At 44.5% G+C, this 69,781-nt stretch overlaps 7 protein-coding genes across 41 annotated transcripts; 4 read left to right on the forward strand and 3 right to left on the reverse strand.

The window, feature by feature from the left end:
- Positions 1-6,934: 6,934 nt before the first annotated feature.
- On the forward strand, positions 6,935-10,545 carry LOC123062112 (protein FAR1-RELATED SEQUENCE 5). 2 transcript variants are annotated; one of them, XM_044485469.1, is made up of 7 exons: positions 6,935-7,119; positions 7,212-7,436; positions 7,576-7,840; positions 7,937-8,610; positions 8,733-9,190; positions 9,275-9,562; positions 9,654-10,545. In XM_044485469.1, the coding sequence occupies exons 1-4, from the start codon at positions 7,061-7,063 to the stop codon at positions 8,069-8,071; spliced, it is 684 nt and encodes a 227-aa protein (XP_044341404.1). In that variant the 5' UTR covers positions 6,935-7,060; the 3' UTR covers positions 8,072-8,610; positions 8,733-9,190; positions 9,275-9,562; positions 9,654-10,545. The 2 variants fall into 2 exon arrangements, with proteins under 2 accessions (XP_044341404.1, XP_044341397.1); XM_044485462.1 differs by having other exon boundaries at positions 6,965-7,119.
- Positions 10,546-13,859: 3,314 nt separating this feature from the next.
- On the reverse strand, positions 13,860-22,553 carry LOC123062126 (uncharacterized). Of its 34 annotated transcripts, none has more exons than XM_044485578.1 (12): positions 22,254-22,553; positions 21,365-22,099; positions 20,412-20,616; positions 20,226-20,294; positions 20,017-20,091; positions 19,253-19,926; positions 19,087-19,162; positions 17,146-17,316; positions 15,749-15,836; positions 15,513-15,644; positions 14,718-15,413; positions 13,860-14,393 (listed from the first exon to the last, which is right to left on the reverse strand). In XM_044485578.1, exons 2-6 carry the CDS (start codon positions 22,085-22,087, stop codon positions 19,754-19,756), a joined length of 1,245 nt encoding a protein of 414 aa, XP_044341513.1. In that variant the 5' UTR covers positions 22,088-22,099; positions 22,254-22,553; the 3' UTR covers positions 13,860-14,393; positions 14,718-15,413; positions 15,513-15,644; positions 15,749-15,836; positions 17,146-17,316; positions 19,087-19,162; positions 19,253-19,753. The 34 variants fall into 34 exon arrangements, with proteins under 34 accessions (XP_044341513.1, XP_044341593.1, XP_044341624.1 ...); XM_044485658.1 differs by having other exon boundaries at positions 14,718-14,792; positions 15,312-15,413; positions 15,749-17,316; XM_044485689.1 differs by lacking the exons at positions 15,513-15,644; positions 15,749-15,836 and having other exon boundaries at positions 13,860-14,159; positions 14,303-14,393; positions 14,718-14,792.
- A 130-nt stretch (positions 22,554-22,683) lies between these two features.
- LOC123062282 (uncharacterized) lies at positions 22,684-23,558 on the reverse strand. Its single transcript, XM_044485738.1, has 2 exons — positions 23,317-23,558; positions 22,684-23,241 (listed from the first exon to the last, which is right to left on the reverse strand). The coding sequence occupies exons 1-2, from the start codon at positions 23,452-23,454 to the stop codon at positions 22,873-22,875; spliced, it is 507 nt and encodes a 168-aa protein (XP_044341673.1). The 5' UTR covers positions 23,455-23,558; the 3' UTR covers positions 22,684-22,872.
- A 7,050-nt stretch (positions 23,559-30,608) lies between these two features.
- On the forward strand, positions 30,609-36,239 carry LOC123041760 (40S ribosomal protein S15-like). The gene is made up of 3 exons (XM_044464355.1): positions 30,609-30,784; positions 31,058-31,115; positions 35,991-36,239. The coding sequence occupies exons 1-3, from the start codon at positions 30,609-30,611 to the stop codon at positions 36,237-36,239; spliced, it is 483 nt and encodes a 160-aa protein (XP_044320290.1).
- A 516-nt stretch (positions 36,240-36,755) lies between these two features.
- On the reverse strand, positions 36,756-40,152 carry LOC123062290 (protein FAR1-RELATED SEQUENCE 5). The gene is made up of 5 exons (XM_044485750.1): positions 39,987-40,152; positions 39,738-39,845; positions 39,568-39,636; positions 39,138-39,200; positions 36,756-39,033 (listed from the first exon to the last, which is right to left on the reverse strand). The coding sequence occupies exons 2-5, from the start codon at positions 39,804-39,806 to the stop codon at positions 36,916-36,918; spliced, it is 2,319 nt and encodes a 772-aa protein (XP_044341685.1). The 5' UTR covers positions 39,807-39,845; positions 39,987-40,152; the 3' UTR covers positions 36,756-36,915.
- Positions 40,153-42,045: 1,893 nt separating this feature from the next.
- Positions 42,046-50,744, forward strand: LOC123062297 (coilin). The gene is made up of 13 exons (XM_044485757.1): positions 42,046-42,327; positions 42,515-42,579; positions 43,211-43,483; positions 43,714-43,893; positions 44,556-44,622; positions 45,232-45,300; positions 46,402-46,603; positions 48,003-48,037; positions 48,880-49,185; positions 49,294-49,365; positions 49,547-49,702; positions 49,788-50,067; positions 50,156-50,744. The coding sequence occupies exons 1-13, from the start codon at positions 42,121-42,123 to the stop codon at positions 50,416-50,418; spliced, it is 2,175 nt and encodes a 724-aa protein (XP_044341692.1). The 5' UTR covers positions 42,046-42,120; the 3' UTR covers positions 50,419-50,744.
- A 1,497-nt stretch (positions 50,745-52,241) lies between these two features.
- Positions 52,242-53,487, forward strand: LOC123170516 (ethylene-response factor C3-like). The gene has a single exon (XM_044588405.1). It carries the CDS (start codon positions 52,242-52,244, stop codon positions 53,076-53,078), a length of 837 nt encoding a protein of 278 aa, XP_044444340.1. The 3' UTR covers positions 53,079-53,487.
- The last annotated feature ends 16,294 nt before the right edge of the window (positions 53,488-69,781 follow it).

Genomic DNA, 69,781 nt, shown 5'->3' on the forward strand with positions numbered 1-69,781 from the left:
AACCCCGTCATCTCATTGGCGCCATAAGCAAGGCGGTGCACCACCACTGCCAGGTCACCTTGCGCCACAGGGGGACTTCCCGGTGGTGATGTTGAGCACCTATGTGGGCATCCTAACAGAGCCCATCACCAACAGCTGCATGACTCGTTGTTAATGGTCATCTCAACCTCTCAATGGTGATCTGCTTGAGAATGTCCAAGGAGCTGACAAGGTCGATCACCCTCTTGTGCACCCGCATCTCAAAGCTGTCCTAGCTGTTGGTACCTGATTAGCAAGCAAGACAATATTGTTAGACCAAGATTTAAAAAAATTATATGATAACAAACTTCAGCAGAAGCACGGGAACAAACAACTAATTTCTGAGCGGTTGAACTTTACCACACAAAAACTCAACAAATGATAAAAAAATCAGCTTGAGAATCATAATATTTCATCTCAAAGATGTGACCCAAGAAGGTTAAGAGACGTCTAAGGCAACCTTTAATTCAATCATTGTGAAGACACTTGTTCAAAGTAGTTAAAACAGAAAATGAGCATGCTATATGTCTATCAACTAATAGTTTGCTGGCCATGGAACGGAAATCCATGGTTCATATATTTTTCCTAGCAGGTGAAATTATGGTCCTTATCTTAACTCATGCTAAGAATTCCTTATCATTTCTTCGTGGTTACAAGTGATAAAGCAACTAGCCAAGGAAATAGTTGACTAGTTTACCCGAAGAAGAAGAAAACATAAAAAGGAAGCAACCTGACAAAACCATCAATTACCCGCATAACCGCATAACTAGCCGGAGAGCATATCATGAGTTTATCTACACGAACATAAGTGTTTTACAATTTGGACCTGCAACAGAAGTAGATATAATCATCATTTCACTATTGACTAACCAATAGAAGGACATCCTAATCCTTTCACTACAGACCATGGGGACATACAAACTTCCCTTACCTCACTAGCTTTGAAGTTTATGAGTTATCTTGATTTCCACATGCATATGTATGTGAACGTACATAATAAGACGGACCTATATATGTGAGATGTGGTATAACTCCAAATTTAGCAACTTTGTGCTATGCTTACTGCTTGTTTCCCCTTCCATTGTTGATGAGTATAACTCCAAATTCAGCAACGATGTGCTATGTTCCTTCATCCTGTAGTAAATAGGGAGTAGTCCATTGAATCAAATCCACGCATCAAAAGCCCAAAAGGTTAAATCCATGGGGCTACACACTTCAGACGGAGAGGGGAGGAGCGAGACCATACGAGGGAGAGAGATCTTACCCAAAGCCTGAACCTAGAAGCTGCATGTGGATTACAAAGTGGTTGGTGCTCGAACTGATGACGCCGCTCGCCAGGAACCCAACCCTGAAAGCTTCTAGGCGAGGTAGGTGGAAACGGAGATGGGATTGGACATCACGAGCAGTAGCACCTTCAGGGAGTGCTTCGCCACAGCCAACATGGTCTTCCAGTACAAGGCATCGCTCCTCTGCAGCAGGTTGAGCCCCATCTTCCCCGAGATTTGCCTAACGCCCCCCGTGACGACGAGGGTTCGAGCAGAGAGAGCACCTGGTCGGAGGAAGGTTCAGGCGTGGGGGAAGGCGGCGGGACGGCAGGCCAGCAGGTGCGGGAGTGGCAGGGAGGTGTGGGGGCGCGACGGAGAGGCCGGCGGCGGGAGCCCAGGGCGGCTGGCATGGGGAATGAGGAAGGGGAAACTAGGGATTTGGCTCGCGCGTGTGGTGACTTCGTTGTAGAGGGGAAAAACTTCGCGGGCTTGGGCCAAATGTGGGCGCTAACTTTAACTCCTGCGCGCGCGCACAGGCCCAATTGTAACAGATGGTTGGTCGGCATTATTTCCCGACCGACGAAGTGACGGGCACAAGAGCTTTCCCGACCGATCGTTCGATAGTGAATATTTTCATATTCCGACCGATTGTCTGTTACTGTTCGCATGTTTCCTCTACCGACTGTCTACCACAAGTTTTTTTACCAACAGTCGGTCGGCGATACTGACTTTTTCCAACACACGTCTGTAGGGAATGTCGTGTCGTGATGTAGTGAAGAGCCCTTTCACTGACTTGAACTTTGAATTGAAGCATTCTGCAAGGTTACTAGTCACATAATCTACTTTGCAGATTTCGTTGAATTTGCTTCTTGACCACACATTGCCATGATGTGCATCCATGTACTCCTTCACAAGAGGATTTTGAGCATACAACACTCTCAAATGGTGTTCATGCTTCCTTTTGCTGCATGTGTATGATGCTGGCCATAAGTTCTCATCATAAACTTTACCTTTGAACTTCTTTTTGAAATTATGCGCTAGGTGTCGCATACATTCCCTATGCTCCACTCCAGGGAATACAATTTCCACTGCACTCTCTAAACCCTTGCAAGCATTTGTGTGTATAGCTAAACCTGGGGGTGTGCCTATAATGTTGCACAACTGCTGCAGAAACCAGACCCAATTTTCCTCAGACTCTGCCTTCACCACACCAAATGCAACTAGGAATAGCCAGTTGTGTCCATCAACTGCAGAAGCTACTACTAGCTATCCTCTCCATCTTCCAGTCAAATGTGTAGCATCTACAGCCAAATAGGGCCTGCAACCATCTAGAAACCCCTGCCAGCAAGCCTTGAAACAAACAAAAGCCCTTCTGAACCACTCCTTCTGAAATGACTTCCCTTTTATTTTGAATGGAACTGTATGCTTGTCAATCTCTACAATACTCCCTGGACTTGCCATCTCCACTTCAGCTTTAAAAGTGTAAAGCAGCTGAAAACTGTCATTCCATTGACCATTAATTCTGTTAAGAGCCTTTTCCCTAGCATTGAAAATTCTCATGTAAGGAATTTCTATCTTGTACTTCTCAAAAAGCTTCCCATGGAGTGCTGTTGGACCAAGTACAAGTTCTTCTCTCAGCCAATCCAATATAGCATCTGCCACCCACCTAGTTTTTGCTAGCTTGGTTTTGGCCTTCCCCCCTCCCCCTCCAGGTGGACAGGTGTGCTTGTGTGGGTTTTTCTTTATCTGAAACAAAATAAAAGGGTAAAAAAACAGTTAAGAAACCTTACTCAATGATCTGAAACTAAATTACTAACTGAACTTGGAGTACCTGAACATATTTGCTCTTTCTCATACGAGATGCATGCAAGTTCCACCTACACCTAGGATATGGACAAAAAACTGTGAACCTTGCTGGCTCACTCCTTTTAATCTTATAGGTGTTTTCAGATATAATGCACCATGTTGTCACTGCATTCCGACAGTCCACCATTGATTGGAAAATGGTACCTACACTAAGCTCGGGTTTTTCCCGGTTCCACTCAATTGTTGGCATGTCATCACCATCGTATTCATCCTCGATTAAGTTGTCCATGTTCTCCACCTTCTCTTCATCGTCAGTGTCATCAAACCTAGCTTGGCTGATGGGCTCCTCCATATATTCGTCATCCACTGCTTGCTGACTGGCTACATCGACCAGTTCAGGAAACATCATCTCGTCTTCATCATCATTTGTAGGCACTGCCTCGTCAAGTTCTGCATCTTCTTCTACACCAACTGCAGAAGGTACACGAGAAGCAGCAGCTGAATCGGAACCAGAATTGGCAGCAGGCATGTTGTGGCTCCATGAACCACTTGCTTTACTTGGTGTCGACCTACAAGGAGTGCCGGGGTGCTGGCTATTAGCACAGATAGATGATGTCTGAACTCCCTTCCCCTTCGCCCGTTCTGCGCATGGCTGAATCACATCGATTTGGAGTTTACCGAATCGGCAGCCAGCAATCCCAACAAAAAGCAACAACATATGTTCGTCGCAAGTTAGTGGGAGAAATCTTTGCTCGTCACTGCTGAAGTAATTCAGTTCAACAACATCGGCATCACTCCAGGGATAGGTGTTTCGGAGCTCAGCTCGCAAATCTTTGAAAGATATGCTGGTTTCTACCACTTTGGGATAGAAAAATGATGAAATCAAATGCGGTTTAGTACCACGCAGCACACTAGTTTCCATTCTAATCGCCAGCCGGAAAGCCAGCGCGGGATCAATCCTATTTTGTTGGGGGAAGGAAACAAAGGCTTCAGTTAGCCGGGTAAAATCGAGCACAAATTCGAACGATTCAAGCAAACAGAAGTCAAATATGGCCTACAATATGACTTAGAATGTCAATTCGAGAGGAAACAATGCTTACCCAGGTTTAATCCATGAATTATCTGCTGCGGATTCGACCCAATCCTCTCCACGGTCGACTGCATTCCGGGCATCCTCACTCAGCATCGCTATGTAATCCCAGATGGGGAGGTGGGCTATATCTGGCGCACACGCGGCGTCGCCGACGAACGGAATAGGGCATAGGATGGAGGAAACAACTGCGGTGGATGCGACACGACACCGGCGAAGGGGGCGGGACGGCGCGATGCAGTGCGGCCTGTCTAGATCTGTTTCACATTCAGACAAGCTGCCCAATACGTGTCTCCTTGCGGTCCCACACGTCAGCAAGCAATAGTCAGACAAAGATTCGGCCCCACTCGTCAGCAATTAACGGTCAATGGACGGTCAAGACGGCAAACACCCGCTATGAGCATTTGTGAGAGTTTCAGCTAAGGAAGAGGGGAAAAGTGAGCAAACGTTTGGAGCGTGGGAAAAAGTGAGCACAACTAAGGAACCAGGGGCACTAATTTAAATATCCCTTTTTAATAAGAGGGTGATGACTCAACATAAAAGTAAATAGATAGGCCCTTCGCAGAGGGAAGCAGGGATTTGTAGAGGTGCCAGAGCTCGGTTTTAAAATAGAGGTGAATAATATTTTGAGCGGTATACTTTCATTGTCAACATAACAACCAAGAGATGGCGATATCTTCCATGCTACAGACATTATAGGCGGTTCCCAAACAGAATGGTAAAGTTTATACTACCCCTCCACCAACAAACATCAATCCATGGCTTGCTTGAAACAACGAGTGCCTCCAACATACATCAGGTCCCAGGGGGAGTTTTGTTTGCAATTATTTTGATTTAGTTTGCATAAAGCATGGGACTGGGCATCCCGGTGACCAGCCCTTTATCTTGTGAGTGAGGAGCGGGGTCCACTCCTCTTGAGAATAACCCACCTAACATGGAAGATACAGACATCCCTAGTTGATACATGAGCTATTCGAGCATATAAAACAAGATGATTATTTGAAGGTTTAGAGTTTGGCACATACAAATTTACTTGGAACGGCAGGTAGATATCGCATATAGGAAGGTATAGTGGACTCATGTGGAATAACTTTGGGGTTTAAGGAGTTTGGATGCACAATCAGTATTCCCGCTTAGTACAGGTGAAGGCTATAAAAAGACTGGGAAGCGACCAACTAGAGAGCGACAACAGCCATGTACATGCATTAAAATTAATAAACATTGGATGCAAGCATGAGTAGGATATAATCCACCATGAACATAAATATCATGAAGGCTATGTTGATTTGTTTCAACTACATGCGTGAACATGTGCCAAGTCAAGTCACTTAAATTATTCAAAGGAGGATACCACCCTATCATACCACATCATAACCATTTTAATAGCATGTTGGCACGCAAGGTAAACCATTATAACTCATAGCTAATCAAGCATGGCATAAGCAACTATGATCTCTAATTGTCATTGCAAACATGTTTATTCATAACAAGCTGAATCAAAAACGATGAACTCATCATATTTACAAAAATAAAAGAGGTCGAGTTCATACCAGCTTTTCTCATCTCAGTCAATCCATCATATATCATCATAATTGCCTTTCACTTGCACGACCGAATGATGTGAATAGTAATAAGAGTGCACGTGCATTGGACTAAGCTGGAATCTGCGAGCATTCAGTAAACAGGAGAAGACAAGGCAATATGGGCTCTTTTGTCAGATAAACAATAATGCATATAAGAGCCACTTCAACAATTTAACCAAGGTCTTCTCCTACTGACCCACAAAGAAAAGAAAAGAAATAAAACTATTTACACGAGAAAGCTCCCAACAAGCAAAAGAAGAACATGAAATATTTTTGGGTTTTCTTTTTAATTACTACTACAGCATGGAAAGTAAATTAATTAAAAGTCACAACTAATTTTTTTGGTTTTTTTCTTAAGGTTCATCAAACACACAAGAAGAAAGCATAAAAGAAAATAAACTATCATGGATGATACAATGAAAAAGTATGAGCACCGACATCTGGAAATGAGTGTGCGTGAACATAAATGTAATATCGGTGAGAAATACGTACTCCCCCAAGCTTAGACTTTTGGCCTAAGTTGGTCTATGGCCACGGCTGTCTGGCTGATATCCATAATAATAGTTGTTGGGGTCGTACTGTGATGAGGAAGAAGAAGGCTCTGATTACCACTGGTTGGCAATCATCTCCGGATCCCACTGATAACTAGATTGTCGTGAAGGATCAAATTGTGGTTCCAGTTCTGGCTCCTCGGCTGGTGCAGGGTTCCAGTAGGCATGGATAGCCATCAACAGAACAAGGTACTTGCCTACAGTCAAATCAAACAAAGCAGGAGCAGGCAAGGTAATAGTCTCAGGATGATGTTTATTAAAGAACAATTGATATTTAAGCTCTCCTGCCCTATTCTTAACAATAAAATCATGCGCCACCAGAGTGTGGCGTTGTAGTGCACGGGCTTGCCTGGTCTCAGAATCTAGACGAATGTCACAAGTCCAGTTGGTGTCAGATCGTGCATTGAACGTAAATACATGACCTTATAATACGGAAGCAACAGTGCGCTATGGTGTGGGGACACGCACGCTAACGATTGAACTGACGGGACTGTCACCAGAAATTCCGGTCATGTACCATAGGTACATAATGATGGAAAATGGCTGTACCATGACCTGAGTGGCGAGATGGCACGGGGAAAAAAGTTCGTCCACACTGGTCCGCCTGTCAGGATCTCTTTCGTCCGGAATTAGGATCGGAGTAAAAGCGCCTACCAAATATGACGGGTCCACATACTGGGTTGTCTGGTTGGGGGTTGGATTGTTCTTTGCATTTGCTCTCGTCTGAGCGGCGACGAGGAACTGTTCATGGCGTATGTGGTGGCGACCGGACCCGGGCTGGAGTTTCTATCAGATCCGGTTGATAGGTACGGATGTTTTCTTCTCTCGTCTAGATGAAGTGTCTATCGACATCAAGCACCTCATGGTCTTACTGAAACTGCCGATTTTGGTGACATAGGTTTCCCGTCCCCCCGCTCGGCGGCGCCGATTTGCCTCCTAATTCTGTGGATGTTCCGGATCTGCTTGAACAAGCAGGCGGATCCAGTATTGGTGGGGTTGGAGAGCACCTACCAATGGTGCAACTCGATTTCAATGGCGTTTGCCCGAGCATGAGCGTGTCGGCGATAGAGTCACAAAAGTCGACAGGGGAACCTGACCCTGAAGCTCCCGGCTGGACGAAGAGGTCATCCTTTAACTCATATACAAAGACACTGCTATCTGGAGTTAGTGCGTGGTGTAATATGCTGCGTGCGGGTTCTGCCCATGTGTGGCGATTAATATGCTTGAGCTCGTCATCTGAATGATATTGAAATTCCGTACAGGGTCCGTGTTGGCCGGGCTCCAACAGAACGCCCGCCATGTCCTGGAAGAGTTTGTGCTCTTGAGAAAACAATCAGAGGATATGCTGAGAAGAAAACTGATATTGTGGTTGTGCCCGAGGTTGGAGACAGTTTTGATTCGCTGGGAGAGGCATACGACTTCTATAATCTTTATTCCTGGGAAATAGGATTCAGCATAAGATATGGCAAGAGCAGGTTAAATGTAGAAAGAACAAAGTGCATGCAGGAAATAGTCTGCGGCTGTTCGGTACGTAGATATCTTGATGTAAAAAGAAGTAGCAAAAATAGCTATGATTGATCAGCTGATGAACTGGTTGACTGGCTCATGTTTTGTCTCTTGCAGGGCAAGCCAAAAAAGTCTAATACTCGGTCATGCCGGTGTGAATGTCCAGCAATGATCAGATTACTGAGAAGCAACGACAATGGCTGGTACATTAGTGAGCACAGACCATCTCACAACCACTCACTTGTAGATTAGTGTGGTGAAAAGATTTACTGGCCATCTCACAAGCATATCGACATTTACACTCGAGATCTCATCAGACAGTTGCGAGAGAACAACATAAGCATAGGAAAGGTATACAACATAATTGGTAGTTTCTTTGGCTCCGTGAGTAATGTGCCGTTCAGCAAAAGAGCACTCAGAGGGCTGTGTGGAGAGATTAGTAGGGACCAAGCTGATGACAATGTTAGGAAAACAATGGAAGTTTTTGCGGAGCTAGGGGCTAAGGATTCGGGCTTATACTACAGGGTGCAACTAGATGATGACAGCCGAATCAGGAACTTGTTGTGGTCCACAGGCGCCAGTCGAATGCAGTACCATTATTTTGGCGATGCAATAACATTTGATACAACATATCGGACAAATCTGTATGACATGCCATTCGGCCTTTTTGTTGGTGTCAACAACCACTTTCAGAGTGTTATTTTCGGAGGAGTCCTGATACGTGATGAGACAATAGAGACATTTGAGTGGGTGTTCACTGAATTCATAGCTGCCTCAAACTATGCTGACAGGTACTCCTTTTAACTTGTGTCAGAAAACCTACAAAAATAAATGCGTCATTATAGAATTTCATGATAAAAAATTCCAACACTCATGTTTCTGATAAAAAATTCCTTTTTACATATGTACACAGATCAGTGCAGATCTATGGAGATCGCAATAAAGAATGTACTGCCAAGTTGCACACACCGTTGGTGCAAATGGCACATGCTTAAGAAGGCAAAGGAAACTTTTGGTCGATACTACACTAAGCATAGCAACTTTAGAGCAGATTTCCATAAAATAGTTCATCACATGCTGACAGAAGACGAATTTGAAAATGCATGGAAGATGGTAATAGACACGTATGGGCTCCAGAAGAACAACTATCTCATTAATCTATACGAGGTTAGGGCCAAGTGGGCAAAACCTTATTTCAAAGGCAAATTTTGTGCGAAGATGACAAGCACGCAGAGAAGTGAGAGTGCAAATCACATGCTGAAAGCATATGTCCCAGCGAGCTGTCCTATGCACTTATTCGCCCGCCAATACATGAAACTACTGTTTGACCGTGAAGCAGTCAAAAACTATGAGGAACGACGAACAAAAATAGTAAGTTCTGAATCTTCCATGTTACAGTTAAATTGTTTCATTCTGGTATTAATAATATAAATCCCTGAATTTTTTTGTTATCAGACAGCTCCAGTCATGAGGCTGAACAAACCTCTGGAACAGCATGCCAGCACTGTTTACACGAGAGCTATGTTCGAAAAGTTTGGTGACATCCTCTACGAAGGTGGCCAATACAGGGTGGAGGAAGTTGAGAATAAAGTAAAATACTTAGTACATCGGTATCATCCAGAAAGATATGAGAAATGGTGTCGGGTTGTGCATGTCGTCCACGTAATTGATGCAGGTGCACATGTGTCCTGTGAATGTGGTAATTTTGAACATATGGGTATCCTGTGCTGTCATGCTCTTAAGGTAAAAAAATTATTCAGAAATATACAAAACTACTTATGTAGACATGCCAAAGAGATTGATTTCCACATGACTTATGTATCTTAATGGACAGGTACTTGAGTTCATGGGTTTTACTGAGATCCCCGCAAAGCTCATACTGAAGAGGTGGACAAAAGATGCAAGAGATGTGCTTCCAGAACATCTAGCACATCTACAGAAGGATCGGATATCAGCGAATTCAATAACTTTCAGGCACCCCAACCTCTACATGCACGCTATGGAGGTTGTAAGGCTTGGTGATGCAAACACAAAAGCATACGATAAGGCCATGGATTTGTTGAAGGCAGCAATGCAAGAGCTGTCACCTATAGCTGCCATTCGAGATGGGCTTGGCCTAGAAGACAAAGTGAAGGAAATTAAAGCAGCACCAAAAGATCAAGCTACTCTGAAAGGACATGGCTGTGGATATGGAAGTGATGCAGAAGGCAGTGGTATTGGCAATTTGTTGGGACTAACAGCTCCTGTGCACAAGCGCAAGCCTGGTCGACCTACCAACAGTAGGGACAAACCTCCATACGATGATCGGGGAGCAAAAAACAAAAAGCCTAAGAATAGTAAGAAAGTGGATGCTGAAGGCGGGTGCGGAACAAGCAAACGAACCAGGTTTTGTAGCATATGCCGAGAACCAGGGCACAAGAGTACAACTTGCCCACAACGAGGCGACATGCCTCCAAAGCAAAGGAAGGAAGCTAAGTGCACCAACTGTGGAGTAGGCGGTCATCGAAAGAACACATGCAACAATCCAAAAGTTGTGCTTCATGTTGTAGAAAATGCTGGGCTTTGCTTAGCTGGATAGATCCTTCTGTGTGTTTTAGGGTAATGTTTTTTCTTGTGTGCTGAAAGTTTTCGTAGCACCATCTGTAAGACCGTGCTATAGCTTTTTTCCGACTGTTGTTCAACTATGGTGACCTCCGGTCTTCAATGTATTTTAAGGTTCAAATCCACATATGTGCGCGCCTGCCTCCCCACTCATTCTTAAAATGGTGCCAAAAAATGCTAATACAATCCTTTAACTCATCTAACTCAGCTACGTATCTGCAAACACATACAAAAAACAGAGCAAACCCAAATTCAATCTCGCGTAGGACATGTCCATTCGACCCCACCTGCAATCAATAGCAAACCCAGGCCACGTAGCTTCCGTAGGCATGCACCGCTACAAGTGTCACCACCGAATATCTCGTGGCTCTCCCATGGGCGCGAGAAATCACTGTTCTCAGGGGCGTTCAAAAATCAAATGAAGGCCATAGGCGGGAAGCTAGCACTCAACTGTGACTGTGTGGTTATAAAGCCGCAGTCCCTCTGGTGCTGGGCATCGCACCCTCCTGTCTCCCTCACCACACCGGCGATGATAGCAAAGGCTATAAGAGAAGAAAACTCATATCAAGGGAAGAAAACATGTCGTCTGACAACTTCGGCGGCAGCTCCACCATCCATAGCTCCTCTGGCGCAGGCTCTGTGGCTGTGCCCGATGGATTGGAGCTTCCGCTCCATTCTAACCGATCTAGCTCGGAAGTTGATGCAGAGCCATGTAGTAGCTCTGTTGCCGGAGCCGGTTGATGTAATAAAGATCATTTGCATGTACTAGCCGTGTTGCCGGAGCCGGTTGATGTAATAAATATTTAGTTAATATCTTCATGAGATCTACTGGATCGGTGTGTAGTAGCTGTAGTGCGTCGTCATCTTTGTTAAAAGCCCTCTGTATTTTATTATGAAGAACCATGTTGGTCGCATATTATATTGATTGTTGACTATGCTAATAGTATAGAAATGAAAAAAAAGATTGGAACTGCACGGTTGTTTCGGTCATTTATATCGCTAATTGGTAGAGACGGATAATAAATCTTTCTTTCCTGACACACACCCAGATATATTCAATACGAGCCGCCTCTAGGCGCCTGTCTCGAGTCTATAGAAAAAAGATAAAAAAATGTGACAGTAATTAGAAGCTACTTAATGGCTACTTGCGGCTGGATATTTCTGTCCTTCCGACATAATTACGACATGGATCTCCTCCGATCCCACCAGTTTGTCTTGGACACGTGCCTAGTTAAGTTGATTTCACCATTTTTGGATCCATGCATGTGCCTCGTGCGACTGCTGAAAGGTGGTCCGACCATATTCGCCTCCACATGGAGTTGCTACAGTCTCGGGAAGGGTCGACCAACTGCGGTACTAGATTTATTCCCAGACTGTGCCCATGATGTGAAACACTTGTTGGAAGGCTGGCTTTTGTCCTCTAGCCATTTGTGCTCACCCTGTGTTCAGGCGGACATGTGTAACTTGCTTCCTGGAGAGAGCGACGTATCCATCTGGCACACGGCGTACTGCAAACTAGTGTGCCGCGTCCCCCGCCACGTGCAGGCAGATGAACACGGTGAACTGATTCGCTAGCTGCCACGCACCCAACAACTCCCTCCAATCCTTAATAGGCGACCGTATTGAGTATGGACGACGCATGCAGGACACGACATATTCGGACACCGTGGCCGACCCTTTCTGGCCGACCCTTTCTGCCGGCGTTTGAGGCTGCGCAATGCCTCAAGATGGAGATGGCGGTCCGACCGAGGCGGCTCTTGACTCATCTCGCAGCCGGCGAAAGCGAAAGCAGAAGAGGCGGCCCGGGGCAGCCAAGGACACTGGTCTCCAAGGATCGGACGACGAGTCCATTCCTTCCGTCCGATGTGGGTTCAGCAGCGTGGCTGTCACCAGTGTGTCGTCGATCTGCTATCCACTGTTGAAGCCAAGCGGTTTGGCTAGCCTGCTAACCACTCGAGCCTCCGGCGGTGGTGACAAGAAGATGTACTGGTCTTTGATCAAGCGCATAGATCCGGTGGAAAGAACAATGACATTCCTAGACATGCAGGTTAGATCTATAGATGCAGCTGCCATAGAACGGATCACAGGCCTGAGATCCGGTGGTGTGGCCATCAGCAGAGTGAAGCTGGAGAAAAAAGAGCGTGTGCGCCTACTGCAAAGATGCCAAGATCTCCTTGGCCTAGAGCGCACTACCAGGGGTTATATCGAAGTAAAACAGCTATTGGGAGTGCTGACAAGCACGAACCCGCGCACCAAGGTCCCACATGAAGTTGATGCTGCGAATGTAGCTTATGCTCTGCTTGTCTCTGCTACCATGATAGCCCCAAAGAACACCGTGCCGAAGGTCCCTGACGAGGTTGATGAGATGCGTGGTAGATCCATCCAGCATACACAAGTATGATTGGGCCGAGTACTTACTTGACAAGCTCATGGAAGCGGCGCAGAAAGTTCGAGATATGATGAAAAAGGATGAAAAGGCGATCTCGGTCATGCATAGATATGATGAAAAAGGATGGTAACTGTACTTGTCCTGTTCTTCTCCCAGTAACTGTCCCCTTTTCGGCTGCATGTGCAGGTGTTCTTGGAATGGATGGACTTCGGGGAAGCAAACGTCAAGGACATGTTGTGGCCCAGGATATCTGCTTACACCACGGACAAACTAGTGATGTTGTCCCGGTTGTCTAGAAGCGAAGATCATCATTTCAAGGTGCAGGAACCTCCAAAACAGAAATTTCATACTAGCATCCATCTTGTCCTATCTTTGTTAACACATATAGTGATTGTCTTGTGCAGACAAAACCCGAGGGGTCACTCACAATGTCTGGCTTAACATTGCATCCGGCAATGTGCTTAGGATCCACGTATGCATCAGCTGTTGTTAACACTGCCGTGCGCCAATTTATTGAAACTGAAGTTGGCTCCACCGTAAAGCAAGCAGTTCTGTACTTAGCTCTGAACCAAGCAACACCTGGAGCACCACTGACTGACGAACATATGGCTACCTGCAATTCTGTTATTCTGCACATATTTGACAACCTTGAGCAATGCACTGCACCTCTCGTCCGTCGTTTCATGATGATGCTAGCAGCAGCAGATGCAACTCATTCATCTATGCATGTTCTCAGCCAACTTGCTGCACTTGAGACTACTCGTGTACCTCCCGCTACATTCAAATGTGAGCTCTCCAGTACAGATTCTTGCTGAACCTGAATTTCTGCTATGATTTTCATGCACTTTAACTTAAAAAAAGATTGATGAATTCTTTCTATGGCACACGTCATGCGCAGGCCCCTCACCAAAAGCAATTCATAAAAAGCAGAAGCATAAGCAGCTATCCGATCTAGGTCAGCATTCAAATGCATCAAACGTTGACTGCCAACAGCATCATACTACAGGTAAAAAACAAAAGTGTCATCTAATTTGTTCAAATCAAACATTGTTTAGGCAAAAAAAATGGTTCTCCTTTTCAATAACAAAAAAACTGCCTTTCCTGCTATACAACCACATTTGCATCAGACGAAGTGGATGAAGCACGCGTAAACATGGTCTGTGCGGACTCGCTAATGCATCTTTCAGGTGTGCATATACTTCCTATGATTGCAAGACATTGTTCAGACATTGAAACAACATCATACTGTTCCTGCCTTCAACTCATACATACATAATCGTTGAATAACAGGGCATCCACAAGTAGAACCGTTTGCAACACCATCACCAAAGCTGCGTGCTCCTGGGTTCCCTGAAGATCACGCGATCATTACACAAGCAGTCTGCCCAGAGGCACCCCGTGCACTCAACTTGGACGATGATGTCACCCCCGATGAACGTCCAGGTGTGTGGATAAATCCCCATAACATTTTCAGCTGATACACATAGCATTACCTCTCAAATGTACTGCTGCTGTGGTCTGACAGGTGATCGTGGGCGATTGACGTGTCCTCCAACGCCATACCATTCCCGTACCCGTAGTTACCTGGTGAAAAATGCAAATCCAATTAGTTGGCCAAAAAAACAGCGTGTGCGAACAGTTACAAAAAGGCTTTATTGGACAAAAACAACAACGTCACACCCAGTTGCAACATGAGGTGAATGCTTCATAAGGAAATCATCTATATATTCCAATCTAACACTCATCTCTGCCCCTGCCGGCTCAACTCAAGAAAACAATCAAACTTCAGGTCTGCACATATCTCCGCATAAATAAATAACAACATGTTTTCTTACTCGTTGAGTATATCAAACTAATGTATGTCCTGACATATTCCATAAAATGCAGCCAACGGGGACATCTGTATACCTAAAGTGACGAAGGATATAGTCCAGTACACGAGACGGCGACCAAGGGATCTTTCAGTTGGAGCACTCTGCAACTCTGCCCCGCCATCAAAGAAACCTAATCAAGGTGAGCGCTTACAACATGAGAGCATCAGTACCTCAAAAAAATGACACACTATTAATTGAAACACCTGAAACACTATGCTAACTAAGTTTTGCCATTCTGACAACAAAAGGTGACACGAGTGCTAATGTGCTTGCGCAAACAACCACCGGCACCTTCAACTCTGACCCTTTCCATCTTGGAACAAGTCCCGTTGCTACAAACCTAGGTAATATCTTGGTTCTGTCGATTGTTCCGACAAAATACAAGTTGCCATGGTGGTGTAAAAAAAATTGCCATTTACTTTCTGAGTGCAGCGCCAAGAGAGGGTGATGCCACTGCTGCGCCCATGTGGGATGTTACTCCAAACCCCGACATCATGGTCACATCTACCGGTCTGGACTTGTTGCTTGCAGCCGGTATGTCTTAAGAAATGACCCATCTTATACATATGAGATGATATCGTGATATGACTTTGTTTCGACAATTCATCCTAAAACTGTGAAACTATACCTTCAGCTTCCGTTGGAGAAGCAAATGTGCAAACTGGAGATCAGCTTATACCTACTCATGTCTACATGACTCCAGACGGCTGTCGGCGTGCATCAGACAACTCTGCACATAAGTATAATTTCCCCACTTTTTAAAACCAATGTCAACATATCAGTATGAACCCTAATGTTCCTCATATAGCAAAAAGTACATTCGTGTCACCTTTCAATGTCTTTGAGACTGATCCTAATTATGCAGGTTCACTTGGAATCCCAACTTCCAACACTGGAGTCAACATAACTCCCGACAATCATCACATTACAGCAAATATTGGTGAACCAATGTCAGCTCCCACTGGCCGTAAGTCAAAAGAAAGTTTTTGCTCAGCAATGAAAATACCTACTCTAATACTTGATACTGCCTTAAGAAAATACTCACTGACGCACTGGCTTTGCTACCTTGTTTTCCTACCAGCTGGTCCGAGCAACTGGGTTCCCGTGAGAACGGTCGTTGCAGCCCCCGTAACCCAAAAATTTGAACATGACTCTGTTGAACCAACTTTCAAGAGGGCAGTTATAAACCAGCCATGTGCTACAAATGTATGCACTTTCTACTACCAGCTAGAAAACGACAGCGAGTATGACCATAAGAGGTATTTTGTAAAGCAACTAACAACTTGTATTTGGTTACTCTCTATTTCACATAACAAGTCCAACAAAAAAACTAATGCTACTGTCCACTGTGAACAGGAAGTGGTTTTCACACCGTGTGCCCTACTTGCTGGAGATGACCGGAAAAACTATGTTGAAGAACTTCGGCTCTGGACACGGACTAAAGATGAATGGAATGGCATCAGTTGTCCGTGTGTACACTTCAAAGGATGACAAACTCTACCCTGGTGGCATGCCCCGTTGGCGCTGGATACTGGACCCAGGTTTCACGGTATGTACAAAAGACCCCACCTTATATAATGAAAATCTTGCTAATACTCTTGTGCCCTGGATACATAACCTAAACTGAAACATGGCTCAACTATACTAGCGTTCTATTTCCAATACAAACCTCTTCCATCACTGCCTCTGATATAACTTCTGAAAAAACAAAAACAGGATGAATTCCAGTTCAACCGGGACAAACCAAACTGGGCAAGGCTTGCTCCAATGTTTGACCAGAGTAAACTACACTTCAATGTCTGTGAGTGCAAGAAGGTATGCTCTCCCCTTACTAGTTTCTGTCCATGCCTACCAGACATATTCGACTTTGCTAAAAAACACTGCTTCCCTTCTAACTCTCTGTCCAATATTTGGGCAGATACAAATTCCACTAATAGTTGAGAATGGCTGGTGCGTATATGAGGTTGACTTTGGCAACAAATCAAAGATTGTTATGGATCCAATGGAGACTTCCACGGGACCCAGAAGGATGGTCAAGAAACACGCCCAAATGAAGCATCTCATTTTACATTCCCTGTGCCAGTGCCTTTATGAGTGGTATCCAGACTGGCATTTCGCTACTTTCCCATGGACATATCGTTACAAGTATGGAATGCATAGAAGCTGCAGTGACAGGTATACATCGTCTTCCAAACTCATTGTATCAATTCTTATCGAACTAACAGATAAAGTCGCACTAAACACAGTGGACATAATCATACACAATTGGCCTATTCATAATTTGTGCCATTGCAATGATGAGACTGGATTCTATGAACTTCACTACATTCGGGAGCACACCGGTATCATGCTGAAGACCCCGGTTACAACGGTAAGTTGAATCCCCCCCCCCCCTAAAACATATATCCAAAAAATATATACCTCTGTATCTAACATGATATAAGCAGGACCTGATATCATACCTTCGGAAGGAGATGGCCTATGAAGTTCTGACCCTCAAGGGCAACCATGGTGACTACCCCAACATCATGTACGAGCAGATCATCGAGTGAACTTTCACAAACTCGTGTGCCAGGTAGATTGTGCGTCGTCTTGAAGACCATAATCATATGTGCGAAACTTTGCACCTCCCCCTACATATGCAAGTATGCAAACCTCGTTATTAGTCGTGCATCGGTGCTCCTCTGCCATTCCAGTGACGGAGGGTGCTCAAGACTTATTTCTTTAGCAGACTTATTTCTGTTAAAACTAGTGTGTGCAAAAACTAAAGATCCTTGCCTGCGGTCCACTACCGGCGCATAGATAACCTCCCCCCACCTCTATGTAGCAAACTTATTTATATTACACCTATGTGTGTAAAAACTTAAGATCCTTGCCTGCATTTCATTGGCAGTGCCTGGATCACCCCCCCTATGTATGTCTGCTCCACTGTCATTCCTGTGACAGCCCCTATAACAGACTTATGGATGAACTAAAAATGTAGACTTAACCATCTTGCACTTCTCTTGTTGTGTCTCCATGAAGATTGTGCCTAGTTCGACTCTGTACTTTTAGAAAAATGCAAACAATACAGTATCTGTGGCACACACAAAATGACCCAATTGGGTCCCTGTCATTAACAATATCATCAGAAAATCAAAAAACACCATTCATATCTTTGCTTCAATTACTATTAATTTTGTTCTCCAATTTTTTTTAAAGTGAGCTTGAAACTATTTAAATCCCTTGGTAACTTCGCCGCTACTCACAACCCCTTACAACTAACACGTCGCCCCGAAAATGTTTCATTCAACTATGTGCGATTACAAAACTTAAAACATACTTGAAAGCACATCCACACCACAGCGATATCTTATTAAATAAACATATGTAATTATCAAACGGGGGATACGCATGCACAATGATCTCCTTCATGAACAAAAGAAAAATGTGGATGCCATATTTATGCATTTCGAATGATCTCTCATCCTTAGCCATATGCCTCACCGAAAGGAACTATGGATACCCATGCTTAAAAAGCTACAAGGCAATAAACTATAAAATGTATTAAATTTGAAAAAGATGTTTTAATAAATGATAAAAAACTTTGAAGAATCATACTTAGGTGTTAATTGCGTACATGGCGCCTAAACTTTCAAAAAATAAATTCTTAAATCCAAGCTTCTCGAAAAATAAATTCCTGCGTGAAATATCTTATAAAATAATGGGGGTTCATTTTAATCTTTTTTTAACAAATTCATGTCACATTTAACGCATATTTCCCCTCCTAAAAAATGTGCAGTCCATAATTCAAAACTTAATTTAGTTTGACTGACCATACAATCGTTCTGACCATCAAAACAAAAACCCTGTCCCCAGCTGCCTGCCACCGCCGACATCTCTCAAAAAAAGATCTCTTCATAAAAAGGCACACTCCAAGATGATACTTCCAACTTTTCCTAAAATTCTACATTCTCACAAGCACACAACATGAAAAAAACAGCGAATACACAAGCAAACAAATAAAAAGGATTCGCAAACATCTAGTGCATCATTCCCCTTACAGTCAATTCACATAGATCCATGAAAAAAACCATACTGGAATGTAATTGCTACACTTTGACGAACACTGCCCCAGCCACCATTACACGAGTTGTTGTTGAACCTCATTTCAACTTTCTTCATCCTCAAGGGCAGCCCGGAGTATATGATCCGCAGCAAAGCATCCAGCCTCATCACAGTACCGGAATGTCTCGTATGCGACTATTTGCCTAAACGAATCAAGATTTTTCTACGGATGTGCACACACACAAACGTATATAACATGAAAACAAACTAGAGTGTGTATATCTAGCTACGTATATGAACACGGAGAAAGGTGCCTACTGGGGAAAAATGGAACAATATGACCTATCCCGACGTACCTTGTTTAGGGGCCACTTGAGTTTTACTCCGTCATACTGACGGATCGCATGAATGGCACACAAACTAGACTCTTCCCTGAGAACATACATTCACACACATTCCTCTAAGCCTTGCGTGTAAGTAGTAAAAAAAAGCAACATTGATAACACACTGCTAGGGACTAACCTTGTGAAAATGTCTTCCGTTATTCTGGGAAACCTCCGTTTCCATCTATCTGACGTACAATGCCACTTTGCGAAGAATTCAGTTAAACATGAAAACAACGCATTGTGCATCTGCGACACAGCTTCCTCATGCATCATTCGGCGTTGATGTCCCCCTACAACTTGGGCACACATCAGATCCAACACATGAATATCCTTCCGTAGCATGTCCCACATGTATGCCGAGCACCCCTGGTCCAGCATGACTAACGCAAAGAACTACAAGCATTATATTATTCGGGATGAATTTTGTTCCATGTGAATCCTAATTTGGTGAATTACACAACAATTTATGCAAAAACACAACCCAAAATCATTTTTGATAAAAAGCGATATGTTTTGTGTATCGAACCATTCGACACGCTGTGATGTCATGGCGAGCACCCACAAACTGATTCTGTACTGACTTGACGTGCACAACTACAATTTGTGCGTACACTGTCAATCTATGGAATCTGCACAACTATGCACAACTACAATACATGCATCGCACCATGTCCGCCACAGTTTGTGCGTACACTGTCAATCTATCGGCGATTCCATTGTCAACACTTGCAACATTTTGCACCGCAACCGAATTGTTGTATATAACATTTGCATCTCCATCCTCTTGCATCCCCACACACCCTATGGAATCTGTACAAACCGTAAAATTGGCTTGTGTTACACTTCATTGAGTACATCGATTCTAAAGGGGCACATAAGAAAATTGTTTCAAAAGCTAACCTTGCGCACCATGACATCCAATACGAATCGAGCCGCGAGGAGACTTCTCCCTTGGTTCATAGTTACGACCCCCGTCTGTAGCACACAAAACATACAAATGACATGGCATTGTCAGCTCATCATACTCCATGAACGAAAAAAAGTGCACAAAGACAAGACAATCTAGCTCTGTTTTACTGCACCACATTGGTTTGCAAGAGATAACTTACCATCATCATCGGATAAGTCAAGCTGGCGTCCGACGTGACGCATAGGCGTCTTAAACATGCCTGGCACACCTGCACAACAAAGGTTACACCATCCCGCGAGAGCATTAGTTTTGTGTATTATGGCGCCCTCGCGCATGCTGGATACTGCCTCTTCCGCACCAAAAGAAGACTGGAAAATTGCATTACCTTCACTGGCCGCACCCTGTTCAACAAGTGTGATGCATCTTTTTAGTCCACGCCTAGCGCAGCACCTGCAGTGCTCCTTGACAATCGATACAAGCCTGTCGGCAAAGCTGAACATATCAGCCTGCATCTTGTTCCGCAACTCTGATGCATTCAATCTGCATCTCACATTCTGCTCATTCAGCAATAAGCTCAACTCCCGCAGAGACTGAACACAAAAAAAGGATGTAAAAAGGATGCACAAACAAAAAAATCTTTTGAACAGAAAAGTATGTTGAAAAAGAATACAATATGCATATCGGGTCGTCTTGACAACTCTGCCGAACGTAGCTAGAGAACTCAATGGGGCCAACTGAGCGCGGATCAGGCATCACAACATGTGCCGATTTGCTGCCCTCTACGCTCGTTTTACTAATGCTTGCACGATTCGAAATGGCACTCAATGGTGGATTCACACCACCAATATTAAACACTGGCCTCGAACATGATGGATTATCTTTCTGAACATCAATGTCTGCGCCACCGACCGCATCACTCACATGTAACACACGCTTATAACATACATCATCAGCCGGCCTCAGCTGTACCACAACACCAGCAGGAGAGAAATTAACAATAAGGTATCATCCTCATCATCTCTTGCATGCATCTGCAAAACTCGTGACAAATGAAAAAAAAACTAACTTACCGCAGCAGGAACATATGATACAGCTCCATTTTTTGCACAGTATGCCATAATGATCATTTCCCGAAGTCTTTTTGCATCAAAGCACTACACCCTGGGGAGCACGTCATGTTTCATATTGAACAAACCCAGATCGATATTATCCAGAAGGAATATTTGTCCATGACAAACAACAAGAATAGTATGAGAACACAATTACACACACAGAGTGAATCGAAGTCGAGCACACAACTTTGCAAAAACTAATTACAGAAAAGGTAAACTTCCTTACTTGGAAGAAAAAATGGCATCCGAATAAATTAATAGTCATTGCCCTTTCCTCATCATCATGCTTGAGCTTGATGACTGCACCCATGAGCTTGTCCATCGCATACTGGCACCAATTAAATTGGCCTATTAGTTCCGGATTTGCAACTGCACCCCAAAAATCAATCGTCATATAGTCATGCTTCATGGACGGAGCAATCACATATCCCAACACAAAAATAACAAACGCAATCTGGAAACAGTCCTCCATTTTGGTTGAGCTCTCATTTATGTCCCTGTATAGAAATATTTCAGCAGCCTTCAGACTGTGAGCAGCAGATCTGTTCATCCCAATGATATCCTTGATGAACTCAACAGAACGTATGCTGATGTCTCCATCCCTCCCACGCACATCCCTATTACCGCACGGCACCCCAAATACCTTGTGGAAATCCTCTGGAGTGAATAGAAGTTTCCGATCCTTATCAATTACAATCATACGAGACACAACCTCCACTTTCCTCATTACCCACAAGCTCAATTTCAGATCAATTTTTGCTATCAGTGGCAGCTTTAGCATACCCCCAAATCCTATTTCCGACACCAGCCACCTCTTGTACTCACCGAACGATTGCACCACTGTCACAACCTGCTTGACTGACAGCCTCGATGTAACCGATACAGGTTCATCTTGTTCACACCCATGTTCCCCATACAAACCGTCGTCTTCACCTCCAGGCGAGTACATCCTCTCCCTAGTCTGCAAACACGCATCTCACAAAATCAGCATGAGTCGCCTCCGCATCATATCTATCACTTATACCAGCTACTACATGCCACAAATCAGCAGTAGTGGCCCACCATCAGATCCACTACTTGTACCGACAACTACATATCGACTGCCTTGTACATACCTCTTCTGCAGTCTCTTCTGTGACCACCGCACACGGCCAGCTCCCCTCAGCTCGCGCCCGCCAAAAAAGAACGAGCCTTACTGCTCGGGCCGGCCGGAGATCTGCATCGCCGGTCAGAGACGCCTAGCATGCCGTGGGAGAATGAGAACGATGGGCATGGGTGGCGGATGAGGAGGGAGTGGGTGGGTGGTTGGGGAAGATGTCGATAAGATGTGTAATAATTTAATATCCACCACTTTCAATAGATGCACCCGCCTCTGCCCTGGCCCCACACAAGCGCACCCATCCCACATCCATCCCACCCACTCTCGGTCATGTCTTAAAAAGCTTCCAGCTATATTACCAGAAGAACGTTTTAACATTTTTTTCCTCCATTTTCCATCTTATTTTCCTGCAGTGAACTGAAGCCCATTCTGACCAATATGACTAATATCTGAAAAATAAATTCATATGAGCATAAGCAAAGCTTCTAGATATTTCATATTTCGCATACTTGGACATTACAAAATATGATCTTCATCATACTTTCAGTTCTTGATCCACAGATTCCATCTCATAACTCCACACTACTACATGATAGTTAAACTACTAGGTGTCTGCCACTACGAAACCCCATCTCCTACTCTTGTGCCCTCATAAGAATGACAGCTACAAGCAGCACAAGGTTACAAACACATATGATGAAGATTGCCACTGACATCCCGATGTTAATGGAGGCCGCGTCCGCCACAAACACCCCCTTCTGGCGTGCACCATCGACGATGCCCATAAGAGATGCAACCACCTGATTCATCACGGCGGCAACGTCTTCCACTCTCGGTCCGTGGTTCTGTAGTGGTTGATGAACTGGAGGTTGGTTGATCTGCGCCTGAGGTTGGTCGACAGCCGCTTGGATTTGATCCCCTGGCTCTGCTGCCGGCAGAACAACACCCAAATGAGCGGCGTATGCTTCCTGCCAGCGGTAGAAATCACAACCACCTGCCCCAGGCTGAGATTGCAAATGTATCATGAAAATCAGTACCAACTACACACATCGGCGTCCAGAATCAGTGGAAGGACTTACATTGTGATTGCGGCATTTGTAAAACCTCTGGCCGGCGCTCTGTCCTCGCCGTGCGACATACATGACCACGTCCCTCCCACAGTCCGGGCAAGGAACTATGGGGAGGACCACCGGATCTTGTTGACCTTGGTTCGCCATCCCACAAAAGCTAGGGTTCTTGCTACGCAAAGGGGAATGGTTGTTTCTAGATCGGGCGAGTCTTCGCTGCTCCAACCTTATCCTCCCCTTGATAGATATATGGCCTCGCTGCTGGCCCCACAACCAGTCCGACCGCGGCCCTAGCACCAAAACGGCTCGCGTTTCCCTTCCGTTCGGCTAACACACATGTTCCATCGGTACGGAACGCGTTTCATCGGTACAAAACGGTGCGTGACTCCATGCCGTCTCTATAATTAACAGACGTCAATCTGACGTGTGGGACCACTTTCCCTGCCTACCCTCCCCTTTCTTTACTGGCCGCAACAATACGTCCGACAAATACGCCGCTCTTCCCGCATCCCCAAACGAACGTGCGCCTGCCGATACCGTGAGTAGGCGAGCTCGTCCTCTCCTTCAAATTATCGTGCGCCACCATACTTTTATGATCTAAATAAACATGAGGCAGCACTTTTTCCTCCTTCTCAGCATGCCTAATAGGTATGTTAAAATGTGCAGCTAGGTGTGTGGCATAGACGCCTCCAAAGATGGAACCCTTAGTACGGTTCATACTTAACCGTCTAGCAATAATGCCGTCCATACTAAAAGTGTTATCACTATATAAACCTTGGAGAAAAATAATAATATCAGGGATACTAAGGTTTCCAGAGTTTTCACAACCAATTAAGCAACGACTAGCAAATAATGCAAAGTAACGTAAGACAGGAAAATGTATGCTAGTGATTTGTGCATCAGAAACCTTCCTAGTCTCCCCTACAGTGATAGTATTAATAAATCCCTCCACATTATCATGATGTGGTTCTTTTGTCTTGCCCCCAAAAGAGACTAAACAAATCCGACAAAAATCATAAAGTGACATCTCCTTATGCTCATCATATAAATGAAACTCCACCGTAGATGGCGAGTTCCTAGAATGGAAATGAAAGTTTTGCACAAAGGTATTTGTGAGTAAGAGATACTGATCGCATTGGTCGTGGAGGAAAGCGGTGAGGCCTGCATTATGAGCCAACTCATGAAAATCTTCATAAATCCCGGCTGCTCTCAAGAAATCCTCAGAAGACCATTCACACGCCCGAACCTCCGCGGTGCGCGGCAAATTATACTTAGGCTTCGGTGCCTTTTCCTTCGAGCTTTGGCTCGATGAGCCCCTCAATAATCTCCTCATCATTTTTTGAAAAATTCTGAAATTTTTAGTAACTTCAAAATAAAAGTAAACCAAACTCAATAATATTGATAGAAACTACTCCTATAAGTGCCTAGGGCCTATATCATGCATCAAAACTACTTTTGACCATATAAATTTGACATGCAAGCTCAAGAACAGGGTCACCTAAGCAACACAAATTTGCAATGAATAAAGTACTAGAACAAAAACTAATTGGACCAATGGAGGAGTCACATACCAAGGAACAATCTCTCCAAGCAGTTTTGTGAGAGGTGCTTTGAGCAAGGAGATCGAAAATGGCAGCAAAACGAGCTTGGACTCGGGTTTGAGTTGGTTTTTCGTGTTTGGGGGAGGAAGATGAAGTGTGTGACTGGAAGAATAAGTGGAAGAGCGCCACCGTGGGCCCACGAGGCAGGGGGCGCGCCCTCCACCCTCGTGGCAAGGTGGTTGCCCCCCTGGTGTGTTCTTTGTTCCATAAATCCTCAAATATTCTATAAAAATCATATTTAATTTTCAGGGTATTTGGAGAACTTTTATTTTCGAGGTATTTTTATATTGCACGGATAATCAGATAACAGACAGAAAATTATTTATTTTTACTTTATTTCAACTAAATAACAGAAAGTATAGAGAGGGTACAGAAGGTTGTGCTTCTAGTTCCATCCATCTCATGCTCGTCAAAAGGAATCCACTAACAAGGTTGATCAAGTCTTGTTAACAAACCCATTCTGATTAACATGAAACCGGAGAAATTTCGAATAACACTAGGTTACCTCAACAGGGATATGCACATCCCCAATAATAAGTATATCATATTTCTTCTTGACAGTAGGAAGAGGAAATCCAAAACCTCCAAATATAATCGATGGAATTTTTCCGATAAAATTGATACTATGAACTTGAGGTTGTTTCCTCGGAAGTGTACCGTATGCTCATTACCATTAACATGAAAAGTGACATTGCCTTTGTTGCAATCAATAACAGCCCTTGCAGTATTAAGAAAAGGTCTTCCAAGAATAATAGACATACTATCGTCCTCAGGAATATCAAGAATAACAAAGTCCGTTAAAATAGTAACGTTTGCAACCACAACAGGCACATCCTCACAAATACCGACAGGTATAGCAGTTGATTTATCAGCCATTTGTAAAGATATTTCAGTAGGTGTCAACTTATTCAAATCAAGTCTACGATATAAAGAGAGAGGCATAACACTAACACCGGCTCCAAGATCACATAAAGCAGTTTTAACATAGTTTCTTTTAATGGAGCATGGTATAGTAGGTACTCCTGGATCTCCAAGTTTCTTTGGTATTCCACCCTTAAAAGTATAATTAGCAAGCATGGTGGAAATTTCAGCTTCCGGTATCTTTCTTTTATTCGTAATAGTATCTTTCATGTACTTAGCATAAGGATTTGTTTTGAGTATATCAGTCAATCGCATACGCAAATATATAGGTCTAATCATTTTAGCAAAGCGCTCAAAATCCTCATCATCCTTTTTTTGGATGGTTTGGGAGGAAAAGGCATGGGTTTCTGAACCCAAGGTTCTCTTTCTTTGCGACGTTTCCTAGCAACAAAGTCTTTCTTATCATAACGTTGATTCTTTGATTGTGGGTTATCAAGATCAACAGCAGGTTCAATTTCTACATCATTATCACTACTAGGTTGAGCATTATTATGAACATCATTATTAACATTTTCATTAGGTTCATGTTCATTACCAGATTGTGTTTCAGCATCAGACATAGATATATCATTTGGATTATCAGGTGGTTCAGCAATAGGTTCGCTAGAAGTTTGCACAGTTCTATCATTTTTCTTTTTCTTCTTTTTAGAAGAACTAGGTGCATCAATTTTATTTCTCTGAGAATCTTGCTCAATTCTCTTAGGGTGGCCTTCAGGATACAAAGGTTCCTGAGTCATTCTACCAGTTCTAGTAGCCAGTTTAACAGCATAATCAATTTTTTTACTATTCATCTCATTGAGCAATTCTTTTTCAGCTTTAAGCACTTGTTCTACTTGAGTGGTAACCATAGAAGCATGTTTGCTAACAAGTTTAAGTTCACCTCTAATATTAGCCATATAATCACCCAAGTATTTAATCATATCAGCATCTTGTTTTAATTGTCTACCAAAATAAGCATTGAAGTCTTCTTGCTTAAACATAAAATTATCAAACTCATCCAAGCATTGACTAGCAATTTTCGTAGGAGCGATTTCAGCTTTATCATATCTATAGAGATAATTTACCTTTACTACCTATGTCGGGTTATGGAGGTCTGGAGGTTCTTCAATAAATAAAGGATTAAGATCATATATTTCTTCATCAGGCGGTAAATTGAGACCATGTATTTCTTCAATACGAGGTAAATTCTTAACATCTTCAGCTTCAATACCTTTTTCTTTCATAGATTTCTTTGCCTCTTGCATATCTTCAGGACTGCAAAATAGAACACCTCTCTTCTTCGGAGTGGGTTTAGGAATAGGATCATTAATTGGAGCAGGAGTTGGCTCAGGAGCTGGCTCAAGAGGTGCCCAATTATTTTCATTTGACAACATATTATTCAATAATATTTCAGCTTCATCCGGTGTTCTTTCCCTGAAAAGAGAACTAGCACAACTATCCAGGTAATCTCTGGAAGCATCGGTTAGTCCATTATAAAAGATACCAAGTATTTCATCTTTCTTAAGAGGATGATCAGGCAAAGCATTAAGTAATTTGAGAAGCCTCCCCCAAGCTTGTGGGAGACTCTCTTCTTTAATTTGCACAAAGTTGTATATTTCCTTTAAAGCAGCTTGTTTCTTATGCGCAGGGAAATATTTAGCAAAGAAGTAGTAAATCATATCCCGGGGACTATGCACACAACCAGGATCAAGAGAATTAAACCATATCTTAGCATCACCCTTTAATGAGAACGGAAATATTTTAAGGATATAAAAGTAGCGAGATCTCTCATCATTAGTGAACAGGGTGGCTATATCATTTAATTTAGTAAGATGTGCTACAACAGTTTTAGATTCATAACCATGAAAAGGATCGGATTCAACCAAAGTAATTATATTAGGATCAACAGAGAATTCATAATCCTTATCAGCAACACATATAGGTGAAGTAGCAAAAGCAGGGTCAGGTCTCATCCTAGCATTTGGAGATTGCTTATTCCATTTAGCTAATAACCTTTTGAGTTCATATCTATCTTTGCAGGCTAAAATAGCTAAAGAAGCATCTTGATCAAATAAATAACCCTCAGGAATAACAAGTGATTCTTCATCATCACTTTCATCTTCATAATCAGATTCAATATTTTCAATCTCTCTAGCCGTAGCAAGTCGTTCCTCGAGAAAATCACTAAGTGGCATAGTAGTATCAGGCATAGAGGTAGTTTCATCATAAGTATCATGCATAGCAGAAGTAGCATCATCAATAACATGCGACATATCAGAACGAATAGCAGAAGCAGGTGTAGGTGTCGCAAGCTTACTCATAACAGAAGGTGAATCAAGTGCAGAGCTAGATGGCAGTTCCTTACCTCCCCTCGTAGTTGAGGGATGGATCTTGGTTTTTGGATCTCTCAAGTTCTTCATAGTGATAAACAGATATAAATCCCAAGTGACTCAAAGAATAGAGCTATGCTCCCCGGCAACGGCGCCAGAAATTAGTCTTGATAACCCACAAGTATAGGGGATCGCAACAGCTTTCGAGGGTAGAGTATTCAACCCAAATTTATTGATTTGACACAAGGGGAGCCAAAGAATATTCTCAAGTATTAGCAGCTGAGTTGTCAATTCAACCACACCTGGAAACTTAGTATCTGCAGCAAAGTGTTTAGTAGCAAAGTAATATGATAGTGATAGTAACAGTAACAAAAGAGTAACAAAAGCAAAGTAGTGTTTTTGGTATTTTGTAGTGATTGTAACAATATCAATGGGAAAGTAAATAAGCGTAAACCAGTATATGGAAAGCTCGTAGGCATTGGATCAATGATGGATAATTATGCCGGATGCGGTTCATCATGTAACAGTCATAACATAGGGTGACACAGAACTAGCTCCAATTCGTCAATGTAATGTAGGCATGTATTCCGAATATAGTCATACGTGCTTATGGAAAAGAACTTGCGTGACATCTTTTGTCCTACCCTCCCGTGGCAGCGGGGTCCTAATGGAAACTAAGGGATATTAAGGCCTCCTTTTAATAGAGAACCGGAACAAAGCATTAGCATATAGTGAATACATGAACTCCTCAAACTACGGTCATCACCGGTAAGTATCCCGATTATTGTCACTTCGGGGTTAACGGATCATAACACATAATAGGTGACTATAGACTTGCAAGATAGGATCTAGAACTCTCATATATTGATGAAAACATAATAGGTTCAGATCTGAAATCATGGCACTCGGGCCCTAGTGACAAGCATTAAGCATAGCAAAGTCATAGCAACATCAATCTCAGAACATAGTGGATACTAGGGATCAAACCCTAACAAAACTAACTCGATTACATGGTGAATCTCATCCAACCCATCACTGTCCAGCAAGCCTATGATGGAATTACTCACGCACGGCGGTGAGCATCATGAAATTGGTGATGGAGGATGGTTGATGATGACGACGGCGACGAATCCCCCTCTCCGGAGCCCCGAACAGACTCCAGATCAACCCTCCCGAGAGGTTTTAGGGCTTGGCGGCGGCTCCGTATCGTAAAACGTGATGATTTCTTCTCTCCTCTTTTTTTCTCCCCGAAAGTAGTTATATAGAGTTGGAGTTGGAGTCGGGGGGTCTCGAGGGGGCCCACGAGGTAGGGGGGCACACCCCCCACCCTCGTGAGAAGGGTGTGGGCCCCCTGGTCTTCATCTTTTGGCGATGATTTTTTATTATTTATTGTAAGATATCCCGTGGAGTTTCAGGTCATTCCGAGAACTTTTGTTTCCTGCACATAAAACAACATCATGGCAATTCTGCTAAAAACAGCGTCAGTCCGGGTTAGTTCCATTCAAATCATACAAGTTAGAGTCCAAAACAAGGGCAAAAGTGTTTGGAAAAGTAGATACGTTGGAGACGTATCATGGGTGGACCGGTGCTTGGGTGCTGTTCTTACTTGAACAAGCATCCCACTTATGATTAACCTCTATTGCAAGCACCCGCAACTACAACAAAAGTATTAAGGTAAACCTAACCATAACATGAAACATATGGATCCAAATCAGCCCCTTACGAAGCAACGCATAAACTAGGGTTTAAGCTTCTGTCACTCTAGCAACCCATCATCTACTTATTACTTCCCAATGCCTTCCTCTAGGCCCAAATAATGGTGAAGTGTTATGTAGTCGACGTTCACATAACACCACTAGAGGCTAGACAACATACATCTCATCAAAATATCGAACGAATACCAAATTCACATGACTACTAATAGCAAGACTTCTCCCTTGTCCTCAGGAACAAACGTAACTACTCACAAAGCATATTCATGTTCATAATCAGAGGGGTAATAATTTGCAATCCCATCTCAGTGAGACCGAGATCCCATAGATGAGACCGAATTGATTAGGATTTCTAGTAGTGCTATGTCAAGAGAACTCGGTGGCGCCGGATAGAAAGTTTCGGTGGGGCTGAGTTTGACTTTTGGTTTGGGACATATGTGGATGTGAGAAAGTGGTCGAGGGCTGTGGAGCATATCACTGAGCACTTTGAGCAAGCAAGTCATTAAGCAACACCTCATCTCCTCTTAATAGTATTGGCTTTCCTATGGATTCAATGTGATCTTGGATCACTAAAATGAAAAATGTAGAGTCCTGAGCTTTGAGCTTGAGCCAATCATTTGTCCTTATCATCTTGAAGGGGTTCCACATCCTCTAGTCCATACCACTCCATTGTTGAATTTATCTGAAACATACTAAATGAAAACATTAGTCCAATAAGAGATATGTTGACATTAATTATCAGAATCACCCAGGGAGCACTTATGCTTTCACAGGCGAACGTCAGCATGGAGGCCGAGGCGGCCGCCGCCGCGGCCGCGGGGCAGCCGACGAAGAGGACTTTCCGCAAGTTCAGCTACCGCGGCTTCGACCTCGACGCGGTCCTCGACATGTCCGCCGACAACCTCATCCAGGTCCTCCCCGCCCGCGCCCACAGAAGGTATGTACTCCCTTTGTTTCCAAATATTTGTCTTTATAGAAATTTCAACAAATAACTACGTACGAAGTAAAACGAGTGAATGTACACTCTAAAATATATCTATGTACATCTATATGTTGTAGTCTATTTAAAATGTTTAGAAAGACAAATATTTAGAAACGGAGGGAGTAGAACCCAGAGTGGCGTGCGTCTCTCTTGAGATCGAGGGTGGGATCTCTTGAACTGCTAGTTCGTTTGACTGGAAGAAAATGCTGTGCTTTCGTGTTGTTGTAGGTTCTACAGGGGGTTCAAGAGGAATTCATTGATGCTCAACAGGAGGCTGCGCAAGGCGGTAATGGGCGATATATACTCCTCCATATGCCTCTGCATTTTTTCTGTAATTAACTGCCTGCTATTTATAACCGTCTTCGTGTTTAAACAATCGTGCCACTTGCGACAGCGTGCCAGAATTTTCCTTGTTTCACGTGTTGTTATAAATATATGACTAACTTACTAATCCCTTCGTTCCATAATATAAGAGTATTTTTGACACTAATAAAGAGTAGCAATTACTAGCATGTATACATGGGAGTGTAGCGCGGCGGAATAGCCTGGCCAAGTACATTTTCTGGCCTAACCATTCTACTAAGTGCATTTTTTTTAAATCAACACGCATTCTTGGTGTTTTTTGGCCTCCAATGTATCCATTTTGTCTGCCTTCACTAACACTATTACTGATCAGGAAGTATAGAAAATTTAACTGTTTGCTGTTTTCTGTGCTCCCTAATGTTTTAGGATTCCCGGCATGTACTGTCTGTAGCACTTACGATGTTTGGCAACACACCATATCATCAAGTTGATAAAAACCGAACCTCGATGCGAGACTCGATCTGTTGTTGCGGCTCAATCTTTCACGATACCCCACCTTTAGCAGTAGTAGCCTCTCGCTCGCGTATGCGATGTACGCGAAGTAGAGAATTTGAACCTTGCGGCTCATCACGAGAGAAACAATCGGCACGACGGCACCTCACGCACAAAACAATTTTCTCGCAGAAATCACAACAAAGAGGTTTTTCTAAAGATACCTCTAAAACTTAATATAGGTGTTTACCCTGAAACACACATTGTGTCTATTTTATAAAATATAGCATGATCTTTACATCAGTCCCACACATGACTTTTATACCCGTATAAACTCATCTAGCTCGACTTGGCCCTCAAGTTGGTTGTACCCTTATCTGTTCTGTTAGACAAACGAGAACTCTAATTTGGACTCTAATCTAATCTTACCTTTTACATCTCGGCAAGATCTCAACTTAATAATTGGACTAAACAAAACCAACTCTACGTACTTTAATATTTCTTTTTAATTTGGAGGGCCGTTGGATACGTGTAGACAACAGGAGGCCCCCAACCACTAGCGCACAAACACAGCAACTCTCGAGGTAGCAACTTCATGGCCTTTGATCTGTTTTCTGGTGGACGTGGAAACATAAAAAGATAATGGACTTTAATTCCTTGTGCACTAGCACATGTACGGACTTGTAGGATATCATCACTTCCCTTGTGTATACGTATATGTGCTCTTTGAAGTGCATGCATGTTTACTAGGCCCAAGGAAAACAAATCTGTTTCCAAATTATTTTTCTCCCTGGCATAATCTGGTACTCCAGCTGCTCTCAATTTTAGCACATTAGCATGCATGCATGTCACGCTAGTTAGCTTCTCCTCAAACTCATGCTTCTCATTAAAGCTAATATATCTAGGTATATACACACCTCTGGCCTCCAAATCATCAACTTGCGGAAAAGTTTGACAAACATTGGAAAAACTGACATTAGCCCTGGCTGTATCATCCTCTCCCCGTTGAAACGAAACCGTCCTCGGTTTCGAATCAATCTCTTTAACAATATTTGTATTTGCAGTTTGAACGACGCTTGGAATTTTTTTTGCAACTTCAACCTTCTTCTTCTTTACTTTTGATGCAGCTTGAGCAATATCCCGCTTCTTGCGATCAGCCGTATACTTCTCTAATGTGTATGAATCAAGTGGTATGTATTGTCCTCCCAAAACAAAAGAAAATTCGCCAACAGAATGATATATCAACTGTCGTTTATCTGTCCATGGTTTTCCTAGTAGTATTGAACATGTATGCATGTGCACAGAAAGCACATCACACATGACCAGATCACCATATCCACATAGAATAAACTGTACCTCGACGCGATGCATGATTTTGACAAACTTGTCCTTCCACCAAAGCTCGTACGGTTCTGGATGTTCAATCAATGGTAGGTTCAAAGCATCAACCATAGTCTTACTCGCTAAATTCATCCCAGAATAGCAATTCATCAAGGTTGCGCAACTCGCCGGCCCTACACGCACACGCGTAAAGCATTGGTACCATGACAAGGCACGCAATGGATCCTTCTCCACCGACATCATCATTTGCGAGCTACAATCCTTCCTCATGATAAAAAATTCAATAGAAGTCGAAGAAAAATATTGTACCGTGAACAACCTTGCTCTGAATACCACCTGATAAAAACCGAACCTCGATGCGAGACGCGATCTGTTGTTGCGGCCCGATCTTTCACGGTACCCCACCTCTAGCAGCAGTAGCCTCTCGCCCGCGCATGCGATGTACGCGAAGTAGAGGGTTTGAACCTTGCGGCTCAGCACGAGAGAAACAATCGGCACGACGGCACCTCACGCACAAAACAATTTCCTCACAGAAATCGCAACAAAGAGGTTTTTCTAAAGATACCTCTAAAACTTGATACAGGTGTCTACCCTGAAAAATACATTTTGTCTATTTCATAAAATATAGCCTGATCTTTACATCAGTCCCACACATGACATTTATACCCGTATAAACTCATCTAGCTCGACTTGGCCCTCAAGTTGGCCGTACCCTTATCTGTTCTGTTAAACAAACGAGAACTCTAATTTGGACTCTAATCTAATCTTACTTTTTACATCTTGGCAAGATCTCAACTTAATAATTGGACTAAACAAAACCAACTCTACGTACTCTAATATTTCCTTTTAATTTGGAGGGCCGCTGGATACGTGTAGACAACAGGAGGTCCCCAACCACTAGCGCACAAACACAGCAACTCTCGAGGTAGCAACTTCATGGCCTTTGATCTGTTTTCTGGTGGACGTGGAAACAGGGCCATCTCCAGAAATTCGGGGGGCCGGTGCAAAATGCGAATGGGGCCCTAAATTTCTGGAATACAGGTTGCTTCATGAAAATACTATAACAAAAAAAGATTGAACCTGAATTTTAAACTAGCAACAATCTTGAAAATCTTGGCGTATGACAACTTGGTCAACTAACCTACTACATATCTTGATGAACTGATGCATATACACACAATATACTCACTAATATAATCATTCAACGGAACAAAATAGTCTAAATTAAATAGTGTTTCGGTTTAAGCGCACCTGGCGGACAGATCGGTGGTGCCCTCGCCTTAGTATGGGCCACCGGCTGTTTCTAATAGTGCATTTTTATTTCAGAATACGCAAAACATTATGTTAAGAATAGAAAAGAGTATTTACAGAATAGAGTTATAGCGAAGAAAAACTGGATGAAACTTGACATTAAGCAACCCCTTGAAGAAACCTGTTAGATTGGGTCACCCAAATGTCCATTCACCATGACCCTTGTAGTAGCAGCAGAGAGGAACAAAGCCGTGCATTGAATCCAATTGTTCCCAAAACTGAAACGCTGCATAATTTCAATGAGGAATGGCCAGCCAACAGACTAAAAAACACAAGCTATAGTAAGTCAGATCATCAGAGAAGGCACCTTCCTGCGATGCAGTGCACAGACGACTTGCTGTTGCTGTACCATACGAAAATTCTTCATGCGAGAAGGGATATGGGCTGCACCTCCGGGGAGGAAACAAAGCGATCAAACTAGACAACACCTCTAGCCTCCGTCACCGTGCGGCGGCGCCACACTTCGTTCGTCTCGGGAAGATGGATATCGATCGGCGGCAGGCTGCGTCAATCCGGACTCAGAAAAGGTCATTCGGGAAATTGAGGAGAAGGTCCAGTTCAGGAGAGCCATGGACCTGTGTTAGTTGTAAGAATGGCCCAAAATTAAGGAGACATAGGCCTAGAATCGAGGGGCCCTGGAATTTGGGGGCCCTGTGCGGTCGCACAGCCTGCACAGGACCCTGGACGGCCCTGCGTGGAACATAAAAAGATAATGGACTTTAATTCCTTGTGCACTAGCACATGTACGGACTTGTAGCATATCATCACTTCTCTTGTGTACACGTATATGTGCTCTTTGAAGTGCATGCATGTTTACTAGGTCCAAGGAAAACAAATCTGTTTCCAAATTATTTTTCTCCCTGGCATAATCTGGTACTCCAACTGCTCTCAATTTTAGCACATTAGCATGCATGCATGTCACGCTAGTTAGCTTCTCCTCAAACTCATGCTTCTCGTCAAAGCTAATATATCTAGGTACATACACACCTCTGGCCTCCAAATCATCAACTTGCGGAAAAGTTTGACAAACATTGGAAAAACTGACATTAGCCCTGGCTGTATCATTGCCAAGTTGTAAATAACCCTTGAAAGGTTTAAATAACATTACAAATACACTCTAGTCAAACTGGGTAAGGCATGGGCTTAATTATATGTTGCTTTTCAGATGCTTCGGCAATATGCTCTTCTTCTTTTTTGCGTAGTTCAGATGGTTACTTTTATCTGCTTGGATATAGTACTGTAGCAGTATGTCGCCGCTTTTAGTAGAATATAAATTTATTCGTGCAGAAGAATATTGAGAAGGGCTCAAATATTTTGCTTACACTGCAGAAGAATAAACCTTCATCTAGCGGACATGCCATATATTCTTGACCCATTTCTGGTTCTGGATTTAGGTTGTAGGAATATTGATGTTGGAAAAAGGGGCCGGGAGAACCTTCAAACGAGTGAGTGTCTTATTGGTCTTTAAACCACCATGAAACACTAGATTATGTGAGATCAAGGTTTGACATGTACAGGTATTGATTTGAGTGTTTTCACATTTGTAAGTTATAAGTTACTCCATTTGTGTGAGATCAAGGTTTAACAGCACACCTCTCTCGTGCTGTTTTAGCTTGAACCATCGATTTATGTTTGCATTGTTTGTGCGGGACAAAGATTTTTGTGTGAGATCATAACATCTGAAGCTCATTCGTTTTTCTCTGAAAATGCACAGAGAATGGGGGCACCGGCTGGTGAGAAGCCCGGTGCCGTGAAGACTCATCTGCGCAACATGATCATCATGCCAGAGATGGTAGGCAGCCAGATCGCAGTGTACAATGGGAAAACCTTCAACCAGATTGAGATCAAGCCCGAGATGATTGGGCACCACCTCGCCGAGTTCTCCATCAGCTACAAGCCCGTCAAGCACGGGAGGCCCGGCATCGGCGCCACCCACTCCTCGAGGTTCATTCCCCTCAAGTGAAGGAAACCTCGCGCACACCGCGCGTGCCAAAGCGTCCCCTGAACTCGGTCGCTTTTGTCTGCTTTCGTCGCGCCGAATCTATGTAGCCCTCGTTGTGCAATGCTCTGAATCAGTTATGGCCAATTCCAAGTGGTCTGCAGCCTTTGTTTGAGAGACGCAAGACAGATGCTGTGCTTGTACCTGACGCCCATGGTGCACACCACAGTTGCTTATTCCTCCAGGAGCCTAGTCATTTGTGAGATTTGACTGTGGCACTAGTCTGAACAGTCAAGCCGGTAGTAATCTGTGATGTCAATGCCTGTGCTTGGATACATAAACAAACACTTCGCATTCGCAAGTAATGGGCTCCCCAAGAGCACACATCTGTCAGCAATTGCAACGATCTGCGCCACCACAAAAGGGCCGGCCGATGGTGTATTGGTGTTGTGTTGGAATTATTGGGCTGGGCCCATTTATTATTTCAGATTTTCAATAATTCCTAAGGGAAAATTCCAAAGGCACATTATGACTCATTCATCCATGATAAGGGGGTGTAAAATTTACTACACCACCCTAGTTGATGAGGGTATGTTTAACTAACATTAAGGTTGGCTGCCTCGCGCATTACCAAGAGCTTGAGAAGAGGACACTACAATTGCTAATTCTCACTTGCTCCGCATTAGGACCTGATCATTTTCTAGGATTTTCTTCCGCCATCGCTGCCAAATGTCTCTTGAACCTTGTCTAGTTCGAGCATGAAGCAGCCGCTTTTCGCACCGTCCGCGCATATCCCCTTGCCGATCTCCGCCATTTTACCCAATAGCATCGCGTATCTCGTTTTGTTTTCTGTTCTCTTTGAGCATCTCTCCTCGTACTCTTTCAGCCGCTCCTCTATGAATTTGGGAGCCCACCTGGGCAGCATGTACTGCGCCGGTATTTCTTTGACTCCGAGCTGCGTGAAAACTCTGAATATGTGGCAACAGAGAATCCCATCCCTGGTAAACTTTGCACATTGGCATTTAAATGCATGGGTTCCAGGTTCAGCTAGCACTTCGAAAGAATTTCTACTGAACTCCGGGTTCTCATAGTTGAAGACCTTTTCGAGTCTGTGTCCTCCTTGTATCTCATGCACGTTGAATGCTGTGGAATAGTATAGTTCATTCTGTGCTCTCAGAAATATTTGCCTTGTGTATATTCGCGCTGCATGCTTTTCTATTGGCTGCATGGAGAAGTACGCTGGTTCAGTTGCTGACTGCAATGCATCCTCTTCCTCTGTTTTTACTATATGCTCTTGCATCCTCTCATATTGCTCAATAAACTTCTCGATTCTGTCCTTTGGAAGCACGTTGTCTTTGAATAATAAGTTTGTCCCCTCAAAATATCCAGCTGATTCGACAAATGGGCAGAAATCTGCTTGGAAATAAACAGGCACCCAGTTTTTCCTTGTTTCCCACATGAGTCGGAGGTACTCATTTTCACTTGCATCGTATCTCTCAGTGAGAAAATCCCATCCTTCTTCAAATTCCTTTTCGGTCAGTGAGTTGTCTACCAAGTCGTGCAGCTCTGCATTTATGTTGCCCCTTGCTGCCATGAAGGCTCCTAGAATTTCCTGTGCTTTTCGCATCACACTGAACTTGCAAAATCTGTGCCTTACTTGTGGCATGACCTCAGAAATTGCTGTCGCCATACCTTCATCCTGGTCTGTTATGACTATTCTTGGCAGTTTCCCTCCCATCACATGCAAGAAAGTTTGGAACATCCACTTGAAGGTTTCAGCTTTCTGATCTTGTAGCAAGGCGCATCCAAACACAAGGATTCTCCCATGACTATTCATTCCAATAATAGGGGTGAAAGTCATGTTATGCCTATTAGTGCTGTATGTGGTATTAAACGATATGAAATCTCCAAAAATCTCATAATCTACATTCGACCTCGCATCAGTCCAGAAAAGACTCCTAACTATGTTATCTTCATCTTTTTGCATGGTGTAGGAAAATCCTAGGTTCCGCAGCTCCAGTTCTTTGAAGCGCTTCAGTGCAGTTTCAACATCTGAGTTTTCTTTTCTCCACTGGTTTACACACTGTGAATTGCTCGTATCTTTCTCTTTTATTGATGATACCTTTCCGAAGTTGCTTCTCATTCTCCTGAAAATATTCATAGCTTTCCTTGGATTTACCCTACTTTGTTGCAGAACTCTTAGAAATAACTTTTCTTCACTTGACAAGTATTTGTGGTTCAAAAAGAAACTTGCGAGAGATGGGGATGGACATAATGGATGGTTGTGCTCATGCTTAACTCCTATGAACTCCCATTGCTCATTATGGAGCTTCACTATCACCTTTGCTTGGCACCGTGAGCCCAAAGCATTAGACCTCCTCTTCCTCTTCAGGTCCTCAGTTGGCTTTAGTTTACCACTTCTGTTGCATTCCAGGTCAAACTTCACTCTCCTGTAATTCGACCCCCTCCTTACTGCAAAACCAGTTAGCATAGCATGTGTGCTGTAGAAACGTTCTGCATCTTCCAGGGTTGGAAATCTCATTCCAATTTCCGGTGGTCTTGAATTCTCCAATTCCTCGAAACTAGGGTAGAAGCATTTTCCTAGTTCAGTATCTAACTCACTCCCTGAACTGCTACCTGAATCGCTCCCACTGCTTGTATCATTGCTAGACATTTCGTGCCCTTGTGTAACACCGTGTAATTGGTCTTGTTCTTCAGCGTGCTGCTGCATTCCAGGGTCCACCGAGTTGGATTGTTTATCCGATATATCTGCCAACAGTCCTTGTGCAGCTGTGCCAATGCCATTCGACGCGTGTTCCTGCATGCGGGTGAATGATATCTGTTAAGCTATTGGGTAAGGCTGTATTGAATTCCACTTGTTTTACAGAGCAGTACTCCATATGTCTTGCTTGGTTTCCATACCTGATCATTTCCACCAGTCAGCTGTAGACCTCCTCCTGGCATCGCTTGTTTGCCGACGTTTTCCTGTGTAATTTATTACTTTATTTCCCAGTAAAAGTAGGCATGAGGGCATTCTACAAATATATAGTAGTAGTGATGTTTATTAAGAGGAAGGAAGTCAAAGCCAAGGTCCTTCCCGATTTCTACTACCAGAAACCCACAATGCTACCAACTACACACAGGTGAACCACAAAAGGAAAACACAGTGATGGCACTGAATACCATAATCAGTTGGTTGCAAATGCCATTGTTTCCCCATCGAATTTACTGCCATGTGATACGACGCGAGAGCAATTCACCATTTGTTTCTGGCGACTGCGTATTTCTCTTGCAGTATATCGTCAACAGACGAACGCACATTGTAAGCAGACTCGTTCAAGCGATGAGATACCTTTTCCAAGTGCACCTCTGCTACGGAGTGGTTCGGTTCTACTGCCCGGTCCGGATAGGTCATCGCAATCTGCACCAATTTCACAAAGTTCATTTCACATCTGTGGTAGATACACGCACATGCAGGTAATAAAAAATTCCGCAGACAAATTTATTGGTAACCATGCATACTTGTTCAGAATTGGTTGCAGGGACAGGTCCCGGCGCTTGCTCCCCGAGATTATCTGCCGCTGCCTGCATCCGTGCATCGGCGGCGGCTCGCTGTTCCTGATTTGGCACCTGAAAAAAACAGTACTCCGGTGAGTATCAGCAATAGCCCATCAAATATCCGCCGCCGCACCGGCACCGCGCTGGCTGTGCGGAGAAGGGGGGAGGGGGCTGGATCCGCGTTCGAGGCGGGCGAGAAGAGAGGGGTTGGACCTGTGTGTGCTCTGAGCGGCTGCGGCCTGCGAGGGGACGAGCGGAGAAGCAGATGGCGGCGGAAGGGGAGAGCGGAGGCGGCGCGGCGCGACGGCCGCCTGCTGGATAGAGAGAGTCAGATGGGGAGGAGTGGGGGGAACAGTTCCAGGAGGGAAGGGCGGGCCCCTGTAGCTCTGTCTATGCGGTGAACGTCCGCCCATTAAGGCCTTGTACAGTATAGGTTTGAGTGGATGGATGTTAAAATTCCTACAGAATTTCTATAGTAGAAACAAATCCTTGCACTGTGAATTACACATGAAGAATATAAATCTAAAGCTACTATTTTTTAAAGGTAGAAATGTTTCATATTTGCGTTGTTTGTGAAAAAAAGTATGCATGTGGTTTGCATGGGGCTGTGAAATAATGTTAGTGGATACTAACATGGCCATCTCTGAAAATTTGGGGCCCCGGGGCAAAACTCAAAATAGGGCCATAAATTTCTACCACTAAGGTCAAACTAAATCATCGCACAACACATACATGATGATTTTATAAAGCTTCACTCAAAGAAAAATCAAGAAGTACCAAGGGCAAACTTAACTTTGTCATAACGCTAGCCTCGTTCAGCCCTTTCCCACCCAATCTAATCAAAACAAATAAATTCTTTACCTGATAGTGGAGGACCAGATGTGATTGCGCTCGTAGTTGACTGGTCGTGTAGACGAACTAGCGTCGAGGCCTGGTGGCCGGTCGACGGAACCGATAACAAAACTTACGGGCGTTGTTGGGGCCTCGGCCCTCAGGCAGGAAAAACGATCAATTGACTAGGATCTAATGGGCTGGCTTTCCTAGGTTGAACTAATAGGGTGATTTAGGTTGTTGAATTTTTTTTCATAATTAAACCTACACCTATAACAAACTAGTACGTGGTGATTTGGGGGCCCCAAATATTTAGGGCCCCTGTGCGATCGTCCACTTTGGCCCCCTCCATTAACGGCCCTGGATGCTGACATGACACACTTTGATAAGGTGAAAGGCCACATGTTAAATATATTAGATTTAGTGAGGGATCAACTATTTTAGGAACAGTGGATTCCTACGAAAAATCTTTAAATCAAATTGACCAAGACTAAACAGTATGCTTCGTTCTCCTTTACTAAAAATCAATATGTTTTCTAGAACGAAGGCGATTGCGTGACCTTAAGAATGAGACATTTATGGTTTACAAGAGTTCTAAAATATGAAAAAGTAAATATGTGAACATACGGCAAATGTTTGATACACGAGCAAAAAGGTCTTCATGGCAACACAACGCATGTCAAACAAACGAGAAACAAAAGGGCACCCTGGGCCGCCTTCACCAACAACCCCATCGTCGCAAAGGCATACACCCTGGCGTAGCTAGACGTTGTGAAGTGGCGCGTAGATCATGGTACTTGGGCCGACCTGCCGATGAAGATATCAAGATGTTATTGGTCACCCCAGAGCCTCCACAATTGCAATAACACAAACACGTGTAATAATGTGGCTCATGTACTATGAGACCATGATGAATTCATGATGAAGGGGAATCCGGTAAATGGTTCTTTAAATTCCTAGATTTTGTGCTTATTTGCTATCACCAATTATCTTGCTAGATTTTCTATTTAAAGCTCTCTTTAGATGATATAATTTTAAAAATGGATTCCATAAGATTTGATTCTTATAGAATATTTTCCAAATCATAGGGGTCGACTACTGGATTTCTACGGAATCCATTTCTACATCCCCACTCCATAGGAATTTGGACATAAGCTCAAATATCACTCTATTTTTTCATTAAAAAAATCAATACACATCCGTTCCATCTCTCCCTGGTTCCCCAAAATAATCATCATGAAAGCCGGGTAGTACAAGATTCCTGAGTTTTCAAATCCTGTAGGATTTAATGATACATCACTTTTTAACATGGTGCATAAACATGTCAACCATGTGTTTTTTCTATTTATAGTTTTCAAATTTTCAAATATTTGCAAATGGCCCAGTGGAACGTCTAAAAAAAGTGGCCCTAAAACACCGCCACGGTGCGTCCTCCGGACCGAGCCAGGGTTTTACGGCCTCCGCCAGTCTCTCCACCCAGCGAAACCCCCAAATCCACCTCCCTCCCGCACCGCCAATGGCGACGCCGCCGGCGCCGTCGCCGTCGCCGGTCAGGCTCCGGCTCGTGTTCGACAAGGCCCGCCTCCTCCGGCGGGCGCAGAGGGACCTCCGGCGCTGCTGGCTCCTCCTCCGGCCCGAGCTCGCCACCGTCGCCGACCTCGCCGCCCACGTGGCCGCCCGCTTCCGCCTCCACCGCTCCTGCCCCGGCGGCGTCGTCTTGACGGTGGGACGCCCTCCCCTCCTCACCTTTCTACATTTGTGTGACGCATGGGGCTCTCAGTCGGGGACTCCCCGTACACGAATGCCCGAGGGTTTCCGGGCACTTCTTAGATTCTTGTGGATTTTATCCATCTATTTTTGTCGGTTCTTAGCTTCTGTACTAGGGATTGATGGATTGTCTCTCTGTGCAGATGGATGGATTTGCCCTGCCGCCTTTCGAGTCCACCTGTATCTTCAGGGACAAGGATATCATAAGGTACTCGGTCGAGAATTGTTTTTTATTTATCGTTGAATCTAATGTGGTGTCCGATGTAACATTGTGGCGTTTGGATCTCTGGGTTCCGATTTTGGGGGAATCAATGGGTTGTGGGCTTGTGGCTATGCAGAACACCCATGTCAGATTCACGGGATGCTAATGCTATGTTTCATTGTAGTGTGTATCTGCCATTTTCCTCTGGAAAAATGAAACCCAGACGGATTATCAATCCTGAGTCAAATCTCATATGTCCAGGATTGAGTGGGCTGTTAACATACGAGACACCTGCATGTCAGTTATCTGCATATAACCGATGCTTGAAGTGTTCGTCATGATATAAGTAAATTATGTTTCCTTTGAAGAGCTAGAGTTTCACATAATGATGGTATTCTGTAGGAAAACTCTCCTGTGTTTTTGGATGTAGCATGTCGTTTTCCACTGGCATGTTGAGTTGTATACTTATATGGGGATGGTGAGGAAATTTGTGGTGAACAATTTCCGTGTACACCTTTACTTGGCTAGGAAAAAAACTTTTCCATCTAGCATTCCAGTTTCAATACAACCATTCGTGTAAATTGTGGAAATGATGTTATTTACAACAATGCTACCCTCCCATCTCCTTGGATTGCAGGGTTCAACAGAAAGCTTGCAAGAGAATGGTACACCATGACGATGTACACTGTATTGAAGGTCCCGAGAAAGTAGAAGTGCGTCCGCTTCCGACTGATGATAAAATCCTTGCAATTGAGTATCAAATTGACTCTAGTAAGCACCAAGAAGAAGAGATGCATTGTGATCATCAACCTGAAGAAAAGGTAACATCCAACCACAATCTAGAAAATGGGCATACAAGCTCCAAGAGGAAACGGAAAGATGAAGATGCAAAAATACCTGAGAGCTCAAGGTATCCTCCTTGTTTGTTACCATTTTTTTTTGTCCCGTTTGCCAACTAAGGATTACCACTTAGTCTGTATTTTCATAAGTCATAACAGTAAAAGGAAACCCCCCCCCCTGAAGAAGTTGATGATTACACAACCATTTAGATCACATCTGGTTTCATGGCTGCTTGCTTCTCCTATCTTGTGTTGCGTTCTGTTCTGTTCAAGTGATTCTGCTACCCATCTGGTGATGCAGGAGAAAGAAACTGAAGAAGGTAAAACACATCGGGTGCAGCAAGGTAGATGACATTTGCCAAGATCAGAGTTCTCATGGTTCCAAAGAGTCGAAGCCGTCCACTATTGGTATTGAAGAAAAGAAGGCTGATATTCAAACTGAATGTACTGTTGAGTTGGATGGAAAGCAAAAACCTGACAGGTAATATATTAAGTTTCTTCTTTCCACCCCATCCGATAAACAAGTTCTCTTCTTCCTGGTAGTGGTACTACCAAGGATCATGGACAGCAAAGTACCAATCCAGGCAATAAAATCACCACTAGTAAATGGTGCTAAATTGGTTTAAATTACATGCTTATAGCATATTGAGTATATCATCACAACATATTTTGGATATACTCGATATGCTATAATCTTTTGTGCATTAAAGGTGTACGGAGTTCCATTGTCCCTTATGTTTATGTCACCAAGAGATAGTGATGACATGTCATTATATTTGCATAAACTGCAAGAAGCTTTTTGAACATGGCATTTTCTAATGATTCAGCATTTATCTCTGTTACACCATTTTAAAGACTGTTTTTGCCTTTTTGTAATGGCAGTTATTTTTATTTTTGTTTCTGGTTATATATGTACAACAGAATGTGAGCATTAATACAAAGTACGTCCTAGTTCATTTTTAATAGGTGGTATCTACATATATTAACAGTAATTCTGGTAAAAAAAAGGTATTATCATGATACAAAAAGACTTATGGACTCTTTTGCAGTCTTTTCATATTGTTCACGCTGGAGTATCTTAGAATTAGTGTCATTCTTTTTCTGTTAGATCTTTGCAAAAAACTAATCTTGGAACATTTTCAGGTGCAATAAGACCGAGTTGAGTTGCGAAACTGAGGTGGCTGGGCAGACAACTCAAATTCCTAAAACGGTTTGTGCAATCTGCATTTCTGCCTTTAGAGAAATCCAGTGATTGGCTCTATCTCTGTTAGTTTATTTGGGCTGTAAATATTTTCCTCGTCAACTTTCATGTTTCTTATAGTTGGTAAACATTGTCATGTATTTATAGTACGTTATGAGACCCAAAGTTCTCAAAACTGATCTAAAGATGCCGCAATGACGGATCATTGTAAATAATAATAATAATCTTATGGCTAGGTTGGGCATTGCATCACTAAACGTAGTAATAGTAAGTATCTGTTCTTGGCCAAAATAGACCTACTCAATTTTTTCCTATATATTCTACTGCATTTTTCATTTATAAAATAAATATGTACAGCAGATGCTACTTGTAAGATAAGATATTTAAATTGCCTAGAGATTTAGATGGAGTTGTATTTCCTTCTCTTAATTTGATTTAATCTTTCGACTTTGATAAGACAATAGATAGGACTGGATCATGCTCCTTTAGCTCCTCTTTGATATGCTAATAACGGGCATTACTAAAATTTTGAAACAGAAGCTATGATGTCACAGTTTTTCTGCCTCTGCATTTTGGTTAATTATCACATGTATTTTTGTCTTTGTTTTGTCCTGTCAGAGTCGAAGTGCTCGTCGTAAGAAAATCAAAAGGCAACTTAGGAAGCAAGAGAAAGAAAAGCTGAAAGAGGTATTTTGTTAACGATTTTTTGTGTTCTCTTTCGGCTTCACATGGTATCTTTTATATCCTTATTACTAGGGCATGTTAGGTAGGAATTCGGATAACACTGCAGATTTGTGAATCACTGCCACTGACAATCTTTGTTGGATCAGTGGCAGCCAAAGACATAAGTTGTTTAAGTAGATGTTTAAATAATCTCACTAATCACATCCACATGTGGACCTTTTCAAATCAAGCCATGCTCTTTCCTTAAATTCTACCTTTTCCCAAGACTCAAGAAGACTGTCGGTGAGTTGATATTAGAGTCTCACAAGAGTTTGAACCTGTAGATTGGTAAGGCAATCGTTATCTAAGAATCCGTAGTAGGGTTCATTATTGATTTACGGTTGTACTCCCTCCGTTCGGAATTACTTGTCGCAGAAATGGATGTATCTAGACGTATTTTGGTTCTAGATACATCCATTTTCAAGACAAGTAATTCCGAACGGAGGGAGTACTACTTTACGAGCATTCTGTAACTCATGTTACTTCCGAATGCTTCATTCATCCTCTGAACCCAATCATCTGGTGATGGCTTCTCTCCCCTCTCATCCCCACTTTATCACCCAGATTCCAGTCTCTCCTGGACACAGCTCGCTAGCCTATCCAGCTCCGCTCTCCCATGCGAGACCCACCTTCTCCCAGTGGCGCTGCTCTTCGAGATCATCCTCTCTCACCCATCCCGATCCTAAATCGCGCCATGCAGCCGAGCCACGGAGACCTCACCCATGGGGACGGCTGGTGGTAGCCGAGACGAAGGCAACAGGAGGAATCGCGGCAATCGTGGCGGCTGTGAAATGGGCCTCCACGGGGAGGGCTCCCGGTGCTGCAGCAGAGGCGGTAGGAGGAATGATGTTGGTTGTTGTTGCAAAACAAGAAGGTCTGTTCTAAACTTGCACGTGGGGTTGGAAGAGAACCTTAATGTATTTCAATTGGTACCCTACTCCAGTGGCTCTAGATCTCCCATGCGATTAGCACAATTGTCGTACCTGATATGGTCTCATATCTATTGTAGGCATAAAACATAAATGGTGTTAGCCAAACATATTAATCCACAATGTATATTTGTAGAATGTGGACTGCCAGGAATCACCCGCTGCTGCTGACTGTCCATCCTCAAGCAATCACGATGATCTTCCTTGCCCGTCAAGCAATGAGAATGGCCCTCACTTGCCATTTTCAAGCCATGAAGCAGAGGAGGAAGAATCTGATGCATCAGAAGATATTGTTCCAGTTGTGGTTCGTCCTGGTCACATTCGCTTTGAGCCAGCAGGTATTCCTGAGCCCGTGAAGAGCTAATTCCTGCTAATACGATTTTCTGCATTGCAACAGTTGATTTGTCGATTGGCACTTCACTGATAGTGTATCTGTTTATCATCCCCATTGTGAAAGAAAGCTTGTACGAATTGTAGTGCCCCTGACTACACTGCATGCGAGCACACATGCCATTATGCATGTCCAAGCATGGACACATTCTATGCTCTGTATGGTCAACTGGAAAACGTTTTTTGACATCTTGATAATAATTTGCTATTATTCAAGTTTCTATTATTATTTTTGTATGAGCTGCTTGCCTGCTTGTGTCCTGCCTCTTGACTCTTGAGTCATACTTGAAGCTCAAAATATAGTGAAATTATTACGAAATTACTTCCATAGTTTTTGTGGTAGAGTTATTGTAGTCATTCAGTTCAATTTGACACTCATAAAAGAGGCAAACGATTTATGTTGTGTTTTTTTGGAAAAATACCTATAATTTGCATCGTGGACCAATTAGTCTGCTTATTTATACCTGAAAGGGGTGGATCCTCAAGGCAGATCACTGTGCTAAGTTAGGAAATATAAAACAGTGCTGCTCCCAAGCCTATGAATTTTGTTCCTGAAATGATCTTCTGAGAGAAAATATCCAAGGAGGATAGTCTTACCGTTTCCAAGTGGTACTGCTGGTAGATTGTGTTATTCACTATGTCCACAGTCATCATTACTTGGATTCACTGTGTCCATAGACACCATTAGTTGGAAATATTAATATAGTTGGTTTGCTTTTTAGTTACTTAGTCGAGTTTATTTATTTTTATAGATTGGGTGTATTAGAGATAAGTTCACTTGGCATTGGAGATCTGTCCTATTAGGTCATAGAAGGGACTGCATTGCATCTTTGCTTTTCAGGCAAGAACAATGAATTAGTTTTCTCTCTCAACATCTCTGTATCTCAGATTATACCCAACCTTTTCCTCTGAAAACCTTTATCCCCTTCAAGCAATGTCATTTGCCCTCTACTACACAGTAGGTACCCCGATGAACCAAGATTTGTATCACAGTGAGACTAATTAAGGGTCAACTACTAGGCTTCTAAAATAAAAGTTTAGGTTGGGCTGCCAGAATTTTGGCAGCTTATTTTGGCAGGGGGCAGCTTATTTTGGCAGCCACCCATAAGCCCCAAAAGAACTGGCCCGAAAGTCAGTTGTCTAAGTGGCTATGGAGCTATATATTTTTTCTGTGTGAATCAACTATATTGCAGTTCCATTTTCCCTTCATGACTTGTATTTTTTTTAACTTTTCTAACAGTTCTATAGGAATCATCATTCTTGTGTTATAGACATCATTGTACAAACTTCAATCCCTACCTGAATAATCATTTATTTTGTTTAACACAGAATTATTTGTGTTTCTAGGTGAACCAAATACGTCATCAGCGAAGGAAGCACAGGTTTACTTACTTCTCTTTGTCCTTTCTGTTATTCATCATGGAATGCCTATAATGTTCAATCTTTCTGCAACAACTAAAATTTGGGGCCTATCTATGTACTTACTGAAACATGTTGCTTATCCCTCAGTTCAATTGGGTGCGTTGTTCTGCTCAAATATTTTTAAACAGACAACAGATGCCAAGGCCTAAATGTTGACTTGTGGATTAACTTCTAACTCTGTCCTACATGCTATATTTTTTATTTCATTAGCTTTAGACTCAAAATTAGTACTCCAGATAGCCTATTCCTTTATAAGAAACTTAGATGCGAGGCTTATTTCATCTCGATGGGGTACCAACATTCAAGAAGAAATAGCCACTATGTCAAAACTTTGTGGGAACAACAGATAAAACATTAAAAAAAAATTCCCCTAAAAAGCTACAGCTAGGAGGAGAGTATGAAGTCGACAAGCAGCGAAATGGAGTGAACTTTCCTTTCCATATCTTCCAATGTGGACTGAGTTTTATTCTGAAATGTTAATAGTTTGCAGAATATCATCCCTTCCCCATATGTTCTTTAACAGATCTTTTTAAAGCCTTCACGCGTGCTTGGGGTGTTAATGATAGGTTCTTTTCCATTTTCCATCTTATATTTAGCCCAAGTTTCATGGGGTATCCAGTGCATGTATGTGAAGAAATATATAATGCAGATTGGTAAAATCTAAGTTAGATGTAGATTTGAATTATGCGTTATCAAGATTACCATTTTATGTACATGAAAATAGGAAATAGAAAATATTGTTTAAGTTGAGTAAAATCAGTATCTACTTCCCTTTCCATTGATGTTGTTCTTCTGGTTGCAGGCAAATTTCACATGGGGTGGAACCATGAGCAAAAAGAAGGGACAGAAGTGGGGAATGAACAACTCAAATAAGAAAAGCGCTGATACCGGCAATCTTGGGAAAATAGTTGGAAGCAATACTGAAGTTAACCACCTTATGGTAGATAGTAGGGATGAGCAAAATGTTTTTTCTGGGGCCAGTAATCAAAAAGTCAACGAGATCAATCCTGATGTGTTAGCAAAGGAAAAATCTGTTGCTGAGGAAGGGAAGTCTACCAGCGAACCTTTGGACTTTGAAGCTCTGTACCCCCTAACACGTCTTCCAGTGGTATTGGTTTCCGTTAGTTGCTTTGCAGAAGTTGCTTATTCTTAAGCTGTATTTTATTGTCTAGTTTGATTCTCTTTGTGAGCTTACCCTTTTTTTTTTCTGTTACAGGAGGGAGATCTGATTGCTTATCGATTGGTTACGCTGTCTTCCTCGTGGTGTCCGGAGATATCTTCGTATCGGGTATGACACAATTTCCACTAGAAGTTTCAATTTCTTATGGAAGCACTTCTGCATGGGTCATTTGTTGCTTCAAACATGCGAGGGCAACCATGAAAACAAAACACATCTTAAATGTTCGAGCCATCGTCTCTGTTCTTAAATTTGGGCAACCTATGTTTCATCATTTTACACACTGTTTCAGGTTGGTAAAGTTCTTGTGTATGATCTGATATCATCGCGCATCATTCTGCTACCTGTTCCGGAGCATCCAATCATCACGGAGGAAATTACATGCGAGGACGAGTCAGATACTATGATGGTGGATACGTCACCCTACAAGGAAGATGGCTCCTTGGAGGTAATCACTCGCTCGTGTTCAATTTCCAATCTTAACCACGTGCGCAAACCCGGTAAACATCACCCTCGACGTCTACTGCATGCAGATCGAGTACTCCAACCTTCTCGATGTAAGACTAGTGAAGGGCAGCAAGCCAGTATCCGCAGACCTTAGCGCTCCCACTAGAGAAACAGGGAAGGAAGGCAAATCACCGGTCGGAGAACCAGTCACCTTGGACGAAAACAAGGGCAAAGTTCATAGCCAGAATGGAACCCCGGTGCCAGCCTTGGACGAAAACAAGGGCAAAGTTCATAGCCAGAATGGAACCTCGGTGCCTGATAGCAGTAAAGGCCCAGAAACGCCACGAGGTCCAGAAGTGCCGCCAGGTATAGACCTATAGCTAATCTCTTCCTCTACACCTAGCATGTCTTGCTATTGTACGCTGATTTAGAAACACCGGTTTCTTTTGCGCAGAAAACACGCATGATAAGGCCTGGGAGGCAATCAGCGAGGCCCCAAACGGCAAGCCTGATGATGAAGCCGAGGGGAACAATGGGTGGGGAGCTTGGAAACAGAACGCTAGCACGTCGGCGTGGTCGTATAGAGCGCAGAGAAGCACCGCCCTTGGTCCGACCCTCGCGCTTCTGAGAGGCAACAATGGCAGAGGAGGTGGCAGGGGAGGCGGTAGGGGAGGCGGCAGGGGAGGCAAACCCAACAACCGGAAGTACGGCAAGTGATGATGTGTTAGCGCGGCGCGTTCGGCATTCGGGAGTTGCTGATTCATTTTGTATGCGATGCTTGGCCGAACGAAGATGGTGTCTGTTAGCAGTTGTCAAACCATTTCGGAGAAAACAAGATAATGTCTGTTTAACTGTCGGTTCGGAGTTTAAAAGACCGCGACCGCGTAAATGCAAGTGATCATCGTGTGTGTTGGGGGAAATAAGTGAGGCTCAAAAACCACCACGTAGCGAAAACAAGTGAACACATCAGGATCTGGCCGTATTTCTGCAAGCATTTCAAAACCAGCCTTCATAATTTAAGTGCTGCAACCGGATTAATATGAGCACTATTGCATCAGAATTTCCAGAGTTTTACAGTAAACGGAAGTGCAGCAGAATCAGATCAACGGGAAGAAAATAGCACTGTAGTTCCGGTTCTATGGAACAGTGAAATAAACATCCTAAATCATAAAGAAGTGATGTCAGATAATTTGCGATTTTGAGCGATCCACTGTCAAATCAATACTAGCACGAATTGCGATGCTGACAGTGGCGTTGTCCTCTGCGAGCGTTCCCTCGCTAACACGCACACTGTGAATGAGTCACTCACCTTTCGTTTTCACTAGGTCGAGGGAGAGGTGTGACCTTGTCTCATTCGTGAATAATCTGTCTGACTCCAAGCGACGCTCAATTTGTCCACTTGTCGTTTGCTTTGAGCTGTATGCGCTTGTTTATACGGTTGTCGTCGCTTTTTTTTTAAATATATATAAAGCACGACGAAAGCCGTTTTCGGTAGATACAATGTATTTTCCATGTGTGGGGTCAGTATATAAAACTGTCTCTTATAACATTCTAATGAATCGATTGAAGGCAATCAAAGCGAGTGACTCGGTCGTACATAACGCAGCTAATTAACACGTGGCGATCTAAAATAAAACTCTAAATGATGGAACCAAGAAAGAAGGAGGAAGCAACAGGCGAAAGAAGGAGATACGGAAGATTCGTATGGAACCGGCGAAGGGGCAGCGCTGCTGGGGCCATCGAGGTGCAATGCATCCATGCACGTCCCGCCTAATTACCGGCCATGCTTGCGTGGAAATTTCCAACAAATTAAAAATGGCGCGATGGCGAGGTGCAAATATTGACTCACGTGCGGCCTCATCATGTACTCCACCATTTGCAGTAACATAATCAATCGTCTCACTCACCACCCAGCAGCTAATCCAGAGCGAATATGACAAGGTCAGGTCAGGTCAGGTGCAATGGACCTCAACATTGACTCACGTGAGGCTAATTAAGCTTGGCTCACCATTTAAGTGCAGTGGAGTGTATACCACTACCAGCACTACTCCCACTTGATCATTACTTAAGCTGGCTAGCTCAGCTACAACGATTAACATTACCACCATGATTTTTCATGATCACAGATTCGCATATTTCGGTGGGGTCCGAAATACTTGTAACCCTGAAATTTCGAGCCAGATTCAATCTAAAATTTTACTTAGGTTAAATTTTACTGAGTTTTGAAAACGCAAAATCTGAAAGGATTTCCGAAATTTCACGTATTTCGGCGACGCCCAAAAGTTTTTCGTTTCTGAAATGAAGAACCTTGGCTGCTACCATCTTCTTTCACAATTGCTGCAGTGTAGCATTCCTGCATTTTGTGGAGCCCCGGCAAAAGCACGGCAAGTAGCCAAAGGGACGGCATCCGGAAACAGTCGGGAAACCTGTAAGCAGAGCACGTTCCCCTGCTTCGTTCTCTTCCCAACCAACTCCTGCCACGGTGCCACCGGTATAAAACCATGGAGGCGCGCTTCCACTCGACATCAAAAGAACATTCCATGGCTGTTCCAAGCGGCACGTGCGCGGCTTCTCCTCCTTCTTCTTCCACGTCGCCGCGGCTCAGCGCCGGCGTCGTCAACTTCTTGGCGCGCCGTGCCATGACCACGCACCACCGAGCAGCAGCGGCGGCAGCAGCATTTCCCCTCCACTCGCCGGGCTCCTCCACCGGCTCCGCCGACTCCGTGCCGTGGAGCAGCTGCCGCCACCACGCCCCGGCCACGCCGCCCCCGCCGCCGTTCGACACTAACGACGCCGACGAGAAGCTCCCGCGCAACATGCTCTCCCAGCACCAGGACGGCTCCGCACACGGGACAGCGGCGGCGCCGCTGAAGCAGGAGCCCACCGACGCCGGGGTGGACGCCGGGCGCGCGTTCCGCGGCGTGCGGAAGCGGCCTTGGGGCAAGTACGCGGCGGAGATCCGGGACTCGACGCGGAACGGCGTGAGGGTGTGGCTGGGCACGTTCGAGAGCCCGGAGGCGGCGGCGCTCGCCTACGACCAGGCGGCCTTCGCCATGCGCGGCGGCGCCGCCGTCCTCAACTTCCCCGCGGACCAGGTCCGCCGCTCGCTGGAGGGCGCGGGGGAAGACGTGCGCGGCCGCGCCCACGGGGTGTCGCCCGTGCTGGCGCTCAAGCGGCGGCACTCCATGCGGAGCCGAAAGGCCACGGCGTCGTCGCCGTGCCGCAAAATAGCCAAGGCCGCCCGTGGGCGGCCGGAGGGCGTGGTGATGGAGCTGGAGGACCTTGGCGCGGAGTACCTCGAGGAGCTGCTCGGCGCCGCCGACGACATGACGGCCTCGGCTTCCGATTCATGGTGCTCGAGTCATCATTCCATCTGATGCAACAAGAGAGTTGGCAAGTGGCAACGATGGATTGATCACCATTTGTGTAGTTCTTTCTTCTCTTCCCTGTTGCTGTTGCTGGCCGTGGTCGGGTCTCGTTCCAGAATTTAGATAGCCTCTGTAGGATTGAGAAACGGTTTGTGAGACCGACGGCATGTTTAGGTCTGAACTTAGATGGCCGTGAAAGATGTGAAGTGTCAAATGTTTGGGTTCGAATCCAGTCAAAATGGGTGCATGTTTGTAGATGTTCATAGGCGCCAAGTTCAAATTTTGTGTGGCTTGGGTCGCTGTTTTTTCTTTTCAAAAAGAATCAGAAAAGGTACACGGGATTGTGGTTAGTTTTTATCGTTGGCGGGTAAAGTGGACTGGAAAAAAGAAACATGCATGTCCTGATCGACCAGGTCAAGTCAAAGTTCAAACATGCCTGCAAGTTGATGTTGGTGTGTGTTGGTAGGCAGTCACGTGCGAGTATATGCGTACAAGATAAACACAATAAGAGCATCCAATAAAAGATGCAAATTTGAAGATATAAAACAGAAGATATAAAGGCAACTCGAGCAGATGATGTATATATTGGAGATGTAAAAGAGCAATTCGAGTAGATGATGTATATATTGGAGATGTAAAAGAGCAATTCCAACAGATGATGCAAAGTGAAGATGTAAAACCGGCCGCCCGCCGTACGGATGTGTACAACTAGTCTGCATGAGCGCCGGTGGCCGAGCATCGAAAGACGGGAGGAGCACCGGTGGACCGAGCGGCGGCCGAGCGACGAGAGCCGGGAGGTCGAATGCGGCGGGGGGAGCTCGAATGGCCAGCGGCACGGCCGCGAATCGAGCGGCGAATTGGTCGCGGCGGGGCGGGGCGACGACCGTGCGGCGCGAGAAGGTCGGGTCTGGCGGCGGAAAGCAACGACGGTGTGGAGGTAGGTGTGCGGCTCGAATCTGACGGCGGCAGGGCGGTCGGGGAGCTCAAATCATGCGGCGGCGATTCGGGGGTGGAGAAGTGGCTAATTCAGACGATTTGGAGGCAGGCGGCGGTAGAGCAACAACGGAACCGACGGGGGGCTCAAATCATGCGGCAGTGAAGAAGCGACCAATTCGGACGATTTGAAGGCGGGTGGCGGCAGAGCAATGGTGGAACTGGCGGCAGGGGTGGTGGAGCGGCTGGATCTGGCAACGGGGCGGCAGCGGCGTGGTGCGGTGGGCGAGTGGCGCGGCGGCGGAAGTGCTGCGGGACGGACTCAAATCAGCAGCTACGGCGGCGCCGTGGGGTGGGCTAGACCAGCGGCGGCTGCGGCGGGTTCGTCGGAGTCGGCCATGGCTCGGGTGATGGTCGGTAGGCGGCGTGCGGGTGGAAGAAAAATGAAAGTGGTTGGACAGTTGACGCGCAGCCGCCAGTTTTACATCTCCTGGAGGTGGACATGTATTGTATTTTACATCTCCTAGAGGTGGAGATATGTATTTTTTTGTGATCTACTTCATCTGCTGGAGAAGAGTATTTGGGCCTCGGAAGTTGGAGTGATTAACTCTCGATTGATTGACTGATTAGCATCGGTTACAGGTTACAACATATACAAGAGAGAGCCCATAAGAATCGGCACGCAGGCCAGGGCGTGCTGTTGCAGATCCTACAAACTAGGGTATACACATGTGTACATTGCTATACATAGAATTAGTCTAACACTCCCCCTCAGCCGGAACTCTATTTGGATGAACGTTCAGACTAGATCTGAATTCATGATACACCTGTGATGGCAGCCCCTTTGTGAAGAGGTCGGCAAACTGAGAACTGGATGGTATATGCAACACGCTAGCGTCACCAAGAGCGACACGATCACGGACGAAGTGCAGATCTATCTCAATGTGCTTCGTGCGCTGATGCTGAACAGGATTGCTGGCGAGGTATGAAGCACTGACATTGTCGCAATATACCACAATGGCACGCCGCGGAGGACACTTGAGCTCATGGAGAAGTTGCCGGAGCCAGCAGGACTCAGTAACACAATTTGCAACTCCGCGGTATTCAGCTTCGGCGCTCGAACGACTAACAGTTGGTTGTCGTTTGGAGGACCATGACACCAAATTCGAGCCGAGGAAGACACAAAACCCTGACGTGGACTTGCGGGTATCCGGGCAGCCAGCCCAATCTGCGTTGGTGTAAGCCACAAGATCACGAGAAGTGGATCTGTAGAACTGAAGCCCGTAGTGAGAGGTACCTGTCGGTGTCAAAACCGGCGGATCTCGGGTAGGGGGTCCCGAACTGTGCGTCTAAGGCGGATGGTAACAAGAGGCAGGGGACACGATGTTTTACCCAGGTTCGGGCCCTCTTGATGGAGGTAAAACCCTACGTCCTGCTTGATTGATATTGATGATATGAGTATTACAAGAGTTGATCTACCACGAGATCGTAGAGGCTAAACCCTAGAAGCTAGCCTATGGTATGATTGTTGTCGTATATGATCTATCGACTAGCCTGGCCTCGGTTTATATAATACACCAGAGGCCTAGGATAACAAGAGTCCTAGCCGAATATGCCGGTGGGGAGAAGTCCTTGTATTGATCGCCAAGTCTTGTGGAATCTTCCTTGTATGCGGCAGCTGTCCGAACTGGCCCATGAGTATACGGTCATGGGGGTCCTCGGCCCAATCTAACAGATCGGGAGATGACGTGGTGAGTACCCCCTAGTCCAGGACACCGTCAGTAGCCCCCTGAACCGGTCTTCAAGTTAGGGACGCTCTTCGATTCTTCCGAACTGTTCTTCATCTTCGGTTGTCGGTCTTGAAAACTGGTTCAACAAATCTTCTCATCTTCGATCTTGAGGATCACCAAAATGCATTCGACGAGTTTACACGTCGGGTATCCGAGGAGCCCCTGTAAGTTTCCGGCCTTTATCAATGCCTTGTTATTTTTATGCCACACCTCGGGTTTGAAATTGTTCCCGGGCGGCAGCATCCTCTTGCGTCCGAGCTCCAACGCCAGACTGCATTCGAGGTATCTTTTGCAGCCGAGCACCAACGTCGGACCGCTTCCGAGCTCTAACGCCGGAATGTATCCGAGCTCCAATGCCGGACTATGTATCCGAGCTCCAACGCCGGACTGTATCCGAGGTGTCGTAAATCACCTTGGTTCAAAGAAGTTTGAAGGAGTTTAGCCGAGCTTAATGCCAGAAATGCCCTCTATGGAGCCAGCCACTAGCGCCCGAGCTTTATGCCGGACTGCTTCCGAGGTGGTGCACCACCCCGAATGTGGGCCGATTTTTGTCAATATTTTTGATTGGTGCAATTTATTCTCTGCCGAGATATATAGCCAGTAGCCCTCAAGGTGGGTATTAATCTAAAACCCGAGATGCACCTGAAGGATGATGTAAGACCGCTGATCCCAGTAGCCGCTGAGACTCAGGTTGATTTGCAAAATCGGCCTGAGGATCAAGTCCTAGCTCGGCAGAATACTTCGGGACACTAAAAGCGGCGTGCTCAGTCCTCGAGACTCAGGTTGGGTGCGGCCGACCAACCTGAGGATCAAAATCTCCTCGGAAACTATATTGCACATAAAATTTTCTGCATTGGACAGGCAATGTAGTAGCCCCCGAGACACTGGTCGGGTGGCAACACCAGATCAGGGGATCGATGTGCCCCTTTAATATTTGTAAATAATAAGCCCAAAGCCCAGTAGCCCCCGAGCCTTAATGCGGGCACGGGTGGCCGAATTAAGGATTGATATCCATAGTAAAATCACAAATTATGTGTAATGACTCTATGTATCCAAGTACTTTACGTCATTTAATGCTCGGATCCGCATTGTACAAAACTTTGTTGACCGACCATCGGCTTCCACCTCCTCGGCCAGTAGCCGAGGAGTGTTTGTCTTACTTTATAAAGCCTTTATGAGGGCAAAGATTTACGACAAACAAGGCAATCTGGCCATACGGTTTAATAAACAAAGGTACGCAGAGAAATATGTTATATTACTGTTTAACAGAAGAAATGTCTTCCAAAGAAAATAGTCCCGCTATCGGTTCCTTTCTTTGGGTTGTCATGCTAAGCATGATCATGAAACCTCAGCTCGAATGTAAGAGCAAAATATCGAGGATTTAGTTTGGGAGGCCAGTTAATAGCCCCCGGTAGTGTTCGGCGACAGTCGAGGTCAAGCCGTAAACACTTCGGCCATTGTTATGAATGGCCCATCACTTAACACCGTCATCGGGTCGCTGACCAGTTTACACTTGTTGTGACAGTCAGTTTTCGGCTTTCTCCACTGAGGTGCTTAACCATGTGAGCTGGAAGCACAATCGCAGTGGTTCTCCCTTTGCACACCTAGCCGAACAAAGCGGAATGTAGGAGGCAAGCGCAGGAGCTGGGCAACCCAACTATTGACCGAAGACACAATTCGAAACCGATGCATATATAGCAATATCCGAGAATGTTTTTGCCGAATCTCTAAAGGTGTCCGGCGTTGCACTGCGAGACTTGTGCTGAAAACACACAAATAGTTTAAAAGTGCCATAAGCTTGGAAAACCAAAAAACGTCAGTAAAAACTTGACGTCCGAACAAGATCAAGTGTTCGGTGCCAATCCGAAAATTGGCCTTAGAAAAAGAAGTGCTTCTGTCGTGCTTTAACATGATACACCCTATCTCAAGACTTCAAGCGGGTCAGCCTACGGCTTCAACCTCCTATCCCGAGGGCGGAGTACTTCTCATTAGGCCAGTTTAGCAAACTAAACTCTAGCGGCTTTGAGAGAGAAATTAGGCTCCCCGGCTAGTGACCACACGCTCGTGTCGAAAAAAGGAGTGGTAGATAATAATAATAATAATAAAACTTTGCAACGACTAAAAAGAAGAATGGCTCATATAAATTTAAGAGCCCCCAAGTGACTTGGGTAAAAGAATGATTGCATGTACCGAAGTACTTATATCATATCTATGTTCAACCGAACTTTAAACGCATCTTAACCGACCGTCGGCTTCTCCCTCTTCGTTCAAGGACCGAAAAATGTTACGTACTCCAGCTGCCGAGAATATCGACGGTGTTTCCAATAACCAGGCAATCAGACCATAAGGCTATAACAGACAAAGCGCGCTCAGGGAACTTATGCTATATTACCGTGAAGTGTAAGAAGCATCTTCGAAGAAAATAGTACCCCCACCAATACCTTTCTTCGGTGCTCATTGTTATTATGAGACTTGTGCAATAGATTTTTTGTACTCATGAGTTTCGTTGTGTGCCGACCATCATTGAAAACTATAAGAGCACTAGCTTTCGGCTTCACCCAGTCTGAGGTCCGGCTCAGATGACCCGATCGTGACAATCGCAGAGGTGCTCCCTTTACTCCCTAGCCGAACAATCAAGAACGTAGGGGTAAACACAGGAGCGAGGCAACCCAGCTTGCAAATCGCTTAAGTCAATATGGTACATATTATGGCGTAATACACGAACAAGGAACGAAGCCGTACAAGTATAATCATATGCAAGAGGAAAAGCTTTATGAAGGAAGCCCCCAAATGAATTGGGTATTTGAATTTATGCGTCACAAACAAAGTTTGGACAAGGAAATTTTTTACAAGCAACTTTTTTCCAAAAAAGTATAATGCTTGGTCGAATCGAACACTAGTTAGAAATTAAAGCTTTGAGCATGAAAGCGACTTAGCTGGTTAATGTGTTCGGTATTGATGACGCGGTCCGAGCTTGATGCGGGACAAGGTTCCATCCCCCAAGCCGGCCCCAAGGTGGCAGAGCAGAGAGCTCGACACGCCGAAGTGGTGACATAGCACGGTCAATGCAGACCGGCAGAGTGACGCCGAAGTCCTCGGATCATTTTCCTGTGCACAAAAATAGTGCAAACCGGAGATAATAGTAATAATGATAATAAAAAAATCGTTGCATAATAAATAATTTATGCAAAGTGAGTAATAAAAGAAATATGGCCTGGCGCCGAAGTCCATGTCGATGCAGGGCGTCGGCGTGATGCGGTAAAGGCGCGGCAAAGCCTGAATTCACAAGTCGGTCCGAGTTCCGGATGCGGCGTTCGCCGGACCATGTATGGAAACTGACCAAACCACCATGCGACTGTCGTTAATGCGGTCACCATTTGATAGACCTGTGTACATATGGTGGACAAACCAGAGTAATAATTTCTTGGGAAGAATGAACCCAAACAAAAAAAATACTAGGATTAATAGCAGCTGGTTTATTTATTGTAGCGATCCGAAGAAAGGTGATTCCCAAAATTGGGACTCGATCCACACACCCATTGCCTGATGGGCGATAAAGCGACGACAGGGTGATGCTGGCAAAGGTTGGCTCGCCGAGGCAAAGCCCTCGGTCCAGCTAACGTGACGGAGCTGGTCGGCTAGTGACGCCGAAGTCTCCGGAGTAGGTTGATGAAGGGACGGCGAAGCCCCTGGTCCAACCGAGATGTTGAAGCCTCGATGTCAGCCGATGAGTCGAAGTAGGTCGGCATGATGGACACCAGTTTGAAGAAGCAACAGTGCGGCCCTGCTGATGCAGGTCGTGACGTGGTCGATGCCGGCTTGATGAAGTGACCGTGCGGCGATGCCGGTATGCCCGCTCCGTGTAATCCGTGGGGCGGCGACGTTGGTGATGATTTATCCTTCGCGATGCCGGACTCTTGTTCGGCTTGCCGAGATGATGATCTGAAGAAGCTGAGCTCGGCTCAACAAAGTGACGACGTGTCTAGCGCAGGTCAGCAACCGTGGAGCAATATTGCCGGACTGGTTTGACACCAGCATGATGTTGAAGATCATTGGTCCAAAGATCTTAAAGCTAGTGGGATGTGTTCGGGAACAAAACATAATACCCCATACAAAACTTCCTTCAAAAGGGATGTCCGAAATCCCGTTCATAAAAAGACGAACTCGGCTCGGATTCGTTTTCGCGCAGAAAACAGATCCAAAAAGTGATGCATTAATCGGAAGGTTCCCGGAGTTTGGACGGTCGGATCGAGCTGAAATTTTGAGAGGTGGTAGATATAGGAATTCCGCAGTCGATCAATGGTTGGATCTTCCAAAGGACATCCGAGCTAGAAGCTAGACACCACGCCCTAAACTCATCCAGATTTGACAGGGCTCCGGTATATCGTGGATTGCCAGAGATTCCTCCATCGGAACTCGACGAAATTTTCCAGGGTTGTTGTAGACTCAATTTCACATAATTCCACCAAAGCGATCGTCAAAAAGACACTTGAGGAGGCGGTGGCGGCGGACACAAGTTTGCTGTCCAGAAAAACAACACGGTCGCCCGAGGGCAATGTTGACGTTGAGCCCCCGGGCTCCCTGGATGATTCCTCCATGATCTTGATAGAGATCGGAGTTGATGTTTATAAATGCACTCATCCAAACATGACGATCGGAGGTAGGGCGCAGTCCTTGGTCAAACCAAGGTGACCAGTCGAGCTGGTGACGAAGATGCTGAAGTCGCAATTGATCTGCAGACGAGCCATCAACCTTTTGCCGAACACACAGCGGAACTCTCAATGAAAGCACCAATGTCGGTGTCAAAACCGACGGATCTCGGGTAGGGGGTCCCGAACTGTGCATCTAAGGCAGATGGTAACAAGAGGCAAGGGACACGATGTTTTACCCAGGTTCGGGCCCTCTTGATGAAGGTAAAACCCTACGTCCTGCTTGATTGATATTGATGATATGAGTATTACAAGAGTTGATCTACCACGAGATCGTAGAGGCTAAACCCTAGAAGCCAGCCTATGGTATGATTGTTGTTGTATATGATCTATCGACTAGCCTGGCCTCGGTTTATATAATACACCAGAGGCCTAGGATAACAAGAGTCCTAGCCGAATATGCCGGTGGGGAGAAGTCCTTGTCTTGATCGTCAAGTCTTGTGGAATCTTCCTTGTATGCGACAGCTGTCCGAACTGACCCATGAGTATACGACCATGGGGGTCCTCGGCCCAATCTAACAAATCGGGAGATGACGTGGTGAGTACCCCTAGTCCAGGACACCGTCAGTACCCTTCAAGTACCGAAGTATGCGCTTGATCAACTGCATGTGGCTGTCCCGGGGCTCATGCATGAACAAGCATACCTGCTGAACGGCGTAGGAGATGTCGTGCCGAGTTAGGGTAAGATATTGGAGCGCACCAACAAGACTCCGGTAGTGTGTGGGATTAGAGAGAGGGTGGCCGTCTGTGGAGGAGAGTTTTGAGCAAGTGTCAATAGGTGTGGAAACGGGCTTGCAGTTGAGCATCTTAGCGCGGTCAAGGATCTCCAGAGCGTATTGTTGTTGGCAAAGAAAGAGGCCGGATGTGTTGGGGGTGACATTTATGCCCAAGAAATGATGAAGGTCACCCAAGTCACTCATGGAGAATTCAGACTTAAGGGAAGCGATGATGGTGTTGAGTGTGTGGGGGGAGTTGGCGGTAAGAATAATATCGTCAACATACACAAGGAGATAGGTAACGGATGTACCTCGATGGAGAATGTAGAGGGAAGAATAACTTCGGGAGGCAGAGAAGCCGAGGGAGAGCAGGTACTGCTTGAACTGGAGAAACCACTAGCGTGGGGCCTATTTAAGGCCGTAGAGAGACTTGTGGAGCAAGCATACATGATCCAGACGGGCCAGGTCGATGAAGCCAGCGGGCTGGGCACAGTACACAGTTTCATTGAGCTCATCGTGGAGGAATGCATTCTTCACATCAAGTTGGTGGATGGGCCATGACTGAGACGTGGCAAGACTGAGAACAACACTGATCGTAGATGGCTTGACCACTTGGCTGAATGTCTCATTATAGTCGACACCTTCTTGTTGAGTGAAGCCACAGACCACATAACGTGCCTTGTACCGAGCAAGAGAGTCATCCGCATTGAAATTATGGCGATAAATCCATTTGCCCGTCACCACGTTCACACCTGCAGGCTTAGGCACCAAAGACCAAGTGGAGTTATTCATTAAAGCAAAATATTCATCACGCATCGCCTGTTGCCAATTAGGGTCCTTGAGTGCAGATTTGCAGGTGGCCAGAATAGGGGAGAGAGGAGGTGTAGTGGTGGCGAGAAATAAATGGCGAGGCATACATCAGCCACTTTTGGCGCGAGTGGACATTTTGTGAGAGTTACATGGGGGCTCGATCGGTAGTGCATGGCGAGGTAGACGTGGCGGACTGGGAGTGGATGGCTCGGACTGCGAGGTGGATTCGGTGGACCGTGCTGTGGGAGAGGCAGAGCCGACATGGACGGCTCGCGAGGTGGATGCAACGGCAGGTGGGTCCGAGGTTGTTAGCGTAGGGCGTGGGAGCGAGCTGGATTGGGGGAAGCCGGTGGAAGTGGGCGCTGCAGTCGAGGAGGATACGGGGCTGGAGGTGGGCGAGCCGTTGGGGGAGGTACGCGTGGAATCGATCGGCGTAATGGGGAGGTGGGGTCCGGACGAAGGGTGTGGAGGCGACAGCGACGGGCGGGGCAGGCGATCCAAGTGATCGGAGATGGGCAGGATCGGCTGCATGGGTCGGATGTGGATGTGGTGGTGTGTGGCCGCGGTGTGGGTGGTGTGTATGGAAAGATGGACTCATAAAAAATAACGTGACGTGATACGACAACACGTCGAGTCGCAAGGTCAAAACACCGATACCCCTTGTGCTCTAGGGGATAGTGCTACCTCTTGAGCTTGCGTTGGATTTCCTCGAAGAGGAAGGGATGATGCAGCAGAGTAGCGTAAGTATTTCCCTCAGTTTTTGAGAACCAAGGTATCAATCCAGTAGGAGGCCACACTCAAGTCCCTTGTACCTGCACAAAACGATAGCTACTCGGAACCAATGCGATTAGGGGTTGTCAATCCCTTCACGGTCACTTACGAGAGTGAGATATGATAGATATAATATTTTTGGTATTTTTGGTATAGAGATGTAAAGTGAAAAGTAAAAGGCAAAGTAAAGAGCAAAGCAAGATTAAAGTGATGGAGATTAATATGATGAGAATAGACCCGAGGGCCATAGGTTTCACTAGTGGCTTCTCTCAAGAGCATAAGTATTCTATGGTGGGTGAACAAATTACTGTTGAGCAATTGACAGAATTGAGCATAGTTATGAAAATATCTAGGCATGATCATGTATATAGGCATCACGTCCGTGACAAGTAGACCAAAACGATTCTGCATCTACTACTATTACTCCACTCATCGACCACTATCCATCATGCATCTAGAGTATTAAGTTAAAAACAGAGTAACACTTTAAGCAAGATGACATGATGTATAGAGATAAATTCATGCAATATGAAATAAACTCCATCTTGTTATCCTCGATGGCAACGATGCAATACGTGCCTTACTGCCCCTTCTGTCACTGGGAAAGGACACCGCAAGATCGAACCCAAAGCTAAGCACTTCTCCCATGGCAAGAACTACCAATCTAGTTGGCCAAACCAAACGGATAATTCGAAGAGACTTGCAAAGATAACCAATCATACATAAAAGAATTCAGAGAAGATTCAAATATTATTCATAGATAGACTTGATCATAAACCCACAATTCACGGGTCTCAACAAACACACCGCAAAAAGAAGAAGATTACATCGAATAGATCTCCACGAGAGAGGGAGAGAACTTTGTATTGAGATCCAAAAAGAGAGAAGAAGCCATCTAGCTACTAACTATGGACCCGAAGGTCTGAGGTAAACTACTCACACTTCATCGAAGAGGCTATGATGATGTAGAAGCCCTCCGTGATAATGGCCCTCTCTGGCGGAGCTCCGGAACAGGCCCCAAGATGGGATCTCGTGGATACAGAAAGTTGCGGCGGTGGAATTAGGTTTTTGGCTCTGTATCTATTCGTTTGGGGGTACGTAGGTATATATAGGAGGAAGGAGTACGTCGGTGGAGCACCGAGGGGCCCACGAGGTAGGGGGGCGCGCCCTAGGGGGGTGGGCGCGCCCCCCACCCTCGTGACCGCCTCTTTGACTCCTTGGAGTAGGGTCCAAGTCTCCTGGATCATGTTCGGTGAGAAAATCACGTTCCTGAAGGTTTTATTCCATTTGGACTCCGTTTGATATTCTGTTTCTCCGAAATATTGAAATAGGCAAAAACGGCAATTCTGGGCTGGGCCTCCGGTTAATAGGTTAGTCCCAAAAAAGTGGAAAATAAAGCCCAATATAGTCCAAAACAGTAGATAATATAGCATGGAGCAATCAAAAATTATAGATACGTTGGAGACGTATCAGGCATCCCCAAGATTAATTCCTGCTCGTCCTCGAGTAGGTAAATGATAAAAAGAGAGTTTTTGATGCGGAGTGCTACTTGGCATAATTTCAATGCAAATCTTCTTAATTGTGATATGAATATTCAGATTCGAAAGATTCAATACAAAGGTTTATATTGACATAAAATAATAATACTTCAAGCATACTAACAAAGCAATTATGTCTTCTCAAAATAACATGGCCAAAGAAAGTTATCCCTACAAAATCATATAGTCTGACTATGCTCTATCTTCACCACACAAAGTATTTAAATCATGCACAACCCCGATGACAAGCCAAGCAATTGTTTCATACTCTAACCTTTTCAATCTTCACGCAATACATGAGTGTGAGCCATGGATATAGCACTATAGGTGGAATAGAATGGTGGTTGTGGAGAAGACAAAAAGGAGAAGATAGTCTCACATCAACTAGGCGTATCAACAGGCTATGGAGATTCCCATCAATAGATATCAATGTGAGTGAGTAGGGATTGCCATGCAACGGATGCACTAGAGCTATAAGTATATGAAAGCTCATCAAAAGAAACTAAGTGGCTGTGCATCCAACTTGCTTGCTCATGAAGACCTAGGGCAATTTGAGGAAGCCCATCATTGGAATATACAAGCCAAGTTCTATAATGTAAAATCCCCACTAGTATATGAAAGTGATAACATGAGAGATTCTCTACTATGAAGATCATGGTGCTACTTTGAAGCACAAGTGTGGTAAAAGGATAGTAACATTGTCCCTTCTCTCTTTTTCTCTCATTTTTTTATTTGGGAATTTTCTCTTTTTTATGGCCTCTTTTTATTTGGGCTTCTTTGGCCTCTCTTTTTTTGTCCGGAGTCTCATCCCGACTTATGGGGGAATCATAGTCTCCATCATTCTTTCCTCACTGGGACAATGCTCTAAAAATGATGATCATCACACTTTTATTTTTCTTACAACTCAACAATTACAACTCGATACTTAGAACAAAATATGACTCTATATGAATGCCTCTGGCGGTGTACCGGGATATGCAATATGACAATGATGGAGTGTGTCATAATAAACAGAACGGTGGAAAGTTGCATGGCAATATATCTCGGAATGGCTATGGAAATGCCATAATAGGTAGGTGTGGTGGCTGTTTTGAGGAAGGTATATGTTAGGTGTATGATACCGGCGAAAAGTGCGCGGCATTAGAGAGGCTAGCAAAGGTGGAAGGGTGAGAGTGCGTATAATCCATGGACTCAACATTAGTCATAAAGAACTCATATACTTATTGCAAAAATTTAGAAGTTATCAAAGCAAAGTATTACGCGCATGCTCCTAGGGGGATATATTGGTAGGAAAAGACCATCGCTCGTCCCTGACCGCCACTCATAAGGAAGACAATCAATAAATAAATCATGCTCCGACTTCATCACATAACGGTTCACCATACGTGCATGCTACGGGAATCACAAACTTTAACACAAGTATTCTTTAAATTCACAACTACTCAACTAGCATGACTTTAATATTATCACCTCCATATCTCAAAACAATTATCATGTTTCAATCTTTTCTTAGTATTCAACACACTCAAAAGAAAGTTTCACAAATCTTGAATACCAAGCATATTATTATTAAGCAAATTACCATGCTATTAAGACTCTCAAAATAATTTAAGTGAAGCATGAGATATAAATAGTTTCTTTAAAACAAATCCACCACCGTGCTCTAAAAGATCTAAGTGAAACATATAGAACAAAATTATAACGCTCAAAAGATATAAGTGAAGCACATAGAGCAAAACTACTTAGCTCAAAAGATATAAGTGAAGCACATAGAGTATTCTATCAAATTTTAATTCATGTATGGCTCTCTCAAAAGGTGTGTACAGCAAGTATGATTGTGGCATACTAAAACACAAAGACAAAAATAATACAAGATGCTCCAAGCAAAACACATATCATGTTGGTGAATAAAAATATAGCTCCAAGTAAATTACCGATGGAAGTGGACGAAAGAGGGGATGCCTTCCGGGGCATCCCCAAGCTTTGACTTTTTGGTGTCCTTGGATTATCTTGGGGGTGCCATGGGCATCCCCAAGCTTAGGCTCTTGCCACTCCTTGTTCCATAATCCATCACAAGAATTCACCCAAAACTTGAAAACTTCACAACACAAAACTTAAAGTAGAAAACTCTTGAGCTCCGTTAGCGAAAGAAAACAAAAGACCACTTCAAGGTACTATAATGAACTCATTATTTATTTATATTTGTGTTAAACCAACTGTATTCCAACTTCTCTATGGATTATAAACTATTTTACTAACCATAGATTCATCAAAATAAGCAAACAACACACGAAAAACAGAATCTGTCAAAAATAGAACAGTCTGTAGTAATCTGTAGCTAGCGCAAGATATGGAACCACAAAAATTCTAAAATAAATTGCTGGACGTGAGGAATTTATTTATTAATCATCTTCAAAAAGAATTAACTAAATATCACTCTCCAAATAAAAATGACAGCAGTTCTTGTGAGCGCTATAGTTTCTGTTTTTTACAGCAAGTTCAACAAGACTTTCCCCAAGTCTTCCCAACGGTTCTACTTGGCACAAACCCTAATTAAACACAAAAAAACACAACCAAAACAGAGGCTAAATAATTTATTTATTACTAAACAGGAGCAAAAAGCAAGGAATAAAAATAAAATTGGGTTGCCTCCCAACAAGCGCTATCGTTTAACGCCCCTAGCTAGGCATAAAAGCGAGGATAGATCTAGGTATTGCCATCTTTGGTAGGCAATCCATAAGTGGCTCTCATGATAGTTTCATATGGAAATTTTATTTTCTTTCTTGGAAATTGTTCCATGCCCTTTTTTGATGGAAATTGAAATCTAATATTCCTTCCTTCATATCAATAATCGCACCAACCGTTCTAAGGAAAGGTCTACCAAGAATAATAGGGCAAGAAGGATTGCAATCTGTTGGGGAACGTTGCAGAAAAAAAAATTCCTACGGTTTCACCAAGATCCATATAGGAGTTCATCTAGCAACGAGTGATTGGATTGCATCTACATACCTTTGTAGATCACGCGCGGAAGCGTTCAAAGAACGGGGATGAGGAAGTCGTACTCGACGTGATCCAAATCACCGGAGATCCTAGCGCCGAACGGACGACACCTCCGCGTTCAACACATGTACGGTCAGCATGACGTCTCCTCCTTCTTGATCCAGCAAGGGGGAAGGAGAGGTTGAGGAAGATGGCTCCAGCAGCAGCACGACGGCGTGGTGGTGATGGAGCTGCAGTACTCCGGCAGGGCTTCGCCAAGCACTATGGAGGAGGAGGATCTGTTGGAGAGGGAGAGGGAGGCACCAAAGGCGTGGTATGAGAGGCCCTCCTTCCCCCACTATATATAGGGAGCCTAGGGGGGGCGCCGGCCCTAGGAGATGCAATCTCCTAGGGGGGGCGGCGGCCAAGGGAGGAATCCCTCCTCCCCAACGCACCTAGGAGGTGCCTTCCCCTTTTAGGACTCTTCCTTTCTTGATCTCTTGGCGCATGGGCCCCTTGGGGCTGGTGCCCTTGGCCCATACAGGCCAAGGTGCACACCCCTACAGCCCATGTGCCCCCCGGGGCAGGTGGCCCCACCCGGTGGACCCATGGGACCCTTCCGGTGGTCCCGGTACAATACCGGTGACCCCGAAACTTGTCCCGATGCCCGAAATAGCACTTCATATATATAATTCTTTACCTCTGAACCATTCCGTAACTCCTCGTGACGTCCGGGATCTCATCTGGGACTCCGAACAACATTCGGGTTACTGCATATACATATCCCTACAACCCTAGCGTCACCGAACCTTAAGTGTGTAGACCCTACGGGTTCGGGAGACATGTAGACATGACCGAGACGACTCTCCGGCCAATAACCAACAGCGGGATCTGGATACCCATGTTGGCTCCCACATGCTCCTCGATGATCTCATCGGATGAACCACGATGTCGAGGATTCAATCAATCCCACATACAATTCCCTTCGTCAATCGGTATGTTACTTGCCCGAGATCCGATCGTTGGTATCCCAATACCTCGTTCAATCTCGTTACCAGCAAGTCACTTTACTCGTACTGTAATGCATGATCCCGTGACCAGACACTTGGTCACTTTGAGCTCATTATGATGATGCATTACCGAGTGGGCCCAGTGATACCTCCCCGTCATATGGAGTAACAAATCCCAGTCTTGATCCGTGTCAACCCAACAGTCACTTTCGGAGATACCCATAGTATACCTTTATAGTCACCCAGTTACGTTGTGACGTTTGGTACACCCAAAGCACTCCTACGGTATCCGGGAGTTACATGATCTCATGGTCTAAGGAAAAGATACTTGACATTGGAAAAACTCTAGCAAACGAACTATACGATCTTATGCTATGTTTAGGATTGGGTCTTGTCCATCACATCATTCTCCTAATGATGTGATCTCGTTATCAGTGACATCTAATGTCCATAGTCAGGAAACCATGACTATCTGTTGATCAACGAGCTAGTCAACTAGAGGCTTACTAGGGACATGTTGGTGTCTATTATTCACACATGTATTACGATTTCCGGATAACACAATTATAGCATGAATAAAGACAATTATCATGAACAAGGAAATATAATAATAATGCTTTTATTATTGCCTCTAGGGCATATTTCCAACAGTCTCCCACTTGCACTAGAGTCAATAATCTAGTTACATTGTGATGAATCGAACACCCATGGAATTCTGGTGTTGATCATGTTTTGCTCTAGGGAGAGGTTTAGTCAACGGATCTGCTACATTCAGGTCCGTATGTACTTTACAAATATCTATGTCTCCATCTTGAACATTTTCACGAATGGAGTTGAAGCGACGCTTGATGTGCCTTGTCTTCTTGTGAAACCTGGGCTCCTTGGCAAGTGCAATAGCTCCAGTGTTGGCACAGAAGAGTTCGACGCATTGGGTATGACTCCTAGGTCAGTGATGAACTCCTTCACCCAAATTGCTTCATGCGCTGCCTCCGAGGCTGCCATGTACTCCGCTTCACATGTAGATCCCGCCACGACGCTCTGCTTGCAACTGCACCAGCTTACTGCCCCACCATTCAAAATATACACGTATCCGGTCTGTGACTTTGAGTCATCCAGATCTGTGTCGAAGCTAGCGTCAACGTAACCCTTTACGGCGAGCTCTTCGTCACCTCCATAGACGAGAAACATTTCCTTAGTCCTTTTCAGGTACTTCAGGATATTCTTGACCACTGTCCAGTGTTCCTTGCCGAGATTACTTTGGTACCTACCTACCAAACTTACGGCAAGGTTTACATCAGGTCTGGTACACAGCATGGCATACATAATAGAACCTATGGCTGAGGCATAGGGGATGACACTCATCTCTTCTATATCTTCTGCCGTGGTCAGACATTGAGCTGAGCTCAATTTCACACCTTGCAACACAGGCAAGAACCCCTTCTTAGACTGATCCATA

Source organism: Triticum aestivum, chromosome 1A, assembly GCF_018294505.1.
Source record: "Triticum aestivum cultivar Chinese Spring chromosome 1A, IWGSC CS RefSeq v2.1, whole genome shotgun sequence".
Taxonomy (NCBI): Eukaryota; Viridiplantae; Streptophyta; class Magnoliopsida; order Poales; family Poaceae; genus Triticum; species Triticum aestivum.

Bases quoted from the DNA above. Each gene is read 5' to 3' on its own strand.
- LOC123062290 (XM_044485750.1), bottom strand. From the start codon at position 39,806: ATGCAGGCAGCGGCAGATAATCTCGGGGAGCAAGCGCCGGGACCTGTC. The intron at 39,201-39,567 runs GTATCTCATCGC...TAAATTACACAG, and splicing joins CAGAGGTGCACTTGGAAAAG to GAAAACGTCGGCAAACAAGC. The intron at 39,034-39,137 runs GTATGGAAACCA...ACCCGCATGCAG, and splicing joins TGACTGGTGGAAATGATCAG to GAACACGCGTCGAATGGCAT.
- LOC123062297 (XM_044485757.1), top strand. From the start codon at position 42,121: ATGGCGACGCCGCCGGCGCCGTCGCCGTCGCCGGTCAGGCTCCGGCTC. The intron at 44,623-45,231 runs GTTTGTGCAATC...TTGTCCTGTCAG, and splicing joins CAACTCAAATTCCTAAAACG to AGTCGAAGTGCTCGTCGTAA. The intron at 49,186-49,293 runs GTATTGGTTTCC...TTTCTGTTACAG, and splicing joins CCCTAACACGTCTTCCAGTG to GAGGGAGATCTGATTGCTTA.
- LOC123062126 (XM_044485531.1), bottom strand. From the start codon at position 22,087: ATGTACTCGCCTGGAGGTGAAGACGACGGTTTGTATGGGGAACATGGG. The intron at 20,092-20,225 runs GTAAGTTATCTC...TGTGTGCTACAG, and splicing joins TGACTTATCCGATGATGATG to ACGGGGGTCGTAACTATGAA. The intron at 19,927-20,016 runs GTTAGCTTTTGA...CGGTTTGTACAG, and splicing joins TGGATGTCATGGTGCGCAAG to ATTCCATAGGGTGTGTGGGG.
- LOC123062282 (XM_044485738.1), bottom strand. From the start codon at position 23,454: ATGGCGAACCAAGGTCAACAAGATCCGGTGGTCCTCCCCATAGTTCCT. The intron at 23,242-23,316 runs GTAAGTCCTTCC...TTGCAATCTCAG, and splicing joins ACAAATGCCGCAATCACAAT to CCTGGGGCAGGTGGTTGTGA.
- LOC123170516 (XM_044588405.1), top strand. From the start codon at position 52,242: ATGGCTGTTCCAAGCGGCACGTGCGCGGCTTCTCCTCCTTCTTCTTCC.
- LOC123062112 (XM_044485462.1), top strand. The intron at 9,191-9,274 runs GTAAGTTCTGAA...TTTTGTTATCAG, and splicing joins AGGAACGACGAACAAAAATA to ACAGCTCCAGTCATGAGGCT. The intron at 9,563-9,653 runs GTAAAAAAATTA...CTTAATGGACAG, and splicing joins TGTGCTGTCATGCTCTTAAG to GTACTTGAGTTCATGGGTTT.
- LOC123041760 (XM_044464355.1), top strand. From the start codon at position 30,609: ATGCTTTCACAGGCGAACGTCAGCATGGAGGCCGAGGCGGCCGCCGCC. The intron at 30,785-31,057 runs GTATGTACTCCC...GTGTTGTTGTAG, and splicing joins CCCGCCCGCGCCCACAGAAG to GTTCTACAGGGGGTTCAAGA. The intron at 31,116-35,990 runs GTAATGGGCGAT...GAAAATGCACAG, and splicing joins ACAGGAGGCTGCGCAAGGCG to AGAATGGGGGCACCGGCTGG.